The following is a 72,089-nucleotide window of genomic DNA, read 5'->3' as shown; positions in this document are numbered from 1 at the left end:
TGTTTGGACACTAAAATTAGGATCCAAGTTATTCAACTAAATATACAAATTAAATGTATTAATTAGTTCATATTTGAATTCTCCAAATCAAACTAGCCAAATCAAATTGTGTTGCAATATTGTCCTGTTTAACACTGTGAAGCTGCTTTGAAACAATTGTCATTGTAAAAGTGTATTTATGTATTTTCTTCTTTTTGTTTTGGTCCATTACAATATATATATAACACAAAATTTGCTTTTTAATCAAAAATTATTATATATTCCAATTACTTATGGTGAATGGCTGAAAATAAAACACATGCTTAAACCTTTATGTATTGCACCTTCTTAGTAGAATACATCTTCAGGATTCAGCCATAAGTAGAGGTAATCACCCCCTTCATCTCGTCACAATGGCTGAGTATGTTGTTGGAGCAGACAGTCTCAAACCACTGGGCAAGTGGAAGTGGCCTGAAGGGGGCAGGAGCAGAAAATGAAGGTGCCGTTTTAGATTGGACCAGGGAAACCTTTCTCAAATGAGAGGTACTGCATGGTCCGTAGTGCCCATTCCTCACTCTGGACTTCCTCTACTGCTGACTGGAGGTAGGAGGAACTGTTGCCGCTGGTCCTTGTCATGAGGAAGGTCACACATTTTTTGTCCAAGGCTAGCTGAGAGGTCAACACTGCTGGAAACAGTGTCCTGTGTCCCACATCCAGTTGTGAAAGGATTTCCTGGCTCCATGGGCATACTGGCAACCTGCATGCACTGCAACGTAGATAGTCTTCACCTACCAAGTAGTAGTGACTATCCATGCCAATCACCTCCCAGACCTATGGGTAGATCCCTGAATGGTGCATCTTACAGCCACACTGTTGGCATTTTAAGAGGAATGCCCCACATCCTCATTGGTAGGGTTGGGCATCGTTTTGATTTGAACGATTCTGATTCCGATTCCAATTCTTACTTTCGATTCCGGTTCTTTTCGATTCTCGATTCCGATTCTTTGAGGGGTGGAGTCAAAACATCTCACATCGATATTCAATGCTATTTTCAATACCACGGGGGGGGGAAACACTGCATATACTGTCAATTAGATATATTTTATATAATTTTTTTTGTCTGTCTTTTGAAAGTCTCCTATATAAACATTGATCAATTACTATTAAAATTCTCTCTCAAATATTTGCTAACTCAATGTATTTTTTACAACGGGGTAATTGTGTTGCATAGCTTACACACAGCACAAGTAAGCTTGATTTCGAATGGTAAATTTAATTTAAAAAGACAACTAAATAGTAATTAAATAAGAACAAATAAACATATATCAAAAAATAGCACAAATAAATAAAATAGAATAAAATATATAAATGAAAGACTGCTTTATTTTTTCAGGTAGGTCTAACATTCAGGTAAGAAACTGAATTAAAAAATGCAAAGTGGCTAATTAAATTTAAAATAACATTGGATAATGTTTTTTGCAAAAAATTAAATAGTTTCATATAAAACCATTAAAGTTACACACGTTGATCAGTCAAGAGCAGTGTGATCGTTTGTCTTTTTGTAGTTTGACTTTGAATAACAAATGACTGCTGCCCCTTTAAGAACTGCCGCACTCATGGATCCTGAACACTGTTCCTGTTACTCATTCTTCATTTCTTTCTGAACTGTTTACGACTATGTTTACATTAATACTCTTCAAAATGTGCACTGACAATTTGGTTGATTGTATTTGACCAATAATAAGCTGGAAAAAGGAGCAAATATTTGCACTTGTATGTCAGAGGAGGCTTTATTACGGTATGTGTGTGTGTGCGCTTCAGATGTGAGCCTGAAATCTGAGGGATTCGTAGAATTAAGTGCAATCCCGCGCGAAATTCAGACCAATCACACACACTAAAACTAACATGCTGTCGTAAGGAAAAGTCCAGCAGAACGCGGTCAGAGAAGGAGAGGAGGGCGCAGCTGGGATCGATACTGTAGAAACTGAGCAGGCTATCGTATCTTTTCAGATATTTCAGTATCTATTTTTGACAACACTAGTTGCACTGTGCCGACCCAGGCTTTTTAAAAGTGAAATAAATCCACACTTCAGAGCACCGTTTACCGGGCTTCCATGGCTAAAAGAACAAGGGGGCGCGCAAGCACCGGAAATCAGGTGGCCATGGAAACCAAAACTTGCGCGTTTGGAACCGATGATCGGAACCGAAAACAAATTTTCGAAACGATTCAAATGGAATCGCTATTTTTTAAACGGTTCCAAGTTGGAACCGGTTCTCGATGCCCAACCCTACTCATTGGTGCCCATAAGAACATCCTCTGTCGGAAGTACCACCCGGGCTCAGGAGGAGATGGCTTGGGCTGCATTTGTGGATAAAACCAGTTCTCCTGGATCTTCTGCCTGAGCTCTCCTGTGGGCCAATATAGGCACTTTACAATCCACACCCAATCTGCTAGCTGGAGGACTCTCTTGAACTGACTGGGAAGAAAGCTTTCCAAATCAGTAACAGCCTGAGGCAGATGTGGTGTAGGCTGCAGTGAGGGTGCTGGATGTGAGGATGGAGTGGGCTGTGGAGATGGAGAGCACCATGGTTGTGAGGGGTGTGGGGATGGAGATGGAGATGGAGTGGGCCGTGGTGTCCTGGCAATGTTAGTCCGCGGAGATGGAGTGGACCGTGGTGGTGGTGAGGGCTGTAGGGCTGGAGAGTGATGTTAAGATAGAGTGGGTCGCGTGGATGGAGGCACTGGTATCTGTGCCAGCCGTGGAGATGGTGTGGGATTTTTTGAAGGACTGGCACATGGAGCCAACAGTGCCCCATAATGTCTGGACTCAATGGCCCTCATTTATCAATCTTGCGTAGAAACTGGTGTATATGTTGGCGTAAGATTATGCTTACACTCCTCTCATCGCCTGATTTATGAAGCTGTGCGTACCTCTGCAATCCAGGTGTACGCAATACTTGCCCTTGATAAATGTGGCGGCTGAAAACGATCGTCATTAGAATAACACGCCCCTATATATTCAAGTCTCCGCCTCCCCCACGCCCTCATTTTACGCCATGGACACACAGAAGACGGCAAAGAAGCGAAACTTCTCCGACGTGGAGATCGGGCATGCCTCAATCATCTTACTAGTCCACTAGTCAGGGCACTGATTAGGACATAAGTCAATGGGCTGACTCCCTGATCAGTGCTCTGACTACTGAACTAGTGAGATGATTGAGACCCGCCCATCGAGACCATCACCAGGGAAGTGGAAAAAAACCCCGAAATTGTTTTATTTGGGAGTTTAAAGTGTGGAATTAAAGGCACCTACAAAAACAAAATATGGACCCAAATTATGAGTTCTGTTAATAGTGTGGGGGTTGAGAAGCGCACTCCAGCAGTTTAAATAGCTGTTTGGATGATAAATTACCATCACAATGCATTATTTTACAGCACGTTTTGAAAAAAATAGCATTTAATTTCGTATCACGGCACATGTATTGGGGTGTACAATAGTGATTATGATGTGATGTGGAGTAAGATTCATTCACATTAATAATTACATGACAATTTGTAAGATTCTTCTTCTTATTATTATGATTATTATTCTTAATTACGCTTGTAATTTAGAAGAAGAATATCGTTTTTATTGATTTTTATTATTATTTAAAAGAAGAAGGTCATTTTTATTATTTTGTCAGTCTGAATTATTTTAGTCCCAGTCCGTGCGCAGCTGCCGGGCCAGACGGGCCTGAAACTTCAGATAGCCTAAAGCGCACAGGCTCGCGACTGGAGGAATACATATGCCTACAAATCAAACGCTTTGGTAGAGTCACACAAATTAAACATTGAAGTTCATGTTGCACAAAAATAAACACTGAATGTTGTTGTTGTGGTTTTTAACAGTGGGTCATAATATAGCATATCTTGTCAGTGCGTTTTGTGGTGTTAGGAATTGCTTTTCTGTGCATTTTCCCACTAACTCAAACGTGCGTACACCACCTCCTGAGCTGGCGTAGGATTTGAGTGTGCCGTACGCCAACGTCCATATTGATAAATCTCAAAGTCACCGTGGGTTTGGGTGTACGCAAGGTGTACGCAGTTATTCTGCGGAACTGTTTACTGTTGTATCTTATACCTACCTTTTAGAACCCACAAGTGCACACAATATGCCTGCCAAACAGGTCCACCGTATTTCCCCTTTGCAGGGGACAGGCATCAATCCACTTCAGGGCCTCCTTCCATGTTTTCCTTCCAGGCTATTTGCCTGTACTGAACTGGAAGGTCACCAGGGCATACCTATGGCAGACATCATTCCAATAGGCAGAGGATTTGCCTGTCTCGGTCATATCTGAAAAGAATTGTGGAACAAATCAATGTAGTTGGCTTTTGGCTGTGATATGTAATATGGCAACAGTAGAATTGAGTTGAACATCTGTTTTGTCAGCATGCAGTTTAAACTTGCAAATAAAATAGCTATCAGCATAATTGTATATTAAACAACTTTCACAACATCAGGCTGTAATATTTAATTTTATTCATTCAATTTTGTCTACCCCAAAAGATCTGGGGAACATAACCATATTATTCTACAGTTCAACAATTATTGAAATCTATATTGTAGTCTTCGTAGTTCATGCTGTTAACTTAACCTTCTATGCCACAGTGTTTTTTCCCTCCTTTAATAAAAAAAATACATACATATAACATCACCTGACATGTCAAAATTAAATATATTTTTATAAAATAAATATGTGCATCAATATGTAAAGACAGATGTTTGATTATTAAAACAAACTAACAAACAACAAATAAAACAAATAACATTTTCCAATGCATACGTATATTGGCACACCCACAGGAAAAAAAATAGAAAACAATAAAAAAGTAAATACTAGTGTTTTTGAACCATACTCTAGTAAATTGTAGTATACTGTATATGTATATACACAGTATACCCTGATATGTCACTAGACATTAAGAAATCATGTTAATTTCAAATACTTATATCACTGACAACAGTAGTCCGTCCAGGATATTGTCATTTAAAAGTTGTTGTTGCAGCCCTCAACTGATGTTGACGTTGACATGTTGTGTTTTGGCCTGAAGCTCCGCCCTCCACCTATCTAGCAATCACAAAGTCAGTAGTGCTTCATCTGGGTTGCCAGCTCTGCTCTAGTTACCACAGCTACAGCTACAAACTTTTTAGATAAAAAAAATCTAACTTTACGAAACCTAAAAGACCTCGTTATGAATCAGAAAAACATTGTGTCTAAAATGAAACAAGGATTCGTATAAGAGATGCCTTTAAAAGATGGAAACAGGTGAAAATGGAGAAGAATTTGAAGACAGACGCCAACGTTGCTAATTTTCTGCTGGTCAGGTAAGGTTCATCTATGTTTGGCTAACTTGTACTTGTTAGGTTAGCGCATATGGCAGAGGTAGGTAATTTAATTGGAAAGGTAACGTTAAGGAATTGTTTGGGAAATAAAATTTTACACGGCCGTCAATAATAAAAACGGTCGTCATTGCTAACATTAGTAATGCATTATCAGAGCCCGTTTCTCTGTCATTAGGCTAAGACACTGAGGAAAATAACATTAGCATGCCCATTATGGCAATGCGAAAACGTATTTTAGACAGTAGCCTAAAGTTACCTTAGTGGACAACACATGCTGCAATTTGACCTGTATGACCATTGCTAATGTTATTTAGTTACTTTCAATCTTTTCTGATCGGACTGAATACAACCATGACAGCCATTGGTGATATTGAACGTGTAATTGTGGTGTAATTTGGCCCATGTTATACTCGCTGTGACAAATGTGTTGGTTATTTGTTAGCCTAATTATGACAAAAACGCTCGTCTCTTAAGCTATTATGGCCCCAGTGTGACAGTCTTGTTTGGACGGTCTTTCTGCCTAGTGGAGCTGCACAATGAGGAATAACACATGGAAATGAAGGATCCAATCAAGAAAGAATAAATCAGTTCCACAGCTTATCTCGTTAGTTCTGCTCTTTATTTAATGTTCTTTTTTTTAATCCTTTTAAACTCATGAAATATTTTAGCTTTGTGATCGTATAGTGGATTATTTTTGAAAGTGAGACGTTATAATAAACATTTTCAATGAATTAATCACAAATCAACAATTAAATTAAATTCCATATTAAGGGAAACATCCCCACCTAGCGGTGAACATGTGCAATGCATGAATAAAACAATCCATAAACCAATAAAACATTTTACAAACATACATGAACAATGAGGAAATAACACGTGGAAATGAAGGATCCAATCAAGAAAGAATAAATCAGTTCTACATAAAACACAAGACAAAACACAAATTAATTACGATTGTGCCACATAATACAAGATGCAAGCATAAAGGGTCATGAAACCCCAAAACACTTTTTTTGAGATGTAAACAGGTATAGGCTGCACATCATTGAAAACACTAAGGGTACTCATTAATGGTATTCATATGTGAAAATAGTTATTTTTGCATTTTTCGCGATTCTGCGAAATTTCTGTCTTCCGGTTTGAAAAGCTTAGTCGGAGCAACGTCACAAGTGCTGACGTCGGCGCGGCCTTTTCGGCCCAAGTATGGGCTGCTGGGCACATGCTGACTTCCACCGCTCCGAGCGATTCTCGATATATATTCATGACATAAAGTTCATTCAGTCCAATCCCTGCGCTGTAGTATGCGTACAAGATAATTTAGTTAATATGCATGAGACAGTCACTTCTGTCAGGCTCGTCTTCCATCATTATTGTAGAGATATGGTGGGGAAGTTTTGGAAGCAGCGTGCGGAAAAGTCACGGAGGAAAGCTGGGCGTTGTGCTGATACGAAATAACGTAAAGGGTGCCGAGCGAGCTGTAACCGGCGCCGTCTGTGGAAGCCTTTGCTACAAAGGCTCGGTAAAGTAAAATTCACCTGAGGAATCGCACGCCGAACCTCCAAGCGTTGACTATCTATGTCAGGAGTGCAAAATAACCAATCTGTAATCTGTAGGCTAATGAACAAAAGCCACGTCCTCTCCGTTTTATTTGTGGTCACAGCCATGCACTAAACCGCATGTGTTCGGGCTCTTAGTGAAACAGCGTGCTGCATATTTGGACAAATATAGATTTAGCTGCCGAGTGATAGACAGCGCGGATCGTCACGGCAACCCAGCTCGCGTCGCTCTGCTTCAGATGCGCGGTCGAGACTAGCCTCAAACCCCTTCGCTTTTACCCCGATCTAGAATTACACATCTCTATCACATCGCATGTTGGGTCGATCACGTTCTCTTATCACGTCGGCGCGTTGTTCATCTTGCCAAACAGCGTGCATATTTGGACAAATATAGTTTTATCACGTTTGCAAAATATTTCGTCATGCAGAATAACATTTATTTTCATTTCTCACTGAATTATGCTAGTTTGAATATGAAGAGCTGAATGATTTGCGATCTCTGCTGCACGCCACATAGCTCTCTCATTCGCTGTACTCATCCCTCATTTAATCTCACTGTGGTAAACAATGCCAACGTGAACCAAGAACATGTCTCAGAACCGCTGTAACTGCTGCTGTGGGTATCGCTAGTCTTAATGCACCTACTGACACTCCCCTATTTATGCAAACATTCCCTCTTTCCACACAATACCATCCCACCTTTTCACAGTCGACCACTCCCCTTTTAACAAGCTTTTTCAAATCGAAGGTGTGAAAAAACACCGCTGCAGCAGGGGGTTTCATGACCCTTTAACTAACTTGATCTGCCAGAACTGATACTATAAGTTTACTATTTATTAACATATATTTACTATTATTTTTGGATTGAAATGGTAGCCTAGTATAGAAACTCAATATAGAAAATAATAGATGATACTGAGTAGGCCATGTACACTCTGTTCACAGCATGCCTGGGTTCAGACCAAGGAAAACAGCAAGGGGAGTGCCACTGTCCATATTGGTGGTTGTCTCCGATGATGTGTCGAGAGACAACTGAGCGTAGCGAAGTGATGTCATGTGACCTTGTATGTTTACATATAAAAGAAGTTGTTTCAGGCAGGAGAAAGACAGGGAACAGCAGTCGCAAATGCAGGTTACAATCCACCCAGCAGGGTTTTGCCAGTAGAGCAGGAGCTCAAGTTGGTGGATTACCTGAAGGAGGCATCAGACCTGAAGAGATCTCCTAAAGAGGTGAAGCAGAATAGGTTTACACAAATAATGCATTTTATAAGCTATTTATTATTTAGTTATGTGTGTTTGTTTTTAATAAACTGTGAGAAATTGGTCTGATTTGGTCAAGTAAATTCATTCATTTCTTTTTTAATAAACCAAAAACGAACACACACTTTCTCCACCAACCCCTGACTGGATGCAAGAAGCAGATTTCCTGGTCTTCCTGCACAACTTTCAAGTTCACACTAGGTCCAGCCCTCAAGCTAAAGTCTTGCTAATTCTGGACAACCATGCCACCCTTCTTGATTTTTGTAATATTATCTTCTCCCCTTATTGTTCGCATAAACTTTAGGCTCTGGACTGCAGTGTGTATGGCCCACTGAAAAAATACATCAACTTTCCCAGGACAAATGAATGAAGACACACCATGAGCATCTATGACCACACAAATTCCCAGGCAGGCTTCAGGTGCTCGGGGATCTGGTCTTTAAACAGGGATATTTTCTCCAACCACAAATATGCCCCCTCACGTGTCACTGGCAATCCATGCCAATCACAGCACTCAACCTAAGAATTTGCACCTCTGTCTCAGACACTTCTATCTCAGACTCCTCTGCCTCAGGTACCTCTTTTTCTGCCTATAGAACTTTCCTCTTTCTCTTGAGGCCTTTGTGCTCTCTCCACTTCAGCCCCAAGGCAATCATCTGATGTTGTCTTCTCACCTGTTAGAATCAGACCTCATCCAGAAGCTTCTCCACGCAAAGTGAGAATCAAGAGAAGGAGAAGAAACACTGAAGTCTTAAGGGATACATGTCCAAAATTCTCTGCAGCTGGAGAGGTACAGAGCCATTGGATCAAAGTGCAAGAGGACAATGAATTTCACTGAATCCAAACCCAAAGCAAAGAATAAAGTAATTAACTGAATAGAAGATGATTAGGAAAGTGAAGAGGAGGTGTTCAGCATGGTCTGCCTGGAGAGCTATTACAGATCAAAGGAGGTTTGGATATTATGTGTATCATGCCACGCCTGGGCCCATGATAATGCACAGATGGGAGCAAATACTATTTGAGCCACAACTGTGAATGCGAATGGGACATGCCCTGCCAACCTTTTTCATTCAGTGATGAAGGTATCCCCAAATAAATTTGATAATTCCAAGCCAGATTGCCTGAAGTCTGTATGTTAATGTAACTTGCACACATATTTGCAGTTTTGTTAATAGTTTTCGATCTTGAATAGCTACAGGTGGTATGAATGATAGTTAAACAGTATGCAGGGTAGTGTAGTAAATGAATCCTTGAAAGTAAATCCAGTTATTGTAACCTTAGAGTAGCCAGGCCTAGCAAAAATATATATCAGGCCTTGAAATAGTCAAAGTAACTGTAACTGTGCCTTATACATATCTGCGTTTAATTAATTTGAACAATTTAATCACGTAACTATTGTTTAATTGCAATTGTCCAAAGTGTGGCCCTCCGTTTACTTTGCCAAAGTAACTGTGGCCCTCAGACTAAATCTGTAGCCCACCCCTGATGTAGATGGCTTATAATGGTGTCTGTTACTGTCAAAAAATCGTGTTGTAACAGTTATTACAATGCATAGACAAACCAATATTTTATACCAGGTAAAATGCGGGTTCTCTTACAATCCTAATAAGAGTTTTTAATTAAAGTATATTATTTGGAATGTGTAGCTCTCATGAAATCCAAAATGAGCCAATATTTGGCATGGCATTTCAAATGTCTCACTTTCAACATTTGATATGTTATCTATATTATATTGTGAATACAATATAAGTTTAAGAGAATTGTTTTTTATTGCATTCCTTTTTTATTCACAATTTGTACAGTGTCCCAACTTTTTTTGGAATCAGGTTTGTAGATGTACTTTCAGTTATTTTGGTTTCCTATTGTTGCAGGTTCGGAATGTCGTGATTCGTTCGTTCTTTTATGCTTACATAACATGACTTTCTGAAACTTCAACATGGAGCTGAACTAAGCTTTGTATTATTTGCCAGAAAGACACCACTGAACCACTAAGATGTCCCTCGCAGACACCTGGGACAAGTGATGATAAATCTGATGCCTATATATCATTCCTTACTAATGTTGAGCAATTCAGGGCGATTGAAAATCTTCCAACTAAACTATTTTGGGACTGAAAAAATGCTAGCAACCTTAAGTTTAACAATTCAAAGCGTATGAAAGTGACAAAGACGAACATACGGAATTATGTTGAATCTGGAGGGGGAAAGCCAATGCAACGCCAACGACTGGATGTTTGAATGTGCTTCTTCTGTGAGGGTGGCATGGAGCAAGTTGCTCTAATTTAATTAATTTGAACACTATCTTGTGCAGGAACATGAAAATCGCTGTTTTTTTTTTAGCATATTTCATTGCTAATAATATTCTTCTAATATGACGTTACAAGTTTTTTTTTCCGAGGGCTCCTAGGCCAAAATTACACTATAGATCCTAAGGAAACACCATGCAAAATGTGGTGCTTTTACCACCTCGATAACGGTATTTTCACTATGCCAATGGATTATATAGACTCACCCTGAGTGAGCTGTACATTTCACTCCAGACAGCTTTGTGAATGAGGGGCAATACAAGGCAGGCTTTGCTAAAAAGATGTTACTCAGTACTACAGTAATAGCTAATTGTGATCCAGTCATGAAAGGGAGAGCGTGCAAGTTTTTACAAGTTTACAGTTTTTAAAGTTTACCAGTTCATTAAGCACCACCTGAAAAACCTGAATTTGTTTACTGTTTTTGTGTAATTCACTGCATGTTGATGATAAAATTGAAGTGAAATGTAAATAAAATTGAGTGTATGGAAAAGACTTTAATGTACACTTGTACTGTTTTATTTAGCTCTTACAGTGATTTTGTGGAGTAAAACGGACGTTTCATCTTTTACGTGAAGTACAACAAACTTCATAAATCTCATCTGTAAAATTTTGGCCATCATTAGGATGGAGTCAGCTACAACAGGGTTGTACTATAGTGGATAAAAAAGGTGACAAATAAGTTGAAAACAGAATTAAACCAAACTAAACCTGTTCTATCACCATGCAGCATATAATCTCTGCCTTTGTAGGCATTATTGTCAGACTCTGGTTCGAAATGTTGGCCCATATTGATAGCATCTTGCAGTTGATGAAGATTTGTGGGAAGCACATCTAGGGCATGAAACTCTCGTTCCACCACATCCCAGAGATGCTCCATTGGGTTGAGATCTGGTGACTGTGGGGCCAATTTTAATACAGTGAACTCATTGTCATGTTCAAAAAAACAATTTGAAATGATTCTAGCTTTATGACATGGTGCATTATCCTGCTGAAAGTAGCCATCAGAGGATGGGTACATGGTTGTCATAAAGGGATGGACATGTTCAGAAACAATGGTCAGGTAGGCCATGGCATATAAACGATGCCCAATTGGCAATAAGGGGTCTAAAATGTGCCAAGAAAACATCCCCTACACCCTTACACCACCACCAGAAGCCTGCACAGTGGTAACAAGGCATGATGGATCCATGTTCTCATTCTGTTTACGCCAAATTCTGACTCTACCATATGAATGTCTCAGAAATTGAGACTCATCAGACCAGGCAACATTATTCCAGTCTTCAACTGTCCATATTTGGTGAGCTTGTGCAAATTTTAGCCACTTTTTCCCATTTGTAGTGGAGATGAGTGGTACCCGGTGGGGTCTTCTGCTGTTGTAGTCCACCCGCCCTCAAGGTTGTGCGTGTTGTGGCTTCACAAATGCTTTGCTGCATACCTCGGTTGTGACGAGTGGTTATTACAGGAGTTCAGGAGATTGTCTTGACCAGGAACACACCAATAAATCTATTGAAGCAACTGCCATGTGATTGGTTGGTTAGATAATTGCATTAATGAGAAATTGAACAGGTGTTCCTAAAAATTATTTAGGTGAGTATAGTGTCTTTGGGCGGATTGCTGCAGCAGCCATTAGGATTGTTAGTGATTTGGTCTTAGTTACTTCAAAAGAGTCCTTTTGACTATTCCTAGCGTTTCATGGATTTAGGAGCTAGTTTTGACAACAAAATGTTTTGTAAAAATACTCTTAGAGCAAAAAAAATGTAAGTGTTAAAATTAGGACTGAAACGGCCATTATTTTTAAGAGTTTCTCCTAAATGGGCAACTTGGGAGCTACTTTTAGCCTTAAAGGCCCACTGAAGTGCTTTAGAACACGCCGCATCATTCAATGCGTTTCGTTAATAATATCACAGTTCGACTAGAGTGGACCTTTCTGTTTGATAAAGCCAGTTTCCTCTAACACTGTTTATCATCATAATCTCCTCCATATCACTTTGAAATGCAGCATTCTGTGCAGAATTCAAATGGGTCCGATATGTTTGTTGTCTGCGCGGACTCGCGCATATGATCCGTGCTGCGCTCTTGTGAGTCGTTACTGTAGCCTAAATTTAGACCACAACTGTTGGTGTTTGTGCGCTGCTGCAGTGCGTGAAACTAACGTGAAAACAAACTTCAATCGCCTCAAATGAAAGCATATTTACACTGAATCGTTTCCTATCACATATATAGTGTGCTATGTGCCTTTCACCATGTAGAAATTAGTAAATGAGTGTTAACAACTGACGCCCGTTTCACACATACTCCGTCTGCAGTGCGTGTGCGGTGCGTGTTGCGTTGCGTGTGCGTTGCAGGAGCCCCACACCCTGTAGTCCTTTCACATATGCTGCGTTTGCAGTCCGCAACTGATCCGCTTTTACATACCACAAACACAGCATTTATTAATGATTTTTTATTTAAAATCCAAAAGTTGTTACTGATCTTGGCTCATCAGAATTGCAATTCTCTTTGTTTAATCTTTCTGAGTAGACAGGTTAACGTAGGCTACAAGCCTACATTTAAACAACATTTTTTCAATTCATTAATTCATATTTCTATATAAATATACTTTAGATTTAGCTCACAAAAAAGGCAAAACATTTAAACATAGGTTATAGCCTAAAATCATAAACATTTTAAATTAGAAACTTAGAATAGGCTATTCAAAAACAGCCGACTCTCGTCTTTTCTTTCGTTTTTACACCCTTTGAAAAGAAATCCTGCAGGTCAAAAATAACTTTGCATTTCACCTCCAAGAAAGTACGAGTGCTCTCCATTATGGCACATTTTTTTTAACCTAAATGCCAGATAAGGTGTCGTTTTGTTGCTTTACTTGAGAAAAAAAGCCATGTGTTGACTTTGAAACAAGAGTATATTTTAAATGATATGCATCCGTGTTGAAATTACTAGACTTTCGCGTCAGTACATGTTTATTTTAATGCGAACAATGTTCTATCACTTTAATGCAGCAACGCAGCGCAGCAAAAAATAGACTCGGTACGAAAACGATCCGTGCACTGCTGCAGACGCAACGCTCCTGGAACGGACTGACGGACCGCATCCGCGTGCAGTGTGAAAGATGTCATCCGTTAACATGGGTACGGAAAAAAATACGCAACGCACACGCACTGCAGACGGAGTATGTGTGAAACGGGCGTGACCGATTTCAGCTTCAGCAGCGTAGAGGCGCTTTAGATTCTAGAGAGCATTATGATTGGACAGAAGATTTGACGAGAAGATGAAGTCTCCGATGATCTCCAAAATCTGAGATTCGTTTTATCGGAAGTGAGAGACTATACATTTTGAATGCTTATATCTCCTAAATGCAAATTTTGTCATAGTTTTGAAACATACCAGCTTATTCATAACTTTAAGGCTAACACAGACATACTAAAAGCTAAAAAACGTATTTTATTTTATTTCAGTGGTCCTTTAATATGTTTTGTGAATACAACCCCAGTTTTGCCGAAATGTTATTCCAGAATGAATTTGCAAATGACGTTTCATTGATGACATGTAAAACTGTTCTCTCTTGAGTGAACCCTCATATGGCTATTACCGGTAAGGTTTTTTTTTTTTTTTACATCTGAAGCTCTTCCACACTGATCACTGATCAGAATGAATTTGCAAATGACGTTTCAGGTCTGTGTAATATTTGTAACTATTTCCACACTGATGACACATGAAAGGTCTCTCTCCAGTGTGAGATCTTATGTGCGTCTTTAGGTTTCCTTTAGTTGTGAAACTCTTTCCACACTGAGGGCAGGTGAAAGGCTTCTCTCCAGTGTGAACTCTCATGTGAGTCTTTAGATTTGCTTCATTTGAGCAAGTCTGTCCACAGTTATTGCACATGAAAGGCTTCTCTCCGGTGTGAGTTATTACATGATTCTTAAGGTGCTCGCTGTCTGTAAAACTCATTTCACACTGATGACATGTAAAACTGTTCTCTCTTGAGTGAACCCTCTTATGGCTATTAATGGTTTTTTTACATCTGAAGCTTTTTCCACACTGATTACATGAGAACGGCTTCTCTCCCATGTGAATTTTCATGTGAGAATTAATTGTTGTTCTATGTGTAAAACGTATTCCACAGTGAGAGCATACGTAAGGCTTCTCTCCATTGTGAATCCTTATGTGACTTTGAAGGCTGTTTTTTCGAGTGAAACTTTTTCCACACTGTTGGCAGGTGAAGGGGTTTTCTCCAGTGTGAATTCTCATGTGGACTTTAAGGTTTCCTTTCTGAGTGAAACTTATTCCACACTGTTGGCATGTAAAAGGGTTTTCTCCGTTGTGAACTATCATGTGGACTTTAAGGTTTCCTTTTTGAGTGAAACTCTTTCCACACTGTTGGCAGGTGAAAGGGTTTTGTCCATTGTGAATTCTCATGTGGACTTGAAGGTTTTCTTTTCGGTTGAAACTCTTTCCACACTGAGAGCAGATGAAATTTCTAGATCCTCTTTTCCGAGATCTTTTTTGTGTGGAAGTCTTTTTAATCTGTGAGCAAATAAAATATTTTTCTTCAGTTATTAAAGCATGATGCTTCTCTTCCCTTTCATTTAGTTCTTGACTCTCTTCTTTCAGCATCATCGGGTCTAAGGTGAAAAAAGACAAATACAAGTTAACCCCCTTTCCAGAAAACTTTTTGACACTGTGAAGCTGCTTTGACACAATCGTGATTGTAAAAGCGCTATATAAATAAAGTTTTTAAATATATATATATATATATATATATATATATATATATATATATATATATATATATATATATATTAAAAAAATCACATTTCATGAACTTTAATTTGTTAAATTTAATTAAAAGATGGAAATGCGTCATGTAGGGGTCACTACACTTGGAGTAGTTACAATGGGAAAATTAATCTGCAGCACTCAGGTGGTACAGGTCGGTGCTTTTTAAAGGGATAGTTCACCCAAAAATACCAAATCTGTCATTATTCACCCTGAAGTTGTTCAAAAACTTATGAATTTATTTCTTCTGCTGAACACAAAGGAAGATATTTGGAAGAATGTTTGTAAATAAGCAGATCTCAGCAACAACTGATTACCACAGCTATTGACTACCATAGTGCGGAAAAATACAATGTTAAATCACCGTTTCAATCCATAATCATTTTCATATATGATTTTGCACATCAAGGAATTTATTTGGTAAATGCATTTCCATCGTAGTTTATGTGCATGGTTTCATTTCAGATAGAAAATTTATCAGGCTCAAATGAGCGCAGAAGTTTTTTAATGCACGTTATTTTATTTTATTTACGCGCATCTGCTTTAACTGCTTATTTACAAGCATTCTAACAAAATATCGTCCTTTGTGTTCAGCAGAAGTGTTCAAAAAGAGAACTCATCTTTTACTATTTTAAGTTAATGTTGTCAAATAGTGAGAAACGTTTTACATTTAGCCTAATTAACTACTTTAGTAGCAAGTAACTTAAACGTATTCTTAAACTTGAACCACATTATAGTTAGTATTATTCACAGAAACACAAAATGACTTATAAACTCTCAAAGAAGTTGACCTTCCATAGGAATGAACTCTGCTCTGCACCAGCGGACACATGTCGTTATGAATTCCCATGCAGCCACATTGGTGTAAATGGTAATGAACATTGTGTTGTGTCAAAAACACCCATTATAATCAGTGAGACTGTCTACACTAGTCATGTTAAAAATATTGTGCTGCTTTGCTTTGTCTGGGCAGCTCCCTCACTCAGTGTTGAGGCTTCCTCAATGCAGCAGTTGACCGTGGCCTCGAGTTCATCAGAAAAGCTTCCCCTAAACCAGGGATCAATATAGCTTGTCAAGTCCATCACCTTCTTTGCATCATCAGTGTCCCTGGGCTCAATATCTAACATCATTAAACTTTTCGGGTCTTTGGTGAGGACACGTCTTAATTTTTGCCTCAAGAATGTCTGAGATGATGTGATTTAGCGCCGGCCTCAAGGCTGACAGGCTAAGCCAAAGCGTCAGTGGTTTAAGGATTTAAGACTTGTTCATTGAGGGCCATATTTTTATCCTTTGGCATCAAATGTACTTGATGCAAAAATGTTACAGTTTGTGTCACATGTATGAAGTGTCCTACAATCAATTATCATCTTTTTGTCCAAATTTGCTCAATGTGAGCATAAACTCCACACTGGAACCAAGATCAATTTTTTAAATAAATTTCTGCTGAAACATCAAAATAAAAATTATAGATAGTATAGTGTATGACATGGAAGAAATATAAAATAACATTAGATTAAGATTTAATTTGACTACTTTAAACCCTCCAACACAATCAAGTAAAACATTGTAAAGGGAAATGAGAAATGTAGGTATGGGAACGACTAATCTGCTTTATATTAGTATTATTGTAGTTCATTTAGTTATTAAAAACAATATTATTCCGTTTAAATATTTACAATATCGGTTTTACCGAATGACTGTCTGCTGCCCTTGACATTGTGAAAATTTAGAACAATGCACAGACACAAATACATTTACATTACATTTACATTTATGCATTTGGCAGACGCTTTTATCCAAAGCGACTTACATTGCATTCAAGGTACACATTTTACATTTTTGTTAATTCTTGCTTTCCCTGGGAATCGAACTCATGACCTTGGCGTTGCTAGCGCCATGCTCATACTCATTGAGCTACAAAAGCACATTTTATTGTTAATTTTTTTAAATACTTCAAACACTAAAACATTTCATTGTTAAAACTTGTATTGTTAATCATAATAAAAACATTGAAGCATTTAATTGTTCTTGGAACAAATGTTTAAATTATTACAGGATGAGCTGCTATATAGTCATGAAAGCCATCCAGGTTTTTTTAGCATAATCTTAAGGACCGTGAATTTAAAGGTTTATGGCTTACTAATTGTTGTATGCACTTCTTCTTTAAAGGTCCCATTCTTTTAGGGCCAGCGCTTCCCGTGTTGTGATTGGACAGCAGCTTAGCGCACTTTGCCCGGAAAGGTCCCATAATGGGGAGATGCAAGCGCTGAATGTGCGCTCTTCTCCATATGGGAGAGCAACAAGACCACGCCCCCTTTTTTGCGTGTTCTTGTGGGCGGAGGGTTAGTCAACAAATGGTTCTAGTGACGTCATTACATCCCTCCACTTCCTGCTGTTCTCTCCTCTGACTGACAATTAACTTGAGGACCTGGCCTATGCAGACAAATAGAGGTCAGGCTAAACGGTTGCTAGGGTACTCTGTTTGGTTGCTAGGGAGTTCAAAGGGAGTAGGAAGTGTTGAAGGTGATTGGCTGTTTGCTGTCCTGAGTCAAACAAGCCACCCTCACATTTCTATGACACTTCTATCCAAAGATATCCCTTTTGATCGGCAGTCTATGGGGTCAGTTGATAGGGTGCTCTAAATTGTTGTTAGTGCATATATTATCAACCTTTTTACATCCCCTTTGGGGTTTGGTCCTAATAAAAACTAATTATATATTTCTCTTCTTTTGGCAAACATCTCTTTTATTTTAATAAGATCAGCATTGAACCTTTCCCAGTTGTGAGCCGTTCCTTATTTTTTTATTTTTCCCCGCTTTTTCCTTATTTATTTAATAAAGGCATCTGCAAAGGCAAAATTCTGTTAAAATGAAGTAATAATATAGTCTGCACATTTCCTATTAATAAAATGTCTTATTTATTCCATATACCAGACATTATATGCCAACGCAGACCGTTCAAAAATGGGGAAAAGCACTTGTGTTTTTTGATCAAAGTTTGCACGACTGCAACTCAATATGAAGATAACTTAATAGATTCTAAATCTTCAAACTAGGGATGGGGCCGATCCGATCCAGTATCGGGACCGATACCAGTATAATTCACGTATCGGATTTTTCGGATCCAACATGCGGAGAAATCCGATATCCATGCGCCATGTCTGTGCTTTAACGTTGTCTGCAAATGACTCCAAAAGTGCTTCCCGCCGGCTTGGCTGCTATCAGGCTGCAAACTGCGGAATGGATCTCCTGAACGGAGGCACGGCTCAATGAGACCGAGCGTTATGCGACACGCCCCCGCTCAGGAGATCCATTTCGCAGTTTGCAGCCTGATAGCAGATAACATTGAGCAGCATTGTGGCTAGCCAACATGTCGGCTGTGTGGAAATACTTTACGCTAGAAACACCGCAGAGCAAGACTGTAGAATGCAATGTTTGCAAAGCTGTGATTCAAAGAGGCGGAAGCTCCATTGCGTCGTATAAAACAATGAACGCAATAAAACATTTAAAAAAGCACCACATCAAAGAGCACAAGGATTTTTTAGCGAGGGGGCAGAAAGATGACGGTACCCGTCAGGAATCACTTCTGGAGTCATTCCAGAAGCAAGCTAAACTCCAGGCAGACAACATAAAGGCTAAAGCAATAACCGAGAAGTTGCTCAACTTCATCGTAATCGATGACCAACCGTTGAACACTTGCAGCCACGGTATAGTTTACCATCCAGGAGATATTTGTCAGAGACTGCACTACCTGAACTATACAGCCGAGTGTCAACCAAATTAGCTGAGAAGTTAAAAGGAGTTCCAGCCCTGAGCTTTACTTCAGATATTTGGACTTCAGATGTCTGCCCAATGTTGCTGATAAGTCTCACAGTGCACTGGGTTGACTCAGATACACATGGCCTCTGTAGTGCAGTGCTTCAGGTAAAAAAGTGCAGGGGTTCACACAACCGAGCTACAATCGCAGCCTCCATTACAGAGATGTTAAATCACTGGAGATTCCTCTGGGAAAAGTGCATGCCATTCTACGGGACAATGCACGTAATATGAAGGCCGCAATGGAAGACCTGGCAGTTCCTAGTTTAGGCTGTTTTGCTCACTCGCTGCAGCTCGTTGTGCACGAGGGATTTATGTCACAACGCAGCGTTAGTGATGCATTAGCAAACAGCAGGAAGATCATAGCACATTTCAAGCATTCCCAACTCGCACAGTCTCGCTTGGAAGACCTTCAGCATGAAATGCACCAGGCGGGAACCACGACCATCCCAACTCGTCTTGTTCAAGATGTTCAAACAAGATGGAACAGCTCCTTCTATATGATCAAGAGCCTTCTGAAAGAGAAGCGACCTCTCTGTGCATATGCTGCCGACCACAACTTGCCGGCAACACTGTCAGCTAACGAGTGGGGTTTGCTGGAACAAACAGTAACGGTGCTGGAGCCCTTCGAGGAGTTAACCAGAAAAATCAGTTCAGCGACCTCCACTGCATCCGACGTAATCCCAGCCGTCACCGTTTTAACACGCCTGTTTGCCGAGGAGAACCGTACTGACAGCGGTATCAAAACACAATGAAAAGCACGCTTCTCCAAGCCGTCAGCAGGCGATTCAGCAGCATCGAAAGTGAACCCCTCTACGCGGTTGGCACTTAAGTGGACGATCGATACAAGGATAGGTGAGTCATATTTTTATTAATGCCCTATTTATTCATGTTGGCTACGTTTTAAAACTGAAAAAGTTAAATCCTGCTAAACCAAAACTACATGTTGATTGATTGTTAATGTGGCCTACAATGTATTGGATAAGTGGGGAGGTGTGTGTGTGATGGGTAGGTTTAGGGGTAGAGGCTAGGGCTGCAACGATTCATCGAGTAACTCGAGTTAATCGAATCAAAAAAATCCTCGAGGCAAAATCATCTGCCTCGATGCTTCGCTTAGTCCATTTAACTACACACAGATATTGCAGAAAGACATTTTTTGTGTAAGGACTCGGAGTATGAGCGGATTGCGGTTATATCCGCGGTTCAGGTGCGTAAACATCCCAAACATTGCAGGTGGATGAGAGAAATCGTTAATATGTTGATTTTAATAAAGACGCGGAACTCTCATATCACGCTAAAACGCAATGAATGCGTGTCGTTCTTTAACTTTCGTTTTCAGCTCATGTCGAGATCAAAGACCGCAATGCGAGAGAGAGAGAGAGCGGCCGGGCATCAGCACTGGTCATATCATTTAGTATCGCTGTTTTTAAATGAAGAAAACTGTGTGTTGAGCTTCAGGATCCGACGCTGAACATTTAAGTTTCATTTGCGGCAGTTCACGCGTCAGCTGAGGAGATACGAGCAACTCCAAACACACAAACTCGATTGAGTTTGCAGCTTTGCACATGGATCACCGTCATTGTGATGTGTGTGAAATCTTTAATGAGACTTTATATATCCTACTTGATAATATCTTCGAAAAAACGCACCATTATATGTTCTCAATACTAGGCGCATTAAACATCAGAACCAGCTGCACGCACGCGTGTGTGTGTGATGAGCAATAGCGCTCGTCAGAGCTCAGAGCTGCGTGCTTTCATTGATTTGTGTAATTTAAATATCACACTTTAATCATATTTATAGCTACTAACTTAAAACAAGCTGTGTTACAATGATGAATGATTAGCTCAAAAGATCAGCATGTGTGATGTACTTTAACTGAATTAAACATATCTCGCGTTTGATCACGCATAGCGGTTATTCCTCCGTGTGATGTATAGGTTGTCGACCCTGGTTTATGTAAATAAGTGTTTTTGTTTTGTTTAGCAACCTACTTCAGTGTAGCTAATATGTGACGATAGCATCGCGCTTAACACGGAGGATTTGAAGTTGTGACGATCGGGTGCGGGTGGATGGTTTGCTTCTAACAGCTGATTCGGTGACGATAGAGCTGATCCGCACATCTCTTGTTCCAAGTTAACCTGTCCAATATGTTTTGCTTCAGTAAAGGAGTAAATAAGACAGTACATGCTTATGTCATGCCTGAGCTGAAGCTGAAACATGAAAGTTAAGTTGCACAACATAAATACAATGTTTAGTTATTTATATTATTTATAGAATATTTATAGAATATTAGAATATTTATATTATATAGAATTTATAGAATATTTATATTATTTATATTGGCATTATTGTTATTTATATTACTACTATTTAGATTTATTGGTTGTAGGTTTAGTTTTAGACTGAACCATGTTTACCTTTTTAAAGTAATTTGAAATAGATTTGTATTTAATATAATATGGCAATTGTATGCATTAAAATTGTTTAGTTTCACAGTTATTAATGTATGCAATTTCAGCAATAAAACTAAATTTTTCTAAAAAGAAAACAAATTAGATGTTAATTTTAAGATACCCGTCTTATTGTCTCTTATTGCTCTTTAATAAAGAAAAAGTAATTATTACCCGATTAATCGGTCGATTAAGTGGTAGATTAATCGATTACAAAAAGAATCGATAGCTGCAGCCCTAGTAGAGGCAGTGTGTGTGTGTGTGTGTGATGGGTAGGTTTAGAGGCAGGGGCTGTGTATGTGTGACGGGTAGGTTTAGGGACAGGGGCAGTGTAGGGGGATAGAATGTACAGTTTGTACAGTGTAAAATACATTATGCCTATGGAAAGTCCCCACAATTCACAAAAACCTAACGTGTTTGTGTGGCTCTGTACATGCATGTAGGCTGGGTTCTTGCAGCAGCAACAAATAAGTTGTACTCAACCTATTTAATTTGTGTCTGTCAGATTCTTTATGGGTGAAGAAACTGGCCGGAGGGTGAAGGCTTTACTGACACAAGAGCTTGAGAAGACAGAGCAAGCACTGCTCAGAGCATCAGCTGATGAAGCAGGAGCAACGGAGGCAGAGCCAGCAGAAAAGGTCGCTCGCATGAAAGCTGGTCCAAGTACTGGTTCTCCTCCAAGCACAAGTAAGAGCAGTTTCAGCCGTCTGTACGACAGAATTCTGGAGGAGCATGATGAACCTGCAGGAGGTACCCAGGCAGCAGTTATCCAAATGCAAATGTATTTGAAAGAACCAACGATGGGTGAGAAAGACAGCCCTTTCCAGTACTGGGCAAACAACCATGCTCTCTTTCCTCTCCTTGCTGCTGTTGCGGTAAAGTTCCTGAGTGCGCCTTCAACCAGTGTGGAAAGCGAAAGACTGTTTAGCACAGCATCCAATATCGTGGATGAAAAGAGGAATCGTCTGACAGCAGAGAGCAGAAATGCTCATATTCCTCAAAAAGAACCTGCCAATGTTTGATTGTGAGATTGGTTGAACACTACATCACTCCCTCTGTGTTAACTTTTTGAGTCATTTACTTTTATTTACTATTGTGTTCTCTTTTTTTTAGAATAGTTAGACCTCTGGCGTTAAGTTTAATCCATATTGTGTATGTGTTAAATATTTCTCAATATCCTTCTATATTCTCATTCTTAATAAACTGTTCTTTTGTAACCTTAATTTTAAAGGCCCTATAGCCTATGGTTCAGTCCCAGATATAATGTGGCTCCATGATCAAATTATTGAATATTTATTTTCTACACCAAGGAATATTAAATATTATAAACCTCTATTAAAAATGATAAACTTGAAAGTTATTTTTTGTCTTTTTTTATCAGGAAGATACATAGATAGCATATACAATTTTAAAGCATATAACTGAGCGTTTTTGAAATTTCAGCCAATAAAACAATTAAACAATGGCACCTACATTTTTAAAAGTACAAATAAATGTTGTTGCAACCATGTATGAATAAATGAAAATGCATATTTTTCAATGAAACGTTTGAATAATGAGTTTATGAATATGCTACAAGTTACTTTAAAATGAAATGTTTGTTTTTGAACAATAATCACGTTGTTTGCATCTACCCAAACTGATTTACCAAATTAAAAATGCGAGCAGTGGAAGGGATTTGCCGTTAGCCCGTGAGCTACGCTCACGTCTGCAAATCAAGCAATAATTTGTCTCAAAGGAACGGTTAATTCTCAATTTAGCGCATATGCCTGAAAATACAGGACAAACTGCGTTCTGCATGCCTTTAATACGGAACGCTTCCCTGATGCCTTAAATACGGGATGATTCTGTAATATTGGCAACCCTAAACACAAATGAAGATATTTGTGTTGAAATCCAATGGCTCAGAAAGGCCTCCAGTGGCCACAATGACATTTTCTCTCTCAAGACCCATAAAGGCACTAAAGACGTTACAAAGTTCATCTCACTATAGTGGCTCAACAATAATTTTATGTAGCAAGGAGACTGGTTTTTGTGTGCAAAAAAAACCTAAACAAGTTATATAGTGATGGCCTTTTTTAAAACACGTCTCCCTGAAGCCTCAGAGCTTTATGAATTAGTGTTTCGATTCATGATTCGATCGTATATCAAACCGCCATACTGCTGAAATCACGTGACTTTGGCGATCCGAACCACTGATTCGATACACTGAATTATAATGCTCCGAAGCTTTGTTTTGAAATCAGCCCTCACTATACAAGTCGTTTAGGGTTTTTTGTGCATAAAAACTATTCTCATCTCATGCGATGGGCTTTGTAACAACGTCTTTAGTGCCTTTTTTGGGTCTTGAGAGAGAGGAAATGACATTGTGGCCACTGGAGACCTTTCTGAGCCATCGGATTTCAACAAAAATATCTTAATTTGGGTTCCAAAGATGAACAGAGGGCTTAGGGGCGTCGAACAACATGAGGGTAAGTAATTAATGACATAATTTTCATTTTTGAGTGAACTAACCCTTTAAGAAAGAGTTATTTACTTTGCTACAGGACCATGTGGTCCTAAAAGTTGCAGGTGTCTGAATGATATCACATCCTGTCACATGATATTGACCGCATGATCCAAAATGTTGCCTAATTTAGCAAAATGTTGTATAATTTAATAAAGATCAAATGACTGAGTTCAGCTTTGAGAATGAAACCAACCTGTTTGTTCCTCTGTATCTTCTTGTTTCACACTGAATGTTTCTTCAATCTTCACATATTCACTCTCCTCTTTAATAAATGTCGTCTTTATTTGTTCCTCAGCATCTTCTTGTTTCTCTCTGAATGTTTCTTCAATCATCATTTCTTTACTCTCTTCTTTAATTAACACCATCTTTATAATAGTGTCATGTGGATCTAAGTCGCTTCACCAGGGGTTTTTCAGTGTGTTTGGACAATCTGTCAGATAAGAAAAATTACAAAAAAATAAAATAAATCCAAACTAAATCTCTTGCGTCTCAATCAGCTCTAGTTCAGTAGTTAGTGCACTAGTAGGTGTGATAGTTAACTAGTGGTTAGTAAAAAATCACTCAAAACTACCACAACAAATTAATTAAAATAAAATACAAAGACACATCATATTGCAATTTATGTTTGTATATTGATCAGTAAATTACATGTAATCTAGTCCACTTTCATTGATACATTTGCTATTGGTTTGTTATAGTTGTCATTACACTGTTATTGTGTTTTCGTTGCATTTACACGATTTTGACCAGCAGATGACGTCAGCGCGCGGCGATTCGAGCGATTTGAATCACTGAATCATTATTTAGCAAAGCGATTTATTTATTTGACTCAGAAAACTCTCCTTTTCTCCATCACTACTGGTCGGTAAACGAATTCATGTTGACAATAAACGTAGTCACGATATTGGGAGCGAATTAAATGAGACGCACTTAATTTTTTCACAATAAATAATTTGTTAATGTTGGATAAAGCTTTTACACTGGTGTTATATTCAATAGTAATTCAATACATTGTCATCGCTAGAGAACACTATTTACTAGAACAGTTTGTATCGATTGAAACTTGACATGCTTAAAAAAACACAAACCTTTCTTCAGCAGAATCACAACAGATGCAGGAGCGTGGTGCAGCCATATGACGTCACACCGCCATACCAAAATAAAAGTCATTTTCACAAACTGCTGTCTAAAATCACAAAATACATAAAAGCGGACATACAAACAATAAAACATGTCAGAGGTATTCATATTTGAATTTTTGTAACAGGCATATTAAAATACATGTCTAGTGACATGCTGAAAATTACCAATGAAAGAGTAGCACTATAAAACATCTACTATGTGAGATTCTGTCTAACAGAAAAAAAGTCATGTTTGGGTGCAGAAATAATTTATATTATTTCTATATCAAAAACATATTTTTTAGTAACAAAAAATTTTTAAAACGTTGTTTTGATTTTTATTTTTTTCCGAAAGTGACATAGCAAAAACTATAATTATCATATATTAAACAAGGCTAGGGAAACCTTTATTACGATCAGAGAAATATCCAACAATCAATAGGTAGCATATTGCAATGTCTTTTATTAATAGTACAAAATTAACTGACTGTGTTGCCTCAAAAAGCCACATTTATTTGTAATTGCAATTGCCTTGTGTCAACATTAACATGATCAATAACTGAATATTTGTGAAATATCTGACGTTGTAAGGTTTTTAAAGTCACCATGCATGAAATCAAAATGGACAATTCAAATTTGGGTTTATTTTAAATGTTTTATCTGTCACTCATTTGAAATCATAGCAATAGCAAACTAGGTAGATACTAATACTTAAATTATGGATTCAACCACATAAGTTAGGATAATGTAAGTGTATTTTCTAATGTGGCAACTGTAACCTATTACTGTAATTATTTCAGCAACCAGGCTGATTTGAAACATATTTTGAATTGTTTGCTGTTGAATGAGCTGACTGTTAAAAGGTCCAGTGATAGCATGTCATCAGGTTTTGAAAGAAAGACTAGCTGTGTTACAACAGTGATCCAGTTACGTAACCTCGGTTCTCTGAGAGGAGGGAACGAAACATTGCGCACGCTGCTGTGTTGTAACTCCCAGGCTGAATCCGAAATTGCCCCCTTAACCCTCACTCATTCATTCCTTACCTTAATCCACTATCATAGATAGTTCACTTAAATGAGTGAATGAAAACTAGTGAGTGAATTTGGACAGCCATTGTGTGTACATAGGCTGTACACTCACGTCCACTATGGTTTCCGACACCACTACAAATGGCAGTCCCTTCAAATAATGCCCTATTTGAGGGTATAGGGGGGAGCTTTCGAATTCGGTTCCAGAGTCTTGAATATCTGTTAGTTCAGTCAAAGATTCTAAATCAATGATCTCATGTGTCATTAGGGGAACATAAGGGGTTATTTCATCCAAAAATGACATTTATGTCATTAATGACCCACCCTAATGTTGTTCCACACCTGTAAGACCTCCGTTCATCTTCGGAACACAGTTTAAGATATGTTATATTTAGTCCGAGAGCGTATCCAAGTGTAGGCACACTATACTGTCCATGTCCAGAAAGGGAGTAAAAACATCATCAAAGTAGTCCATATGTGACATCAGTTAGTTAGTTAGAATCTCTTGAAGCATCGGAAATACATTTTGGTCCAAAAATAACAAAAACTACGACTTTAATCATCATTGTCTTCGCGTTTGTTTTCAAACCTCAAATAAAGATTCAAACGGGGTTTTATAGATGAGATAGGCTGAGATAATTCAATCAGGAGATGAGTGGTCACAAGACCCCCTTTGTTCTTATTGAAAGCCCCCACTTCCTCGTGACTCAATCAAACAAAAATGGGTGATGTATTAAGAGCCCATTTTTCTTTCTTTTCCCGGAAAGTGTATAGTTTTATATTGATGATTTTGTTGCATATTTAAACACCGAATTCGTTGCCGTCGGGCATTCGCGATTGCAATGATACCACTAATGACAGTATTGACATTCAAGAAAGCAGAGATACAGAATTTACAGTTACTAGCCTACAGAAGTTGATTTTACATGCAGTAAACATCCAAGTTACTTCAAAACATCATATAAAACATTGCATCATCACCATACATATATTAGGTACATTGAAGAGGTAATTTAATCTAAAAGTCCATATATTGCTGATCTGTGTGTTCTTAGAGCAGTTTCTCTGTGTATGTGTGTGTGTATGGGTCAGAGGTCGAAAGCAGGGGGGTTGTTTGGGTGACGTGTATGCTGCAGCCCAAAAGGCCTGAGGTGTCCAGGACTTCAGCACACAAAATCCTTTCTTAGGGGATTATAATGTGGCACCTTATCTGTTAATTAGTATTATAGTTGCAATACAAGGGACTTCTGTAGGGTGATTACATCATCCCAGGATACGTGATTATGGAGCTCTGGTCATATAGTTAATTATTAACTGACTACCATCTCCCATTGTCGCTACAAAGTGTTGATAGAAACAAAGAATGCATTAAACTAGAATAAAACGTTTTTGTTTAAAGATGGAGGGTTTTTTCTTTCTTTTGATATATTGCATATTCATATATTTATACAGCAAAATATTCTGGGGGCCATAAAGCTTGTGAAAATGATCAAAAATGCTGGTGGTGGCTAGAATTATTTTTCAAAAACACTAGCAGGGAAAGAGTTGACCTGAATCAAAATAGGTCAATCAAACCTATATAATCAAAAATAAATTAATATAGATACATATTTTCTGGTGCCATTTAATAGCTGAGCCAGATAAACTTTAAAAAAACACACAACATACAGAAATAGGGCCCTGACATCTGCACAGCTTTTAATATATATCTGTAATTGTGAAACCAATCAATGGTCCTCATCCAAAGTCAATTTCTTTCCAGAATTAATTTGCAAATGACGTTTCAAGTCTGTGTGATATTTTTAACTCTTTCCACACTGATGACACGTGAAAGGCTTCTCTGCTGTGTGAGAACTTATGTGTGTCTTTAGGTTTCCTTTTATTGTGACACTCTTTCCACACTGAGGGCAGGTGAAAGGCTTCTCTCCATTGTGGATTTTCATGTGAACCTCAAGGTTTGGTTTGTTTGAGCAGGTCTGTCCACACTGATGACACATAAAATCTTTTCGACTTGAGTGAACCCTCATATGGGTATTAAGGTGTATTTTACGTCTCTGACTACATGAGAACGGCTTTTCTCCAGTGTGAATTCTAACGTGGGCATTAATTGTTGCTCTTTGTGAAAAACTCTTTCCACATTGAGAGCATGTATAAGGCTTCTCTCCAGTGTGAACTCTCATGTGGCTTTTAAGACTGGTTTTTCGAGTGGTGAAAGGGTTTTCTCCCGTGTGAATTCTCATGTGGACTTTTCAGTGAAACTTTTTCCACACTGAGAGCAGGTGAAATTTCTAGATCCTGTTTTCTGAGCTCTTTTTTGTGTGGCAGTCATTTTAGTCTGTAAGCAACTAAAAGATATGTTTTCAGTTATTAAATCATGATACTTCTCTTCCATTTTATTCAATCATGATACTTCTCTTCCATTTTATTCAGTTCTTGACTCTCTTCTTTCAGCATCATCAGGTCTAAGGTGAAAAAAGACAAAGTAAAAGACACAAGCAACATTAAGCAACATTTCGACCAGTGGTTAGGGTTGCCAACTGTTCCATATAATATAGAATCCTCCCATATTTACGGCTTCAAAGTAGTATTCTGTATTAAACCCATTTGAAACAGTTATCCTGTATAGACAGTAGATTAAAATAGGCATGCCACCTAGTTTTAAAAGCAAGTGGGAAGAGGGGAAAGTTAATTCCCTTCACGGTCCGTGTTTTGGTTTCAGCATAAGAGTTTGGGCAAATGCTGACAACATAATTATTGTCAACAAAGAACAAAAAAAAAGGAAATTAACATCTGAACTCACTCATGCATTTAGCGTCCCCATCCAAGACAATGTCATACTGAGTCAATCATCTAAGAATGACTTTAATTTACATGCCTTTCCTTTCCCCATCCCATCTACAGAATTCACTCAAAATCTATATGGTTTTATATGAATTCTCATTTAATTCACAACCGTTTTCTTTTCCACATGCTAAGAGCCACAACAGAGCCAGGTCTCACGTCATACCAGAGTCCTGCACGGGTCCATCCCAGACCCGTTAATATTTGCCCGTTACCCGATCCGTGCCCGCAATAAATCACACACGCTAAAATCATTCCAGTTAAAATGCTTTATTTTTTTTAATATTGCACTTCTCTCAACATCAACAGCATCATGAATGGGCTAAAGAAACAGGCTAAAGTGCCTTTATAGACTCGTTGTCAACAATTTTATATACTTCACTCACCAACTTTACTTTTACTTCATCCATTGCTAATCCTGCAACGCTCGCTCCATCTGGGCTACGAGTGGCATCAACAAAAGTCACAGTGGTGGTGACGTGATGGATCAAATGGCAAATCGTTGTTGCGTGTATGTGTAATGGTAAATTGGACATAGAAATTGTAATACAGTATGTTTGGGGGGGAAGAAGGACGACCGGATCGTTTTGATCGTTTTTCGAGAACCGGCGAACATTTAAAAGACTTAACCAAACAAAGCGAAAGTAACACGGCCCCTCACGGACATCTGCCATGCACACACATAATAAAACAAACACAACTCAATGTAAAATCCAGGTCTGGTGATCTCTCGTCCTTATATGCCGCCGAGCTCCCTCGTGAGAGGATTTGAGACCAGTGTGGCTCACAGGTGACACTCATTCGCCATCACGCCCCGGTCTCGCTCGCTCCTCCACCTCGCCACAGCACAGAAAAATATTGCACATATTTTTCATCCGCGCTTCTACCCGCTCGCACGGAATTAATTATCCGCCCGCACCCCGCCCGTGTATTTTATAATTTATGTCACAATCCACCTGTTTTAGCCACTTTTATGCCCGCGGGTACCCGACCCGTTGCAGGACTCTACTGCTAGCGAGGCAGCGGGAAACACACACACACACACAATTTCCAGGCGTGTTCTATCTAATGCATTGACGCTGCGCAGACCAACCCACATATGATATCCAAATACTGTGCGAGCGATTCAAAGCATAAGGGGTCGTTGGCGCTCGCTCTACTTTGATGTCATACGCAATCAGTCTGCACAGCGCGCGCCGATGCATCTCGAACAAGCCTTCCCTCAGTGGCTCATGGCTTTATGATCCTACATCAGCATTAAAATGCCGCAAATCCAACGCATTTGTGCAGCTCTCCATGATTTGTATAGACAGAGATTACAATCCAGCAGCTGTTAGCTTGATTAGCTGCTATTGAAAAAATGGCGGTCACAGGTTTGTGTTCATCTTGTTGATCACGGTAACGCCGCCCCCAGCCGGTGACGCAAGCGGTTCTTACTTCTAGCCCAGCAATGTTTTGGTGTTACTTAAGAACCATTTTTCCTGGCTCGGAGCTGGTGCTTTGGCTGTGGAAACACAAAGAACCGATTTGAAACTAGGCTCTGGCTCCGATTTAGCACCAGCACTGCCTTGGTGGAAAAGGGGTATGAGTCAATTTTTGCAAAGACATAAGTGTTGTCGCCTTGTCATATGAGCTTCACCTGTGACTAATAATGGATCAATTAGGTCTCAAGTGTGTATAAAAAGAACCCCAGTACGCTAGACCTTCACATCAACTGCAACTAGATCTCTGCAAACATGCCTAAGATTCACCCTGAGACTAAAGTTTTGATTATCAAGAGGCTGAAGACCAGATCCACTGCTGATGTGGCAGACACCTTCAATGTGTCTCAGCGTCAAGTACAGAGGAGACGTTTTTGACAAGCCCAGGTCAGGCAGACCCCGCAAGACAACTGCTCGAGAGGACCGTTTGTTGGCTCGAAAATCCAAGGCCAGCCCATTTTCCACTGCAGCAGAGCTCCACGAGACCTGGTCACCTGAAGTCCGTGTCAACCAGAACAGTTTGTCGGATTCTGTCTCGAAATGGCCTGCATGGTCGAATCAGTGCCCAGAAGCCAGCACTAAACAAAAGACAATTGAAAAACCGTGTGGCATTTGCCAAGGCCCACAGCCTGCTAAAAGGATGGACGCTGGAAAAGTGGCAGAAGGTGGATTTTTCAGATGAATCTTCTGTTGAATTACACCACAGTCGCCGCAAATATTGCAGGAGACCTACTGGAGCCAGAATGGATCCGAGATTCACCCAGAAAACAGTGAAGTTTGGTGGCAGAAAAATCATGGTCTGGGGTTACATCCAGTATGGGGGTGTGCGAGAGATCTGCAGGGTGGAAGGCAACATCAATAGTCTAAAATACCAAGAAATCTTAGCTACCTCTTATATTCCCAACCATAAAAGAGGCCAAATTCTGCAGCAGGACGGTGCTCCATCGCATACTTCCATCTCCACATCAAAGTTCCTCAAGGTGAAGAAGATCAAGATGCTCCAGGATTGGCCAGCCCAGTCACCAGACATGAACATCATTGAGCATACGTGGGGTAGGATGAAAGAGGACGCATGGAAGACGAAACCAAAGAATATTGATGAACTCTGGGAGGCATGCAAGACTGCTTTCTTAGCTATTCCTGATGACTTCATCAATAAATTGTATGAATCCTTGCCAAACCGCAGGGATGCAGTCCTTCAAGCGCATGGAAGTCATACAAGATATTAAATTTGGATCTCACAGCACCACAACTTAATTTGCTGACATATTTTTGTATTTGCAGTAAATTTGTTCGATTTCTGTATAGGCGACAAAACTTTTGTCTTGCCAAAATTTGACCTTTCTGTCTTGATTAAATAATAAATATTTTTTCTGTGAAAATTATTTATTTCAGTGCATTAAACATCATTTGGGAGGGTTTTAGCTTTTCATATGAGCTATTTCTAACACCAATGAATTAATTAAAAGCCAGGTTAATATCAGGTATTTCTAGAAAATAGATAAGCGACAAGACTTTTGTCAGGGACTGTATATAAGCCCTGCCCCTCACTTCTGGTTCTGTGCACTAATGTGCTGTGGGGCTGCAGCTGGAGACAGGTAGGTAGGTCACAGGTAAAATTTACTTTTATTAATGGGTGTATGTGAAAATTCTTAAGGTCACTTGACATTTATATAACTTTTAACTATACTGTAATGTTAAGTGTCTATATATTATTAATGTTTCAATTTACAGTTAGACATCATTAACTCACCCTCATGTTGTTCCAAACCTGAATGAGTTTCTTTGTTCTGCTGAACACAAAATAAGATATTTTAAAGAATGTTTGTAACTAAGCAGATAGAGCAACCACTCAATACCATAGAATTTTTTCCCCTACTCTGGTAGTCAATGGTTGCTCTAGCTGCTTGGTTACAAACATTCTTCCTAATATTTTCTTTTGTGTTAAGCAGAAGAAAGAAATTTATACAGGTTTGTAACAACTTGAGGCTGAGTAAATGATGACAATTTACATCTTTGGGTGAACTATCCTTTTAATAAAAAGAGGCCCAACAACTATTTTAAATATACCGTATTTAAGTTGTTTTTACATCAATTTTAAACTGTAAAGAAACAAATTATCAGTAAACCATCGGACATATATACATTATAGACTAGGAGTTATGTGCTCAACATCTCTTTGTGCCGTGAACTTTTCAAATGCACACTTGCAAAGCACTATGCAAGCTGACTTGCTTTAAGCACATCATTTTGCACCTGGGATGCGCATAAAGAAAGACAAATAAAGGAGGCTCTGTCTTAAACATCAAAGTTTAGATGTACAAGGGGCTCCTGTATACACGTATGCAAGTCAAGTACTTATTGCTCTTCCTCAAAGTCCAAACTAAAAAATAGCAGGGATGAAAAAGATTGTTGAAGCAGTTGGATTCGTTGAGCACAGTGTAATGAAACAAGTAGGCCTATCAGTTACAACAGACCAAGTTAAAGAAAAAGGTTAAGCAGTTTTATGTCTGGGACAGGTACCTGGGAGGAAAGATTATGTTGCCATAAAAGATGGAGGGAGTTAAGAAGACATTTAACTATGTCTATTTTAGAGGCATATAGAGTCTTTCAGCAAGAGTACCCACAGATTAAAATAGGAAAATCAAAATTTGCAGCAGTGCGGCCAGGGGAGGTCTTCACAAAAGCAGAAACACCTCATACCATTTGCCTCTTTAAATTATATGAGAACACACAAATATTGCTTGAAAGTGTATATAAACACATCCCACGACATGCCTTCGAAAGCATATCAGCATTTATCAGAGCTCTGGTCAGCAGTCTTTACTCTCCAGAGTGTATGTTAAATGGATGTGAAACATGTTGTGATGCAACTCTCCTTCAGAACATCATTTGCAACATCCCAGATGAAGATAAGAACATCCAAACAACGTGCCATTCATGGGAATCTGAAGGGAGTTTTCAGGTTAAGATCATGAACAGTTGAGCATTGGCCACTAAATGTCTTAAGCACTGCTTCATGAAAAGAAATCAGAGTGCAGTTTTACAACAGAAGTTGAAAGACACAAGTGAGACTACAGTGCTGTGTAGATTGATTTTGCAACTGCATATCAAGATAAAATCCAGGTTGCCCACTGGGCCAGTAGAAGGTGCAATCCGATCCCATTGTGAGTGATACACTGAATCATGAAAATAAGGTTGTTACTACATTTCCCTCCAAAGTGGTGGGGGGAAAAATCAAGCATGGAAAAATTGCACATCTTCAGTGATGGAGCAGTATCACAGTTTAAAAACAAATTAATTTAGTCATTCATCTCCACAGTCTTTAGGGAAATTTTTCCAGGCCTTAAGGTATGATTTACTCAGATGTTTGCGTATCATTACAGACTTGTGTAAGCAGGTTGCATATGGTGTTGTTCAATAAATGGAGTAGATGGGACAGTGAAAATTAGTTCAACTGTGCTAAGCCGTAAGGTTATTGTGAACAATACACAGTACTTCGTGGAAACAACTGCACATTACTGCCCCAACAATAACATTAAACTGATCAAGGGGTTAAAGGGATATCCAGATGTTCACACATGAACACCAGCTAGAGCGTCTATGGACTAGTGTAAGATCTCTCATGGGTAAGTATTGGATAGCAATTTGTGCTCACTAATGAATGTGAACATGATAAGGTTATTGAAGCGTTATATATTATAGTGTATAAAAAAACATCAATCATCAAACATTAGCTGCTTTTCCACCACAGGAACTTTCCCCAGGGACTAGGGACTTTGGGGTTGTACTCGGTGTGTTTTGACTGCAGGAACCAGGGTGTAAATGAAGTTTGAGGTAAATATTTCCCCCTCAAAACGGCCCTGCTCAGGAGGCAGTACTTTTTCAAAGGTCAGGAACTTTCGGGGGTAGGACTTGGGCGCTGACCATGCTGATTGGGTGAGTTCATGCAGCATTTTAATTGGTCGATTTGACGCAGCATTTTATTTACGCCACTATTTTTGTGGTTTAAGTCTGTTGCGGTGCGTGCAGTAAAAGTTGTTCAGAATTGTTAGACTGGACCTAACTGTTTATTAAAACAGTTTATTATATATTGGAGACGGAGTTCAGACTAGCGCTCAGGTTCTGTGTTTGCTCACGTGATAACGGTAACGTCATACGCACATGACGTCAAGGAGGTGAGTAAAGCGAGTTACTCCTTCCACTTCTGCTAGTTTTACTGAGATGTCTTATCCCGTGCGAATTGGCCATTAATATTACAGACGTCCTGAGGTAAAATGATTTTACCCCCATGTCCCAATGTTAATCTAATCCCGTCCGAATAGGGCTTTAGATTGTTTTCTCATTTCTTTTAAATTTCTGTGTATGAAATGTGATATAAATAAACTTGCCTTGCCTACATGTAATTGCATAGATCCTCACACAGATTAACTTTGTTGTTACAGGTTCAGTGCTTGGTGTGTGATCAGCAGTTGGCGTAAAATAATAAACATCTTCCATGCTGAGGCATTATAGAGCTAAGCATGAGCAGTCTGGAGGGTCAATGGAAAACTCCAACTGTCAAGGTAACTAATTTATGGAAGTTTTCGACAGTATGAATAAACTTTCCTTAAAGTTTTACATGCATTTGCACATTTTCTGTCCAGTGAACCCCAAACAACAGCTTGATGAAGCTCTAGTGGACATGATTGTGGAGGATTCACAGCCTTTCTCTATTGTTGATGACATTGGCTTTAAAGCATTTGTGGCTAAGCTTGACCTCACTTATGCACTATCATTCAGGCAGTCTCTGAAGATCATTGTGGACCACAAATACGAGGAGCAGAAGCAGAAGGCCATCGCTGAGCTACAGAAAACTGAGGGTGTGAGCCTAACTGCAGATATGTGGACCTATGTTAATATGGATGCATATCTGTCTGTTACATGCCATTATGTAGATGACAAGGATAAGCTTGCCACAGTACTTCTTGGGGTAAGGTCATTTCCAAAAGCTCACACTGCAGAGAACCTTGCAGAGGCCAAGAGGTTGCTCTTTGAAGAACGGGGTATCCAGAGCAAAATAAAAACCCTGGTGACTGCTTCAAATATGATAGCCACTGCCAACAACTTTAAGATTAGGCATGTTACATGCATTGCCCATGCCTTGAATTTGGTGGTCAAGAAGTCCCTTGATGTAACTCCTGGTCTGGAAGATATCAGAACAAGAGCACGAAGGATGGTGACTTACTTTAAGACCAGTACCACAGCAAAAGAGAGACTTAGAGAGAAACAGGAAAAAAACGAGAGGTCCTGTGAAGAAACTGATTATGGAGGTTGATAAACGCTGGAATAGTACCTATTTAATGCTTCAGTGTATATATGAAGAGAGAGAGAACCAGTGGGTGCAGCATTGGCTACACTGAGAACTGATGTGGCTCCTTTGCCATCAGAAGAATATCAGGCAATATCTGAATGCATGAAAGTGCTAGCCCCATTCCAGGTGGCCACCGTTGAACTTTCTGGGGAAAGATCTGGCTCTAAGGTCATTTTCCCATTATGAAAATGTTGCGATACACAATTAAGGAAACCCTCATAAACATTACCAACGACACTGCAATTCAGCTGGGACAGAATCTGTCAAGAAGATTAGCAAAGAAATGTTCAGCTCTTGAATCGACAAGTGTTTTGACATTAGCTACACTGCTAGATCCACGATTTAAAACATTTGGGTTTCATAATCATATACAGGCCCAGACGGCAATTGGACGACTAACATCTGAATGCACAGTGTTAATCAAAGATACAGCTCATCAAACACCCAGCCACTCAGCACAGCCAGATCCAGCACAAAATCTTGAAACTACAGGTCAAGGTAAAGTAAATATCTTAGAAGGTTACTTAAAACTATTCATTACTGATAACATGGTTTTGTTTATCATTTCCCTTGCAGATGAGGTGAATCTTTGGGAGCTGCTGGACAACGATGCAAGTAATGCAAGGAAGAACAAAAGTGCAACATCAGATGCAACCGTAGAGGTCCAGCGCTATATGACCAATCCCCCACTGCAGCGTTCTGCTGACCCTCTTGCCTACTGGTCCACCCACAAAGCAACATATCCTCATTTATACCAGCTTTCTAAACTTTTTGTGTACTCCTGCATCATCCGTATCATGCGAGATGATATTCTCTAAAGCTGGTGAAATTGTTTTTTTGTTTTTTTTAAAAATCGCCTTTCACCAAAGACTGGACAAAATAATATTTCTGAATTAAAACCATACTTAATGAACACTTTGTCTAAGCCCCTGCATGTACCCAAAGCACAACCTCTGCCACATTTTTTTTAATTTGTATTATTAATTAGAGAACATGTGAACATTGTTACATAAAAACATGCATCAAAGACAAACTTCAAAATCCCTCGGCTACATTATAAAGTACCAGTTACACAAGCACACCCTTTTCAACATACAAAAACATCAGTCCCACCAGTTAACAAGTTATACAGTTCTGCTTCACACAGCTAAACAAGATAAAGAATATAGAAATCATCACTGAAATTGTATTGGATTTGATTTGGAATGGTTTTCATGGGAATTTTATTGGTTGTAATGGGAAATATACTGGTCTCTACTGATACGTGTTAGGTTCTATTGGTGGAGGCATTTAATCCTAATGAAATATGCCCCAAAAAGGGCTCCTGATGCAAAAATATGCCTCAAAAAGAATTCTGTAGTGGTTTAAATGGTGAAAGCCAATGGTTCCTATTGGTATTTTAATAGAAACCATTAGAATTTCTGTGATGGTTTCCAACTTTTTTAAGCTGGTCTGATCTTCTGTCCTTGTCTATAGAAATAATTACAAACACATCGGAGTGCTGCAATTTCTATCTGAATGAAGCTTCGAGTAATTAACCATTTTCGACACAATTGTATCAGAAAGCAATGATGCTTCGAAATGCTTCATTTGGCCATCACTAACAATACCCATCTCACACTTGGAAGTCTTGGTGATGGGTCCGGTCTTCTGTTACAGTGTAGATGCAGCACTGAAAGAGAGTTCCAAGCCTTCCAAACATAAACAAGCTTTATTCAAATATTGACTTTACAAGGAATATCTGTGAGACCTGACAAAGACAGAGTGAACTGGGGAGAACTAAATACCAACACAGATGACTAACCAACGAGAGGGACAGGTGACAATCACTAAACACAGCTGAGGGTACTAAACTAACGAGGGGACTGAACAGTGGCAGGAAAACTAAGAACAAAGGAACATGTGACTAAACTCAAACCAGGAAGTACAGGGGCAAAAACACAACAGACATAGACCAAACATGTAATAATAAGATAAGTATGAGAAATATCCTTTTCCAAACAAATCATCTCCATGTGCAGCGTTGGCAGTTGAGATTTAGGGGTATGGAAAGAAATCAATCTGAAACTGAATTGTAGCCTATGGCAGAATGAGAAAGAAAAGCCTATGAAATTATTATATTTCAAATTACAAAACATAGCACAGATGCCAAGACATCTGTTGCATTAACTTATTTCTACTGAATACAATTTTACAGTGTAGTAAACAATGTTTTAAAATATGTTAGTATATTATAGTATAAGTTTTCTGTTTTGTAAAGTTTTGAAAGTTTTGAAAGTTTGGCATATATTGACTTACCGATCAGCATAGGACTGTGTGCGGTAGATGAATAAGCCATCCTATTAGAATACAATGATTAAAACGCACGTTTAACTTAAAATGAGGGAACGAACGGTTTTGGGGGTAACGAGTTAAGCCTAGTTCACACTGCCCGATTTTTGCCCCGATTTTGAGTCGCCGACAGGTTTTGTGAAATCGCCGACAAATGCCCGAGATCACAGGCAAATCGGTGCTCGTGCACGTGAGTGACAATCACGCAGTATGAATTATCAAAGACGCGATCAGAGAGAATCGCTGACGAGTCGCCGACGCCAGTGAGATATTTGGCATACTAAATATCTGGACCTGTCGGCGATTCAAACTCCTGCTGTGTGAACTGCGTTCTGACTGAAAATTACACCGACAGCCAATGAGAGAGTGAGATACAGGGCCGCAGGAGGTTCAGGGAGGAGTTATAAAGCAGAATTTCAGTATTTTAATATATATATATTGACAATTCTATCAAACAGAAACAAAGGCCAACCATTTGCACATCCAGCCACAGCATCAGCACATTACAAAATTATTTATTTACCTCAAACTGTCTTTGCAGAACAAAATCCTGGCTCCCTCTGTCTCTCCAACAATTTCTTCCGCCATAATCTTTTTTCTTTTTCTCCACAAATCAGCACACATACAATTTGAAGCAAACTTTGTGCAGTTTGTCATTTTTAATAACAATTCCAAGTCTCGCGCGAGAACTCCGGTCTGACGCACGTGTGATCTCGTGTTGTTTACTTGTCACATCGCACGTGTGTTTGGGAAACGTAGTTTGCACACCGGAGAGCGAGAGAGTTGTCGCGATTCTTCCTCTTGTTCAGTCATACAGTGTGAACTCCTCTGTCGTCAAACCATCGTGCAGTGTGAACACAGCAGTGACTGAATGATACCCCAGATAGTCATGCAGTGTGAATAGAGCTGTGACCCGACGAGTTTGAAAATCGTGCAGTCTGAACTAGGCTTTACAAAGTAACGAATTACAGTAACGATATTACTTTTTTGGGTAACGAAATAAAGTACCGCGTTACACTAAATATGTTGGTAACTACACTACTTAACTAGACTATAGGAACGCCCTTTCCTGCGTTACCCAAGCATTTGCCTGTGTAAAGTTCTGATCTGTGCTGCGCGGGTGCTGCCTGTGTTTGTGCTTTTCTCCTGGGGCACCGTAACCGTTGCCATATAGATCGATTTGAGTGATGTAGCTGCTGCCCGCTAAAGGAGAGAGGGGGAAAATGGAGACGGAAACAGGGGGTTTCGGCCAGTGGCGATATTCACATTACTTTCAGTTTATTGCTCGAAAGGACAAAAATATTTGTTTGAAATGCACTCTGTGCCCAGCCGACAAGTGTTTTTCAACGGCTGCCATCTCAATGAGCAACCTGTCTAAGCATTTGTCAGCCCAGCATGCCAATACAAAACTTGTGGCGAAAGATTTGAAGGAATCACTCAGCAGCCGACGCCACCTATGCAAGCTAAGCTTTTCTCATGTCTTGGAGTTGGAGCCCAGCAGGTAACACAAACAGAAATGAACAGGCTAGTTGCAGGGTTCATTGTAGTAGACATGATTCCCCTTGTCTACTATTGAATCGCCAAGGTTTAGAAAAATATTAGATAAAATACCCGTGACTCGCAAGCCAACGTCCGACAGGAAAACATTTTCCCATTACCTGGACAAGTGTTATTCCGACATGGAATCGAAGCTCAAAAGAACTTTCGAGTCCCTATAGCATGTGTCTACCACCGCAGACATTTGGTTCGCCAACAACAAAAGTTATTTAGGAATGACGGTGCACTGGATAGACAGCATTAGTTTTAAACGGGAGAAGGCTGCTCTTGCCTGCAAGAGGTTGAGAGGAAGACACACATTGTCATAGCTAGCGTAATAGAACAAGTTCAATCAGCCTTTGGACTATCACATACATATACAAAGTAACAGCATGTGTCACCGATAATGGAAGCAATTTTGTGAAAGCCTTTAGAATGTTTGAATCCCATCCTGATGATGGGTCAGACTCTGATGAGCCATCTGATGAGGAGGATGAGGTCACTTTTACTGATGTTGCCGAGGCACTCTCCACAGAATCAGATGAAACATTTTCACATCCACCTCATCTACGTTGTGCATCACATACGCTAATCCTTGTCTCAAAAAATGACCTGGAGAAGTGGCTGACCAGTAACAATGACTGTAAAGCAGTTTACAGAAGTGTTCACGCCAAGTGTGCAGCTCTCTGGACAAAAACTAGCAGTAGTTCTACTGTGGCTTCAGACCATGTTGAGGAGGTGCTAAAAAGAAAGCTCATCATACCCACTGCTACACGCTGGAACTCGACTCATGACGCCTTGTCTCTCATTAGGGGTGTAACGATTCGTTTTAACAACGATTCGATTCGTATCACGATTTGAGGTTGTCGATGCGATTTAAGGACAATATTGTTTCATTTAGAATGATATGATCCAAAACGATTCAGTGACTTGAAATCGCTTCAGTATCTTTTAGCCAAAAATTTAAATCAGTGTGACTGTTTTATTTCAGTCGAATCGAATCGTTGTTAAAACGAATCGTTACACCCCTATCTCTCATCACAGAAATCCCAATCAGAGATTTAAACACCATTTTTTCTAGACTGAGTATCACTGAGCGAGAGTATCAGTTCCTGAAGGAATATTGTGCAGTGTCAAGACCTCTTGCTGTCGCATTAGACATACTACAGGGAGAAGATGATTGCTACTACGGCACCCTTCTGCCAACCTTAGAAATTCTCATGTCAAAGTTGCTTGCGTTGAAGGACGGCCTTTCCCAGATGACCGCTGGCATGCCTGGTGCTATTGTACAGGTAAACACATATTGAATAATAAAGTGAATAGGCCCTACCCTGCCTAAAATAATAACTTGCAGTGTAGGCTGTAGGTCTAAAGTTTAATATAGCACTGATTCTTGAGATAAGGGACAAATCATGTTTTAGATATTAAAAAAATTAAACTAACACTACATTATTAAAAATATATATTTTTGTAGACCAAGGTCTCAGATAATGAACCATTTAAGGGAACAGGCTTATTTCTAGATATTTTTTCTAAAAAAAATATATATTTATTCACTCCATAACTTAATTTATGTCAACTCCATCAGATGGATTAACAAGCATGCTAATTTAATTTAATCCAATCAAAAATCTTCAATTATGTAATATTGGTTTTCAGTAAAGGATCTAAATCATAAAATACATTCTTTGTTTATTTTTTGTTTGTTTTCATACTATTATGAACAACCCAGTTTCTTAATTCCTTAATTCTCCTCCCTCCTTTTAATATTAAAGGGGGGGTGAAACACTCAGTTTCAGTCAATCTCATGTCAATCTTGAGTACCTATAGAGTAGTATTGCATCCTTCATATCTCCGAAAAGTCTTTAGTTTTATCATATTTATAAAAGAAATATAGGCTGTACCGAGTCTTTCCGGAAAAAACCGAGCGCCTGGAGGCGTATCGTGTGGGCGGAGCTAAAGAATGACAAGCGCGCAAAGCGGTGACGTCCTCAAGCGTGGAGAAACCCATCGCTATCTCAGCTAATACAGATAATGATCCAGAATCAAATCTGAGGCTGAAATAAATTGAACAGGAGAAACGGCAACATCAGGACGTCCGTCTCTGTGGTATGTAAGTTACTGTATTTAGTGGCCTCTCCACATTTCTGTGTCTTTACTCGCAGTGTATGAGGACATGATTCGGTTTATGGACTATTGTATGCGACTAACGTTAGACCTTAGAAGTAGCAAGCAAAACGGTTTTGCACGTCAGAATACTGTAACGTTATACAGAACAACAATGGAGTAACCGTTAGCGCATTTGAATGACGAAGCACGCGATCGTGTCGTTTACTGATGTTTACTCATGCGTCCGTAGCCAAAAGCAGAGACATTTGAAGCAGTTTAACTCCCCGGCTGCTTCCAAAGCAGGACCGAACCTTTATCGCTGGGACCGCTCCGTCAAAAACACACTTCTTTGGTATGATTTGGTAAAGTCCTGACAGCAGTGGCGTGTAAATCCATTTTGAGACGCGACTGAAACGATGTTGTGAAGCTTCCCGTCATTTCTGTGTTCAAATCGGTTCAAATGCAGCGCTGCCTTCCCGGAATGCTGTGCTGAAGCGTTGAAGTCGCTCGACGTCACCCATAGGAATAAAGAGAAGTGCGGCGCCACATAAGTGTTCACGGACGACTGGATCTGCATCTGAGAGACTGTTTACGGCGTGCATTTCCCATACAAGGACCTTCCGATCTATTAACGTCAAGTAGACCCATACTCGAAAAAAAACTCTCCGAAACTTGTGAGAAACCGGAAGGAGTATTCTGCCCTACAAAGCAAAAAGGCAGTAACTACGCAGAGTGCAGAACTGAGAAAAATGACTTTAAAGTTATCCTGTCATCCAGCCTAAGTAGTTGTAGGTAGATTATTGGACATGTGGCTTTTTTGTTACTTTATATTAGTTTTATTTTTGTACATATCAATCCTCATTTTTAATTTGGTATTTTACCCCTATTTTGCAGTTACTGTATTCTTGCTTTGTATTACTTACCAAAAACGTGGCACCATGCCAAGGAAAAAGGCAGTAACTACAGATTCTCCAAGAACTATTTTGCCACAACTTGGGCTCTGGGTGTGTTAGATATATTACTGTATTTTACTGTATTTGAAATAATTGGAACCATTTGTTTTTCTGAACATGGATATACCAAACCCAAATTAATTTGACCATTTTAGGTCAATATTTTCCACCCGGAAGCTGTTCTGGTGCTGAAACGGCTGCTTAAAGTCTCACATTGCTAAGCTGTATCAAGGCCCAAATGGGGACAATTTATTTTGAATAGGACCACATTATTATGTGTGAGTATTAGATTAATGTGTCTCTGGGGGTGTTTCTCAATCTGTAATGTAGTATCTGCTATACCTACAAATCACATTCATGTTAAAGCATTGCAAAACAACTTTTCTTTGGAGCAATATAGGCAAGTTAAACTCCAATTCAACAGAGCAAAACAAAATCATGTTGCCTAAGTGTTTCTAACGCTTTTTGTACTCTTATGATGATAACTAAGATAAACAAGTTGATGATTTTATATGGTGCAGTATCTGTTTCAGTAGGTTTATAAACATAAAGTACTGAATGAAATGAATACATGGGACAGATATTTCAAATTAGTAAACATACATTTAATAATAGATTGTGTGTGTGTATATATATATATAAATAAATAAATAAATAAATAAATAAATAAATAAATGAATGAATGAATGAATGAATAAATAAATAAATAATGATGATAATAATAATACAAATAATTGATGAACACCACATTTCATATGGTTATTACTCCTCATCCTCCAAAACATTGCTCACAGGCAGGGAATACCAGAACACCCTCCTGTTTGGTGGCATGAGGTGACAAAGATTACAGAGGATGTCTCTCTTCTTGACCTCCTCAACCCCTCTATTCTGTGGTCGCAAAAGAGTGGGCACCTTCAGCGAGAATTTCTTCATGAGGAAGTCCAATTCCATAAATTCATTCTCCGTATGGGACAGCTTGTAAAAGAGGCTCTTGGAGCCACGCCGCACCTGTATCTCCGCCATCTCCCCAAGCTTTGGTGCTTGCGCTTTCTTGACCTTGACGGTGGAGTGGCCATCCCTCCAATCTAGCACATTGGCATTCTCCAATTTGATAACATCCACCTTCCTGGAGTTGGAGCTTGCCACAACACTCACAAAGTCCTCAAAGTCGTAGACCACACCACCTGGACGGCTCCTCATTTGCTGCTCGACACCATGGTGGAAACTGTCTGCGCTCATGAACGTGTGTCCCCTCTCAAAAAACTTTAGTGTGATGTCCTCCTGTGAAATGGTGTCACTGTTCACAAGAGTGACAAGTGAGGATAGAAGGCACCAGTTCTTATTCTGTGCACTGCAGTTGTCCACCCAGAATATGGTGTGGCGTACATCCCGCTCCTTCTCCAATGCAGTTGTATATGCTGATGTAATTTCCGCGGCACTTCGCCCAGCCATTCCCTCGTGCCACAATACAGAGATGGTGTTTTTTTTGTTTGTTTTTTTCCCCACTGAGGCAAATGTTTCGTGGTATGCCACGATGCGACGAGTAAATACTGCTGACTTGACTCCTGGCATCCGTGGCAGCATTATCACCTTCTGGAGGTCCACACTCCGAACTGATGTCATGTCCGGCCAGTCCCTCTCTGCATCTGCCTGGTAGCTTTGGCGGCTCTCTAGGGCAGACTGCTTATGTTTGTTCCACCTTAGGCACTCTGGGCAATCTGAGCTTTCAGTCTCCCCTGTGTGGCAGTTCACATGTTCTGCATGTTCCAAACAGTCCTCACATTGCTCCTCCCCAAGTTTGGCAAAGCTGATTTTTTTGTCTTTTACCATCTTCCTGTATGCTTCATAGGAGCAGGCGTTTCCTTTATCCAGGTAGTCTGAATGCATCATCTTAATTGTGATGTCACTTGGCAGGTACCGTCGATTTGGGGCATGCTCCCGTCTGTAATGGCTCACACAAGGATGGAAGGACTCAATGTGGTCATCAAGGGTCTTCACGTCTATCTTGTTGACTGCAGCCTGCCTTCCTCTCTGGTCCTTGGATGGAACCAGTGGCCTGGTGTTCGACTTCCCCATCATGGAAATAACGAGACTGTCATTTTTAGGGTGGTAGCCCAATGATGACAGGAAAAACATTTTGCAGACCTGTCTTGGCTCTCCTTTCTGGTTTTGCAGGCGGTAGATAAATGAGCGGCCACGGCGACTTTCTGGGCCGGTTGTTATTCTTTTGGTTGGCATTGGGGTAACTGAGTAAAACATCCATGATCGTCTTTCTGTGTAGGTCATCTCCCAGTACTGACTCCATATCTCCCTCCGTCTTTCCTCTGAAATATGGTCTGTACACCTTCTTCGACATTTGGCACCACATGGCTCTCTCATTGGTGGTCGACGTGATTCAACATCAGGCTGTGGCCCTGGCTGTGGCTCTGGCTGGGGCTCTGGCTGGGGCTCTTGCACTTGTTCTCCTGGGTCTCCAAGTTCCACTTCAGTCTGTGCCATCGTAGGGGTTGGGACATAATCTAGGTCTGTAATGTCATCATATAAGCTGTCCACGCTGGTGGTATCCAGGAAAGTGTCCAGGATGGTCCACTCCATTGTTTCAGCGGGGGGCAGGACTTGCTGCCTCTTTGATGGAATACCTACATGTGTATCTTAAATGAAAAAGAGAGAAAATTAGTGGCATGAATGTAAATCCACATCTGTCTGTGTCTGTCTGTCTGTCTGTGTAGGCTACTGCAACAAATTATTATTATTATTATTATTATTATTATTAGTATTTATTATTAATTATTATTATATGGACCTACAGGACAACATCTTCACTCTGATCAACATATGTAGGCTATATATCGATGTCTGTATATCATAATATTTAATTGTACAGGGAATAATTTTAATAAAGTTTAATTAATTAATAAATGCCTAAATAATGACTAACACAATAATAAATTAATAATTTTTAACCCTTAATGAAAATGAAGAAAGAAAAGCCAACATACAAAAAACGCAGCCTGGCTTTATAAGTTACATTAGGTTGTAAGTTGTATTATCCTACAATAATAGGATAAAACAGAAGCTTGCAGTAATGCAGAGGGAAACATTTTCATAGGTTAATATAATTAAGGGGAATCCAAATTAAATATATAATTTTATATTTAGAAGAACAAACCGTGCAATAAATAAATGCTTAGGAACAGGAACCAATGTGTTGAGCCTGAGCGCTAAGGGGGGTCGTAAATAACTGCCGACTCGCTCTGCAGAAGTTTGTTTTTGTTGAAAGCATGATGCTTACAGTAAAGAGAAAGGTGTCAGTTTTGCTCACAACTCACTAATTTCTTTAAACAGCGGACATAGTCTTTAAACAGCGGACATAGTCTTCAAACAGCGGACGCGAAGAGAGTGCGTTTTAAGTTGAACAGACACCTGTTGCCGTTTCTCTGTCTGTTCGTTAGTAAGATAATTCGAAAAGTACTGTACGGATTTGGATGACATTTTCGGACAACATGGGTATTAGGACAAGGAACAGATGACTACATTTTGGTGGTGATCCGGAACACGGGACATTTGGAATTTGTAATGCTACATTGACCGCGGTTATTATGCTCTCCGAGTGCTTTTCTAGTTATTGAATATTTTTCCACCGCTGATTGGATTATAACTTTGTGTCATGAACAACAAAATGATGACATGGCATCGGCGATGATGTGAAGTTACAGAGGATAAAGTTACAGCTAGGAGCAGGGAGGATCAGGGGGAGGTAAGCAAAGCTATTTGAAACATCGCCTGTTAATTAGCATAATGCTTTCTGAATGGACCTCTGAGAGGAAGTCCCGCCCTGGCGGCTGACAGGTGTTTATATTGTGATAGCCTAGCCTCTAAATGTTTAATCTGTCACTGTTACTTACCATTCTCCGGGTATTTTCTTTTCAACGCCAGTTCGACCATCTTCTTTCCCCTGCTTTGTGCCATCTCAAACAAAATTTGTGGGAAGTTAGAAGGGTGAAATCGCAAATGTTAAAACCGTCTCGTGAGGATGCCGCTAAATCAGCTGTGTGTGTTCACCATGGAAACAGTAACTGCGCTGCGTAGCAACACGGTTATTTTTTGTTGGGTAAAACAAAACAAGAATACAGTAATGGATGTTACTGTACTCATGCTTTGTTTCACTAGGCCTTTTTGCAGTTACTGTACAAACGACTACCATTTTTCACCAAAACGACACACATTTGAGATAATATTTTTTGTCACATAACAAAGGATGCCTTGAATGTCATGAAAATGATAATAACTCATTTTTGACCAAAAATGCAGTTACTGCCTTTTTGTTTTGTAGGGCAGTATTTTTAACACAGAAATACTCTATCAAACGTCCAACTCAGTTTTTGAAACTTTGTCTATGTTTAGGATGGGAATCCAAGTCTTTAACAGTGTAAAAAGCTCAGTATGCATAAAACAGCATTTCACCCCCCTTTAAACATATATCACCAATGTTCTCAGCGAATTAAGACATAATATCATGTAGTTCCATTGATGTTTTAACTAGGGATGCACCGAATCCAGATTTTTGAGGTTCGGCCGAATACCGAATCCACTGGTTAAGATTCTGCCGAATCCGAAACTGAATACCGAATCCAACTCCCATCCTAAGTTCATTATCACAGTAAACACATTAATAACACAAACAACGTCCACAGCAGTGTATTTTTAATTTAATTTAAAAAAAGGCAACATTATGCCAGGATGACTGTGCCGTATTGCTGTCTATAGATTCCTTCATGCACAAAAAAAACGGATCACAGCTTCTTTTACGTCCTTACGTAATGACGTCATTTCTATCGTACCAGCAGATGAAAATACATTCAAACACATTCATGTAAAGTATTTGTAATTAAAACTTAGTAAAGTAATAATTATTATTATAATCATCGTCATCTTGGATACGTTTTTTAATTCATGTTTTGCAAAAGCACTCAATACAGCCACTGTCGTGCAAACACTGATGTTTTACACAGATTAAATAAACTTACATTGACATAACATAAACTTACACAAATCCTTGGTTCACCCGTGCTCATATATTATCAGCATCCGTTTTCCGAGAGAAACAGTTCAGTTCAAGACGACGCTATCATGCATGCAGTATCTCAGCTCACCGGTTCTCACAGCAAAACATGTCTCAGTTCAGTGAACTGTTGGAGTTACAACATATACTTTAAGATATTAGTTTATTTCTAGTCTGAGGGACTGTCACTCATGTCAGAAAGTGAGTAACTATAGTAACTTGTGAGATCAGCGCTGATTTGAGACGCGAACCGTTTAGAACGATTCAGTCCGATTTGGTGAACTGGTTCGACCGGATCACTAAAAAGATCCGGTTAAAAAGAATGATTCGTTCGCGAACTGGACATACTGTTTAGGGTTTCATGCCACCACGAGATAAATCGGCATTGCAAATGAAACATATAGCTCGCATTGAATTGCCTTCTTGTGACTGAAAGTACTGCCAAACAACATTTTCTGTTCACAAGTTCCATTTTCACTCTCTCACAGCCTACTGCATTCGAACGGTCCACCTAGTAAACACGTTGCCATAATCAACCGCGGCATCATCGACCAGTATTGCGTAGTGAAAGCGGGTTCGGTTTGGTGGAAAAAAATTCTACAGTTCGGCAGAAACCGAACCCAGTCAAAAAGCCCAATATTCGGCCGAATCCGAACCCGAATCCTGGATTCGGTGCATCCCTAGTTTTAACATTTTTACACAAAAATAAACAAAAAAAAGAATAAGACGTTCCTTTCAAAATGAACAAAAACCTTCACCTGAAGGTATAAAATACTGATGAAGTTGACAAATACTATTTTTATTGTGTTGACATTCTTACTTTTTAACATAAATAGGGCTTTTATGTTTGGTACATGTATTGTCCCTTATCTCAAGAATCAGTGATAGCTGATGTAGCCCAAATTTATGAGTCTGTAAAAGCTGTTTATTGAACTGTATATGTTTGTCTAATGTAGCCTTTCATTTCATATCACAGGCGATCAAAGACAGATTTTCATCTGTCTTGGACAGCAAGGATGCTCTAATGGCTGCTGCCACAATGCCCAAATTCAAGGTCTGCTGGCTCACAGATGAGAAGAGAAGAGATGCTGTTAAAACCATGCTAATTTCTGAGTGTCGTGCCCGGATTCCTGAAGAACAACTGATAAAACAAGCAGTTCAGAGCCCTGTCACCTCTAGTCATAATGATTTTTTTGAATTTGAAGAGGAGTCTTGCTACACAGCAGAGACTGAAGTCATGGAGTACTTAAAATTGCCTGGATCTGACTGGGAGGTTCTCTCCAGGTTCCCCAGGATTAAGGAAATTGCAAAGCAGTACAACACTCCAATACCGTCAAGTGCACCGGTCGAAAGGCTTTTCAGCCTGGGCAGTATTGTTCTGATCCCAAGGAGGAACAAGCTGTCAGATAAAAGATTCGAACGACTTTTACTTATGCGATACAATCATTATTTCGAAGAATAGAGCGAAAAATGAATTGAAGTTTATGAGAGAAATTGTTGTTGCACTTTTTGTTTTCACTATTGCACTTTTGTTGCTCTTACCTTTTTGTTCATTGGGATAATTTCAACACAATAATTAATTAAAAGGTTCAAGAATTTGTGATTTGGTATGTTAACCTACCGCCTCTGGCAGCCACATCTCCAGGAGGCAAAGGAGAGTAAGCAAGGGGAAAATAATGTTTTTGGGATGATGTGAATTTTCTGTTTGTTTAATTAATTGCATTTTCGGTTTCCTTTTTATGGGCTTAAGTACACTTCATTTTTGTTATTTTATTTTGCCATGAATCTAATAAAAAGTTGTTCTCATGTTTCCCAAAGCCTGTTTTGAAACTTGCACGTTGTGGATTTTACAGAGAGGCATATTTCTGTGTGCAGACAAGGATATTGTTCTTTTATGTAGTTTTACATGCCATTTTGTATACAGTGATGATAGGGCTATGATGTTTGTCCATGGTAAATTAAGAAACAGCAAAGTAAAGTAATAAGTATTGAAGTTACTTTTTAAATGCAGTAACTAGTAAAGTAATCTCATTAAAATTTACAGAAGTAACTAGTAACTCATTACTTTTTTTGAGTAACTACCCCATCACTGGGAACAAATTATATCGTGTGCACTATTTACTTAAAACGAGGGAATGAATTAGTAAATCGTGCGCACGATGTAGCAAAATAAGGGAATGAATTAGTAAATTGTGCGCACTATGTACTAAAATGAGGGAACAAGTTAGTCGATTGTGCACATGTGAGGGGCTCCATACATAACACCACTGACTCTTACAAACACAAGGCATGAATTTATACCCTGGTGACCAGCACCAATTAACGCAAAGACAGGGATTATATAACAAATTTGATATAACAAATTAAAATAGTAGCCAGGGTGGAAACTGATATGAAAATCTGTCTTTGATCTGTCTTTGATTCCACCACCCCCCACCCTCCAAATTTAAATAAGAAACTGCACTTAATTGCTCTGATACATTCTTTTTTAATAATTTATACATATTTTAAGAAAATATTGACTCATCCCTCAGAAACATAGCATTAAAGTGTCACTTTAGTCGTCACCATCTTCCTCCTCAGAAGTTTCCTTCTCATCTTCAAGTTGGGTCTTTCTCTTCTTGGTTCCTCTTTCCATGAAATCTGCCCTCCTCGCTCTGATGCTGGCCTGATGCCACAGCTGTATGGCTGAGTCGGGATCAAAGTCTTCAATGTTAGGGCTAGACAGCTGCACTGTGAGCAGGTCAGATAGTGTGTCTGACTTCAGACCTGACCTCCAGTCACTCTTCACTTGTTTCAACAAATTGAAACCCCATTCACAGTCTGCTGTGGAGGCTGGAATACACAGTAAAACATCAACAAGTTGAAGGAAATCAGGGCACTGGCCTCCCAGTCTCTGATTTATCTCTGGCCAGGTCAGCTGGTCAATGTTCAGATGCTGCTGGTACAAACTGCTCTTGAGGAATGTCCAGTGGTCTGGAATCAGGTCCAAATCGGCCCCAGAGGATGCCAACAGTGGACCAAAGTGCTTTAAAATACATTCCACATCTGCATCTCCAAAATCTGCAGACACACACAAGGATAACTTAAGCTTGCACAAATAGTTTCCAAAATGGTTTCAACTTCAAGATGTAAAATACATGTTAAATGTGCTTGTTAATAACCTTTACATTTGTCTGCATAAGGCCAGCTTGTGATATCCACCAGCTTGGAAGCATGTAGCACTCCAGAGCTGAAGTCACAAAATCGTGCCGCCATACTTGTTACGTTACAACTAAAGAAAACTGAAGTGAGGACTCAAATGCAGAAAAGGTCATTTATTAACACAATAAAACATGAACACAAAACAAAACCCACGAGGGGGAAAACACATAATCAGAAATAACCAAATACAACTTAAACATACAAAAAAGGAATCGCTGGGAAACAGGAGACGTAGACATGACAACGATCCGACAAAGACTGACAACACAAGGAGCTATAAAAGGGAACAAATCAGGCAGGGACGGAGGGAACACATGTGGCGCAAATTAAACCAATAATGAGATAACAAGGGGGGAGTGATCAAACAAAGACAGAAGCACATGGCCACACTAACAAAACCCACATGTGCACACAAGACAGGACAGGCATGTGACATCACCCCCTCCAGGAGTGGCTACCAGACACTCCACTAGGGACGGGAGGGACAGGAGATACAGACAAGGAAGGAACAGACAAGGGAGGAGTAAAAAAGGGAGGAACGAGTAAAACAAAAAGTTCAGGAAGCCATGGTGGCCCACAGAGTTTAGGCGGCCTAGATGGCGTGGGCAGAGCAGGGCAGGGCGGCGCGGGCCGGAAGCCTGGGAGGCATGTCCGGCCCAGCAGCCACTGGAACTGGGACCACCGTCAAAGGAACCACCGGAACACGATCCACCAGAATTCGGACCACCGGAACTGGGACCACCGGCACAGAGACACGGGAACAGTCGCAGAGTAAGCCTTTCTCCTCCTCCCCCATTTTGGATCTACTGGAACCGGGACCACGGGAACACAATCCACCGAAACTAGATCCACCGGAACTGGGACCACCAGAACTAGATCCACCGGAACTGGGACCACCGGAACACGATCCACTGGCACAGGGACCACAGAAACATAATCCATTGGAACTGAGTCCACCGGAATACTGACCACCGGAACTGGGTCCACTGGAACAGAGTCCAACGGAACACGATCCACAGAAACTGGGACCCCCTTGACTGTTTCTGAGGAAGTCTTTCTCCTCTTCATACGTTTAGGAACCACTGAACTCGGGACAACCGGAACCGAAAGCACCGGATCAGAAATCCTCTCCCTGGCAGCTTGTTCCTGCTGTCGAACGAAACCCTCCACCATTGTCTCAAAGGTACCCCAATCATAAATAGTCCTAAACAGCCAGTCCTTGGGCTTGTCCAGTGCACAAAAGAACAGGTCCTTAAGAGCCCCTTCATTAAGCTCCCTCCGCCGCTCCAAGGAACTCGATAGCCAACTTTCCTAAGATCAGTCCCTTATTGGCGGAGGGATGCTAAGGTCTAGATGTAGTGAGGACAGTGGAAGCTGGTAGGTGGGGCGAAATCCTCTTCCACTGAGTCCTCGACAGGGTCGGATCGTTATGTTACGTTACAACAACAAAAAAATGAATTGAGGACTTAAATGCAGAAAAGGTAATTTATTAACAAAATAAAACATGAACACAAAACAAAAACCCACGAGGGGGAAAAACAATCAGAAATAACCAAACACAACTTAAACATACCAAATAGTAATCACAGGGAAACGGGAGATGTAGACATGACAACGATCTGACAAAGACTTTGGAACCAGTTGTTATGCCCCCTCGTGGGTTTTGTTTTGTGTTATTTATTTTATGTTTAATAAATTAACATTTCTCTGCTATTGAGTTCTCACCTTAGTTTCTTTAGTGTAACGTGACACTCTGCTCCTTAGGGTCCCATCTTCGCCAGCTGTATGGCAGTGCACTTGACATGAGACGTGGATGTCTTGTGATCTTATATCGCCTCTAATTTAAGGTTGGTTGTTCCTTTAACAAACAAATTATTTGCATTCTTTGATGACGCGTAGGTTCTACAATAAGTACAATGCATAGACTGGTCTTCGGGAAGCTAGGCTAACCATTCCGTCGTTTTCCCCTCATCATCTATGCGGCACTTGTTTGAAAAGTACCTTCTCTTTTTCTTTATTCCGCCCTCAAAAAATGCGTTTTACAATCTACCCGCCACTGTGGCTGCTATACAAGGCAAAGTCACCGACCACTTTGAAAAACTACCAGCCATTGGCTGGTGGCGAGTGCTAATTTGCTTTACTTTCTAATTTAAAACCCTATAATGAGCATATACATTTACAAAATACACAGTATGTATCTAATGTATGTATTTCAGTATGTAAAAAACACACCTACATTTGGGTGCATTGGGGTTAAAGTCCTCATGAAATCAAAATTTACCATATTTACTAATTGCTAGTTTTGTGTCAAACAATCCATCCGTGCAAGTTGATCGGTATCAAAATTTTTTTGGCTTCATAATCTTTAATCAAAATCTACAAATGCTCCTCCCCCCTACATTGGTAGGACTTTTTTGATGACGCCTGTTTGACGGCTTGGGCTTCGACATGCCATAATTTATTCCGGAGCCTCCACATCGGCTCAAACATATAAGGTTTGCTTCCCACAGAATGATCCACCGTGTACTCCTGTTCTTCTTCCCCATCTTCCTGCTCCAAACTAATGTCATGCGTTAACGAGACAGCTGGCGGTGTATCAGGCGGAGAGTAATCCTCAACAACTGTTTGCAAACTTGCGTTCAGATCTGCCTCCATCTCTGAATGAAACGCCTACCTTTCTATATCCAATTAGGTCACAGGGAGGGGGAAACAAGTCACGCCCTCTCTTCTGATCATTTAGTATTCCGTTTTTCTCGGAAATACGTCAAATCACTGAAATAAAGTCGGTTGCAACTTCCGGTTCACTGGGACTTTAAGCAGATAAACATGAAATTTTCATTTTTGGGTGAACTATCCCTTTAAAGACCCTGTAAAGTCAAAAGTAAGTATGTGATCTGAGTTAGTCACACCACAAAAAAATATGTTATTAACCACCCAGCCAAATTTGAATGATAAAAAAAAGTCGCCAAGTAAATAATATAACAGATCAAAATCTTTAAAAAAATGAGCAGTATTCTCTGCTCTCAAACGCTGGGGACGTGTCCGCTGGCTGCGCCGAAACCACCCCCACTCGCAGGAAAGCTACCTCCGCCTCACTCAAATGTCACCGCTACAACCAGAATGGATGTTCTTAGCAGCTTTTTAATTGGGTTTACAAAGCCATACATGCTTGAGCCTCCAGAGCCAGAAACAAACTTAGAGGACACTGACATATTCGATAACCAACATCATTCCCCTCGATCTGCAACAGAATGGTCCGTGCTTTTTCCCTCTCCGTTTTGTGCAATTTAGCTATTATGTAAATAGCATAAACGTAGCCAAATAAAGTAAGGCTAGCAATAACATAGAATAAAGTGTATTTTGCCACTTTATAGTCACATATCAAACTAAAGATAATACAGATATTACAGATATAATATATACAGGTTTACAGATATAATAGTTGAAATCACTTGTCTAAGGAATCATATTGATGTAACTTGTAAAAACAAAACAAAATCACATTAGAGGGTTGCAGGATTTAGTTACTGTGGACTAACATTACCTGCTGTAATTATAACATAAGCATACAGGAAACTTGCACTCATTGGTGGGCACGTAATGTTATTGCGGATGATGTCTGCACCGGCTGTCGGCAAGACAGGAGGATGAAGGCGGAAGATAGTCGGTCCAGCCCCATTCACCAGTAATCAGAATATCAGTGAATCCCAGTTTTCTCAGACTAAAGTTTATAAAACTGTCCAGTGTAAAATGATCACTACAGAGGCGGTTGTTGGTGGTGATCATCAGCTCTCCATAAATGTGGCAAAACAATTATACTTTTAAACATTTAAAAAATAAATACATTTAAGAGACACATGCTAAAAAAATTTGATCTCATGTATAGATTATTTGATGGTATTATAAGTCTTCATCAAAATGTGGCCCATTTTTGCTGACTTTACCTTATATGAATGAGTTTAGGCGTTGTTGCCACAAAAAGCCACATTTGTTTGTAATTGCAATTGCCTTCTGTCAACATTAGCAAATAGAAAACATTATTTTTATTTTTATATTGTACAGTTCATCTGAGGACACATATTTGGTGTGTGATTTCTTTACAAACAGAAACATTTTATGATTGTACATGGATTTTGTGGACAACTGCAAGTTATACCGGTGACTGAATTCACAAAGACCAATGGTCCTTTTACCATATTCACAAATAAAAGAAAGAAATTATGCATATGTGGGGAAAGCATTGATTGCATCCTTGACTTCCACCTTCAGATCTTCAGCATCAATGTTGTGCATAGTTTGCTCCAGTCTTAGTCAACACTCATTCAGAGTGTACTCACACTAGCCAGTTTGAACCGTGCCCAAGTGCGTTTGACCACATAAGCACGGTTCGTTTGACTAATGTGAGTGCTTAGATTAGCCGGCCCTGGCCCGCTTGGAAGAGGTTCAGTTGGACTCGGGCGGGTTCGCATGCAGTGTGAGCGCTAACCGTGCTGGAGTCCGTAATAAAAGCTGCAAAGTCCTTGCTGTACTTCAGCTGGTACCTTGTAAACCTCCTCATACGAGCAGCACGATTACGTGGAAATTTTCACGCCCCTTGGCGACACATCTGTTTAACAACAGGCTGTGAGAGGGCTGTGGACCACCGAGGACCAAACGACACAAAATGATCCTCAAAGAAAACAATGGAGCGATGGACTCAATTGTGTTCAGAGAGCGCCGCTCTTCCTGTTTATCCCGAAACCGTTGCACCATAATGACGTAAGCGTGCTCCGACACGAATACTGAAACCCTATGTGAGTGCAGGCCAGAGGGGGAGTGGGGAGGGTGGACAATTGTACTCAGGCCTGGTTCATGGCAACCATGCCTAGTGTCAGTACATCCTCGGTTTCCCTCCCTGGTCTCTGATTCGCATCTTATCTTGATGTCAGTGTATGGTTAGTTATTAATGTACCCCTATCATCAACTATGATGTACCCCCTCAAGTAAAGTTTTGACAGTCCTGCATTAACAGGACATAAGGGGATGTTTGTCTATGGTTAGTTAATCATGAGTTAGAAATGATGTGCCCCTCAAAGTAAAGTCTTGACACAATGCATTTACATTACATTTACATTACAAAGAAAATATGCTACATTATTGAATAAACATACTCAAAGAGTGACATCCTTATTCCTTTACACCACCAGTACAAAAAAAAAAGATAAAAATTATTTGTACTTCTTTTATTTTTATGTATTAAACATATGGAATCAAAGAAAGCCCAAAGATACCTTAAAGACACGTTTACATGCACATACATAAGCTAATGCTAATCAAAGCATATTCGTTTAAACAACATAAAATACTTATATACTGAACATAACTTCCTGACAAAACCCCAATACAACATATATACAAATGCCTTTAATTATAAATTTGGTTTACTAAAGCAATCACCATTAATTAGATTAAAATGACAACATTAGCGTAGCAACACAACTAGCATGCCGATCAAGAGCGTCCCACCAGAAACAAACCCTACACACCTACAAAAGTAGCTGACTAAACATTCAAGAACATTAAAAATCATAAAAGTTGATGTAGTTACATTGTACTTATTTAAATAATTACTGAGTAATATTAATTAACTACATGTACTTACTATAGAGTTAGGGTTAGGTTTTTTTAGGGTTAGCTAACTGTTACGTTGTAGCTACGTATATGTCACCTTTGTATTGTTACCCAGTACTTAATGGCTAAATAAATAAGCATGTGCCTTTCCAATTATTTGTCACAAAGCTGGAGATGGCAGATTATGATATTAAAGTTTAAACTATGGCAGCATTAAATCAAATGTACTTATTTATTATTATGGAGGCTGGTTGATTTAGTTTACACAAATGTTAATTGATGCATCTAACAAGTAGTTAGGACTGCTTTACAGTTATTTATGCATGAATCCTTCATTGGTTCATGATTAGTTCATATCTTCATTAATATATTAGCAATATTATTCATGGACCTTTATTGGAAAGCATTACCCTTAACATTGTATTAGGTAAATAAGAATATTAAATAATTGTAATAATTGTTACTTAATTATCTTTATACAACTTGTAAATTGAAGTAATTAAAATAAATATATATTAAGGCTTGTAAAGCACATATGTTCAGACATTGTCCATTTTATCAAACGTTTGATGTGTTCCTCTACTGGATGTTTTTGTTTCTTGTATCAGCTCTTCACCAGGATTTCATGGAGGACTATTCCCTGTAAACCAGAAAAGACTCGGGTTAAATGGATGGACGAATGGATAGATGCATTGATCAATTTATTGTTACCTTTAGGTTCAAGCTTCTGACATTCATGGGGACTTTCTCCTGGGCTAATGAAGCCATTGCAGGTAACTATTTTAGCATAGCTCCAGACCGATTCCTTAGGAATACGTGGTAAAGTGGGATCTGATCGATTTACATATATAAAAAAAGCAAAATCTTTCTTCAAAACCAGCCTCCCATTCCACATTGTCCATTAGAGACCAGGCAGTGTAGCCACAGACGTCCACACCATCCAGCAAATACGCTGAGAAATTAAATGAAACAAAAATATTAATAATGCACAAAAGGCATCACAGAAATCTAGTGTTTAATGCTATCCTTTTTGATCGTTTTACCTTTCAGGGCCTCATTGATATAGGTGTTATAGTAGTAGATACGGTGGACTCTCTCATTTCTGTCAGTAGGGGGAGGGGGAGATGTGAGGGAGGATGTTTCAGCCAGTACTCCCAGAAATGCTATTCCGCCATACATTATAGTTCTCCTTTTTAATCCGCTTAGAAAATAATGGCAACAATTCTGTGTTTCTGGTGCTGTGTGTACATTAATGAGAAAAAAATGAACTTAAATGATTTTAGCAAATGGCTGCAATATTACAAAGAGTGAAAAATGTAAGGGGGTCTGAATATTTTCCATAGCCACTGTTTAAAATATTTTTAAGGAAAGATTCTGCAATTCTGTCCACATTTTCTGCATCACAGACATCATAGCGTGCTAATTTAATGCCATGATATTCAATTCAATGCTTTTTGATCCAATTTTAAGATTTTTTTTAAGGCCTTAAATTGTGGAAGGTCAAATTAAGACCAGCGGAAATCCTGGAAAATCTATTATTTCTAGGAAAAACTCGTAGTCTTATAGGATAAATTGCGTCAATCACAATTAATGCTGCACATTTATTAATAACACTGCAACATGTTAACAGTTAAATTTTTTGTGATTTTAAATTCGTATATGGCTTTGATTCAAATTTAACTTTATTGACAAATCTTTATTGTATTTTGTATATATTAATCGTAAAAAACATTATTAAACATGTTATTAAACGCATGGTAAATATAGTGTATGACTGTTTATTTCCTATACAGAATCTCACTTATTAGATAAACTATTCTTTCATTGGTAGTTGTTTTCAGCAGATAACTGAACAACGTATTCAAATGTATTTCAACTCCTAACTATTTTTTTATTTATTATTATAGTATCTTTTTTCTTTCCTTTTTTCCTTTTCTGTGCACTTTTGTGAGTTTAGATAGGACTTTTATTTTGTTGTGTAGAGCTGACGTCATAAGGCTGCGCCGCGCTCCTACATATCTTATGATTCGGCAGAAGAAAGGTTTGTGTTTAAAACCACTTAAAGTACTTAAATCGATGCCTCGTTTTTACAAGTGCTGTACATGAATTTATTATTATTTAATGTAACATTGTAATGCTTTATCTAACATTAATAAACGTTAATGTTTATGAGTAAAACCCATCCACATGAATGATAGCAAAGGTGCGTCTCATTTCTCTCCTTATATCGCGAATCAGTCTGTCGTAAATAGGAATTTGGTAACTGGCAAGTAGTGATGGAAAACGGAGCTTTCTGAAACTATTAAATTGATGCAGAAGCCGCTTGAAACAGTTAATTAACAAAATGATTCAGAATGCAACAAGAACACTTGTGCAATGACAACTTAAACAAAACAACTGCAAAAAGAAAATGTAATGTAATATAAGTGTAATCTAGTAAATTAAGTAATGGGGCTGCACGACTTCGAATCGAAAATCGAATTGGGTTTTTTTTCCTGACTAAAATTGCAATTGACAATCATTACTTTTATTGTGGTGGTTTTAACAGCATTAGTGACAGACCACGCATAATCACAAACTTATCACTTAAGTTTGTTTGTTTGTTTTTTTTGTGTTTTTTTTTTCCAAATAAAGTTGTCATGACACAAACTTCTGTCAAGATAAATTAAGCAAATAATTACAGTATCTTGAATAAAGTTAAATTAACAAATATAAATAAAGTCTTAACCTTTTTAGAACATACACTGTAAACAATTAAAACACTGACCATAACCTACAAAATACCAGCGGCGTTAGGACTGGTCATATTCTTGGCATGTGTAAGTTATTTTCAACATTAAAAGGGGTTAGTTGAACATTTTATTGCTGTCTGAGTCACACAAAATGTCTGGGGGGTTATCTCTCCTACCACCTGCATCAAAATCCTCTCTCCCAAATCCCTTGCTAATGCTAAATTACCATTTTTATTTTTGTTTTTTAGATGAACGCAAAGATCGAGCACCGTCTGAATCCACTTTAGCCCCATTTACACTGCAGGTTTTCATGCACAATTCCGATTTGGTGACTATATCCGACTTTTTTTTTGTCAACCTGCTTACATCATCTTTTAAATGTGACCCGTGTCCGATATTCGCATTTACATTATAAACTGGCAAAACTATTTCTGAATCTATTGATTCTGAATTCTGAAACTATTCCCAAGGAGTTCTGATCCCAAAACTTTTTTTTTTCTGCTTACACGCTCAAATGTTATATCCGATCTGTGCCACATGAGAGGGTAAAATCGGAATTGGGTCACTTGAACCATGCAGTGTAAATGGGGCCATTGAGTTTACAAGTAGAGATCGCTTCAAAATGTACTGTTTAAATCCTTTTTGACCAAGGCCAAGCAGCATATGGTAACTTTTGCGCTTCACTGCAATTTGCATGCATATTTATTACTGAAATTAGAGAAAGTATTTAAAAGAACAATATTTCACCATTACTCCACCTCAAAGAGTGGGACCTGTTTAAGAGCAAATAGAAAAAAGAGAGGGGGGAAAAACATGTAAGCATTTGAACTAGGATGTTATTGTGGCAGCAATACATGCAAGCAGTGTTGAGTAAGTTACTCTAAAAAAGTAATTACCGTACTAGTTGCTAATTACATCTTCAATAATGTAATTAGATTAATGTACAAATTTACTCTCTCCAGAAAGTATTTAACTACTTAATACTTTCTAAATCCTATATCAACCTTGACTAGTTAAGTGATTCAAGGATGGACATGAAATGGCTTAATTAATTTCCTTCAAATGAATAAGATAAAACTACAAATTAATCTTATTAAAGGTGCACTATGTAGTATTTTTGCAGTAAAATAGCAATGTTTCCAACTATTTGTAAATTGTGAGAAAATTGCTATTTTAACTAAGGACTGGGACGTTTCAGCATAGCGTCTGAGGAAGTCGCCTGTCAATTGCGTCAGATCTGCGCTACCCTTGGTTTCGGGTTTTATTTGGCAGGAGCGCTTTAGTTTTAGCCGTTTCATAATAAAAGTCCCGGTGTTCGCGAGGCGGGTATTTGTGTAACAATCGCTCCAGCGGCCATGCTCTGCTTCACACTAGAGTAACGTTAATAACCGCATGCATGTACGTGATTTCTCCCCGAGTCCTATTTTCCACCGGCTGTGAGGTGAAGACCACATGTCCCAAGATGCTGTGCTCAAACTTTGCGTCATCAAACTACGCATTTGCTTTGAATAGGCGCCCTCTAGTAGATGGAAAATTGCAGTCTGTAAACAGTAATTCCATATTTTTAAAGGGAAAAGTAATGATTTAAAGTAACTAATCACTTAGTAACTAGTTACATCCAACAATGCATGCAATACAATTTTTGTACAATTATATACATTACAAAATATAAACCAAGCAGCTTTATGTTAACCTTGTGTGAATAAGAAGTTGCATTAACTTATTTCTGCTATTTTCCACATTTTAAATGCATTTGAACTATAGCAGTCTTTATTCAGCAGACAATCATGCGACTTACCACGTGATCAGCATGTCCCAGGTTCATAGGTTCACTGAATTCATTCCTCCATGTGACAACCGCCAGCTAAATGCTTGAGTAAAATAAACTTAGGGCCCACGCAAATGTATTTTTACTGATTCACATGAGAAACAATTACTATCTAAATAGGGCAAATGATTGCAATTTATTTTGCCAGTTAAGAAAACCTTAACATATTGCATTATATCTTCACATTGTTCAGGGTAATGTGCTTAAAGATTTTTTGTTTTTGGTACAAAAAAAAAGCAGCATATATCCAACTGTTTGTTTTGAGGCATGCCCGTTGACATATTCAGACCTTCAAAATCCAAAATAATTTCAAACATGCTGTGCTTTTCTATATTGCCTGCTGCACTAAGAGTCTTTCTGATAAAAGAATGCATTAAAGGTGGGGTATTATTTCAAAACCGTTTTAGAAAAAGGACTCAGGCTGAGTGGAATAAACTTCAGCAGGTAAGGGACGCCTACTATTGATGGTGAGAAGAGAGGCTCAGTGCGCATCATTATTCAAAACACAAGACTCACATAACGGACAAAATTAGCCAAGATCTAATATATGCTGGCTTTTGCTTGAATATGCTCATGTGTCATGTTCGCTTGTTTGTCCATTTGCGATTGCATTGTCACTCACTTCAGCGGTGATAAAGACACATTAATTTCCACACCGTATGGAGCATCTAAATCTCCTCACTGTTTGCTTCATTCGTCAGCTCACAAAATGTGTCCGAAAATTAAGATACTATACTCTTAATATATGTTTGTTTCCTCGTTTCATGATCTATATAATCCTAATCCGGTCATAATTGTAATATGTCGTTAGTTGGACTGTCGGCTCGTGTTCTATCGAGTTGTTCATAAGAATGGTTTGTATTTTTGTGATGGAAGGGGTGACTTTTTCATTGAATATTCGACCTGGATTAGTTACACACAGATTCTATCATAGTCGTTGCCTGGGTTACGTATGTGTGGGGCGGAGCTATAAAAATAGGGCCTTACCCCACCTTTAAGATTGAATAAAATGTTTTGTTTAAAAGAAAAGGGTATGCTTTCTTTTGATATATTTAATCAGCCCATATAAAAAGAGAAATTAAAGCAGATAAAATTTAGTTACTTAGTAGGGATGCCACAATACTCAATAAAATATTCAACCGTTCGGTACGGCATTCACGGTTCAATACGCGCTGGTGAATTGCGTTTTTTTTTTTAATTATTATTATTATTTCCACTTCAATTATTTATTATTTCCATTTCTCTCCATTTGAAATAGTTCTTTCAGTTTATGTCGGTTCTTTTTGAGTGTGCCTTTGAGTCTACACACTAATATGAGCAAATATCCAATCATATGCACTAAAGTTAGGGGGTGTTTAGCCTTGTTTTAAAGCCTTGCCGGTTAAACATGCACTTGCCGGATGCTTATGCACTGTTTTTTTTCTGTTACATTGAGTGCGCGTGTAACCCCTTCTGTTCGGACCGGGACTCGAACCTGGGTCCGCCGGCATGAGAGTCGGACGCTCTAACAAGGAGGCTAAAGGCTGCAACCTCTAGCGTCAGTCGCTAGAGCGTCTCTTGAGGTCAGAGGAGTGAGGTTTACTCGCACAGCAACTTCTACTAGCTGGCCTCCGTTACACTCACCCCCCTAAACCTCACTCCCATCCGGGTCACGGCACCAATGTAACCCCTACTGTTCGGACCGGGACTCGAACCCTGGTCCGCCGGCATGAGAGTCGGACGCTCTAACAAGGAGGCTAAAGGCTGCAACCCCTAGCGTCAGTCGCTAGAGCATCTCTTGAGGTCAGAGGAGTGAGGTTTACTCGCACAGCAACTTCTACTAGCTGGCCTCCGTTACACTCACCCCCCTAAACCTCACTCCCATCCGGGTCACGGCACCAATGTAACCCCTACTGTTCGGACCGGGACTCGAACCCGGGTCCGCCGGCATGAGAGTCGGACGCTCTAACAAGGAGGCTAAAGGCTGCAACCCCTAGCGTCAGTCGCTAGAGCATCTCTTGAGGTCAGAGGAGTGCGGTTTACTCGCACAGCAACTTCTACTAGCTGGCCTCCGTTACACTCACCCCCCTAAACCTCACTCCCATCCGGGTCACGGCACCAATGTAAAACAGCAACTTCTACTAGCTGGCCTCCGTTAGACGCGCACTAAACGTCTGTCAAGCACACATGATTACTGGACAGTCTTACTGCACTACTGTTAAATACAAACAAGGTTAACATAAACACAGTCGGTTATGTCTAAAGTGAAAGTAAAATCGTGTGAGTCTGTATATGAGATGTGATCAGGGGTGCTTCTCAATCTCCCTCCTCGTTTCCTCGCTCCTCCGTCCTACATCCTGTGACCGGGAAACCGATGGAGCTCAGCCATCTTGTAGGAGATCTCAATTCTCTAATTGCACCGTGAGAATGGAGGAGTGAGGAGGCTTCCTGAGGAGTCATAAGCGAGGATACACAGGAGTATCCTTTGCGGAAGTGTTTTATCGACTAATCTTTATAAATATTTATTTTATATTATACAATATTAAGTAAAGGTTTTTTAAGTAAAGATTTAAGTTTAAGTAAGGGCTTTCAAGTCTTTTAAGTAAAATAAAGAAAGAGTATTGCAATAAAAACATTTTCTCCTTAACCTTTTTCTGTTCCTGTCTGCCTAAGAATAGAATAGCACAAAAAAAAAAAAACGAACCGAAAAACCGTGGTTTTTGAACCGTGGACTAACTGTATTGTTGCGTCCCTATTAGTTAGTTAGTTAGTTAGATAGTTAGCCAAAGAGTAGAAATATATCTGATTAATGACAACACCGGGTGGACGTTGGTCCCTCTAGTGGAGTCTAGGGCATGGTCCCCCATAAGAAAATGTTGTGCATTTTTAAAATTAAATTCATCAATTTGGTGCACAGAGTTCGAAATTTAAGAGCTCCAACCCATATTCAGTGTGCAAATTATTAATGTAAGGTTGTCGTCCGTTAATGTTTAGACAATATGATTATTATTCTAAAAAATCCACAGAAAATCTGGTTGTGTTGCCTCGCGATGTCGACGCAGACGTTTGACAGGTTTTTACAAAGTACCTGCCTTTGAAGTACGTCAGACCTTCAAAACCCAAAATAATTTCAAACATATGCTGTGCTTTTTTTTAGGTACCATGTCATCTGCAGGACTTTGCTCTTCTACAAATGCCCTTTGTTGCGTAGTTGAACTTATGACACTACAACTTTTCCCAAATGATGTTCTTGGATCAAATGTCCCCTATTGGTTAAGCTCTGCATCACACCCTTTCAAATCACGATTTCGGTTTAAAAACATTGAATCGTGCAGCCCTATTCAATAACCTACAAATCATTACGTAGAGATTGAGACGCACATTGTTTTAGCTTTGCTTTTATTTTTCTTTGTTAATAATTTTTTATCTTAAACATGACAGAAAAGCCACACTCAGATTGAAAAAACTCAGATTGGAGCAACTGAGATCAAGATGGAGTTTATTAAAGAGGAGAGTGAAAACATGAAGATTGAAGAAGTGAATCATGAAGATACCGAGACACAAACAGGTTGGTTTAATTCTTACTGCTGAACTCAAGTCATTTGATGCATATTAAAATGTCCAGGTCTGCAGAAATGAGTGATATTTTATGAAAAATGTTCTATGAGTGTCCTAATTAAAGTGGTTTTATTGGACATGAAGGACAAATGCAATATAAGATACAAATTAAATAAATACTTTTTTTTTTTTCATTTACTGTTGGTGTATTTGACCCCTACAGGTCTGAGCCAGTTTTGGGGACCTTTAGAAGTTGACATGTTCTGATTTTGTGCTTTTTCCCAATCGCTTAGACACATTAATGGCCAAAGTGTCATTACACACCAGGGATCTTCGGAAGTGAATTATGAGTTTTCGTAAGAAAAATAACCATATTTAACACATGATAAAGTAATGAGATTAGATGTTTTGAGCTGCATTCATATGTGTTTTGAAATCTTATTCAAATTCCATTTCTGGACCACTCTGATTGGATTTTGCATGGTTTATAGGACAGATGTTGTTATAGGAAACATGCTGAAGTTACAAGGGTTTGTTGTTGGAAAGTGTTGGATGAGCAGAAAATTACGTTTTGAAACCGCCACAGCGGATACACATTGTCACGTTTTAAATAAAAACAACATCTGTACTGCAAACCCCTCTATGTTGCTGTATAACTAATCCAGATATTCCATAAAGCAAAAGAGTGGCATGAACACACAAATTGGATCTGAACAGTTGCTATACTCAATGGCTACGTTCATGCAACCAAATAATCTATTAGCAGTCAGATTGATGGCTCAATCGGACCAAAAAGGCTTCATGTAAACACCTTGATCGGTCTGACTGAGCTTGATCCGAATTAAATTTGTCAAATTAAACAAAGAATCCGTCAACTATTAGAAGAAAAGATGTTGAAATTTTTAATTTAAGGTACTAAACTAATCCTTTCTGATAATTTACTCACCCCTATCTCTTCCAAGATGTTCATGTCTTTCTTCAGTCGAAAAAAAAAAAAAAAACGTTTTTTGAGAGAAAACATTCCAGGATAATGATTTATTAATTGTTAAGGAGATGGGGTGATATAGAAATGTTATTTTGGATAGTTTTTCAGGCTTTATAACCAATAGGCATGATAGAGTGATAATTTTTGATGTTCCATTTCTGTCTCTTTCTCTATGCATTATGCTACTGTGTATCTCTAATATATATTATTTCAATTTTCGTTTTAACCCTTTTATATGATGATGTGGATGCAATGATGAATTACGTCACTGATTGTGATTGGTAATTAATGGATCTTTGCAGTGATCATGAGTTGATTTGAAATTATATTGTGTTTGAATATGTGTTTGTAAATGCCTGATGAAGGTCATGGGACTAAAAAGTTGTAAATAAAAGCTATTTTGATATGTGTGCATGTACTAATATATGTAAGCATATTAAATGTACAGATATTAAATATAGCCACATACAAAGTAAAAACATAGGTTTTATATATGGGCAGATATATATGTACATATTAGAAAATGGAACAATTTCATATATTGACATATAAAACTAGCCCATATAAATATATGTTTATACATGTATAATACAGTCTTTTAAATGTCACATATATAATTATCAATATACATGATTTTTTTTTTAAATGCTCATTATACAAATTACACATATATACATTGCATTTTGCTTGCATACATATGACACATATATGTCCATAATATGTTTTTATATAGTCTTAGTATACATTTTACAATTAGAATCAAATATATTGTAACAGTCTCCCTAGGAACAACCTAGAGAGGCAAACTACAAGATACAATTGAGCTCAAAACACAAATAGAGATAGACTTGTTAAAAGTTAAAGCTGTTAAAATAAGGAAAACATAATCATGTCAAATGTTTGTATGTATGTTGTTTAAATAAATTGGTACATATAAAGTAAACATATATTTGTGACATATATAGTCATAACATACAATATCAAATAAACAATAATCATATGCATAGTTTTAATATATGTCAATATACTCATTTAATATGGACAATTCATATATGTTATAAACTTATGTCAACATATATCTAGAGTAGGGCCGGGACTCGATTAAATTGTTTTATCTAATTAATTAGAGGCTTTGTAATTAATTAATCGAAATTAATTCCATTTTAATTGCATATAAATATTTGACCTGAGAACATTACTTAAAATCCATGTGAAAAATTACTTAAACCATTGAATAATGACTGAATACATAAGCTTAATCAACAAAATATTGTTTATTTATTTCAGTCCAGCAGACCAGCGCAATGTTTGCCATTAAGTGTAGCAAAAGCATATTTGTGATATTTGAGGCTCGATGTGCTGCGGTGATACACAAATTCCTTGTTGTATAGCTTACGCAAATTCCTGGTTGTATAGCTTACACACAACCATGCTCTTGTCGACGCTTCCATCCTTTCATTTTTTAAAACAAAATTTCCCATCCACGGCACCAAGCAAAGCGGTCTCATCAGCTTCTTTGTTCATGTTCACTATGGTTTGTTGTTGTCGTGATTCGTGAACGCTAGTTGGTGTATAATCGGTCCGTCGAAACTCATTCATTAAAAAAACATTCCGTGGTGCAAAAATAAGTGGAGTTAAAATTATTTTTTTATTTTTTTGCGTAATTAATCTTAATTAACGAGTTAAAGTCCCGGCCCTAATTTAGAGATATGTATATGTGATGGCAATGTACTGTCTTATATATGACTGTGTCACTTGCGATATAGGGACATATGACATTACATTTCCGTATGGGGGATGTCACTTTATTGGAGACCATGTATAATACATACATTTGAATTTTGAATAAAGTATATGCATTTCTAAAATTTCATTTTGTAATATCTATTCGGTGCTTTTTTCATCTTACACAAGAATGACTTTTAATGATCTTTTGGGGGATAATTTCTCTGCCAAAGTTGTGCGATTAATTTGCAGTTGAATTAATCTGCACATCATGTAATTATTTAGAGTAAAACTTTTAAAAGGGTTAGTTCACCCCAAAAATTTAAATTCTGTAATTAATGACTCACTCTTATATCGTTCCAAACCTGTTTGACCTTCTGAACACAAATTAAGAGATTTTTGATGAAATCTGAGAGCTTTCTGACCTATTTGGACAGGATTAGTTTTTTCAAGGGTAGGGAATAATGTAATTTTACCACAGGATGTCTGTAATTTGAATGACCAATTTGCATGAGATAAGAAATGTCAGTAAAACTAGCAGAAGTAGGAGGGGTAACTCGATTTACGCACTGAGTCCTGTGCATTTTAAGTTGCTTCCTGATATCACTTGCACAAACATCTATATAACCTATAACAGTTAGGTTTGGTCCAACGATTTATTAATTAAATTCTGATTGGATTTTGTTGGTAATTGCACTTCCATAAAGCTATTAAGAATTGCTTTCAACCTCGGAATACCGCAAAAACTTAATTTCAACTGAAAATGAAGGAATAATTACATACATGTTCACAGCGGGTCTATTTACACCGAAGTAGTAAATTGGTCGTTGTGCTGCTGTCTGTGGGAGGGGTTAGAAAGCTCTCGGATTTCATTTTTGTTCTGAAAATGAACGAAGGTCTTAGGGGTTGGGAATGACATGAGGGTGTGTAATTAATGATAATTTTTTGGGTGATTAACCCTTTAACACCTCTTTCAGTAGAGTAGTGTGTGCAGGATCTAGTATACTTGTTGCTGGTTTTGATGCTCTTTGTTTTAGATGTTATAATGCCATTATGTTGCTTTGTCATCAAACTACCGTTAACTTGCATTTGTTTTGTTTTAGACATGATGCAGCCGAAAGAGGAGAGTCAAGAACTGAAGGAAATTGAAGTGGAAATTCAGAATGAGAAAAATCAGGATTTCATAAATGGAAAGAAACATGTTAGTTGCTCAAAGACAACAAAGACGTCCTCGCGAAAAAAAGCTCAAAAGACAAAAAAGAGACGTCATTTAATCTGCCAACAGTGTGGAAAAAGTTTCACTCACAGAGGAAACCTTAATGTCCACATGAGACTTCACAAAGGAGAGAAGCCTTTCACCTGCCAACAGTGTGGAATAAGTTTCACTCAAAGAGGAAACTTTAACGTCCACATGAAAATTCACACTGGAGGAAACTCGTTCATCTGCAATCAGTGTGGGAAGAGCTTCTCACGAAAAGGCGGTCTTAAGACTCACATGAGAGTTCACACCGGAGAGAACCCATTCACGTGTGACAAGTGCGGAAAGTGTATGAGATTTAAAGCAACCTTTAATAAGCACATGAGGATTCACTCAAGAGAGAGCAGTTTAATATGTCATCAGTGTGGAAAGAGTTTCACAGACAGCGATCATCTTAAGAATCACGTAATAACTCACACTGGAGAGAAGCCTTTCATGTGCCATCACTGTGGAAAGACTTGTAAAAACAATGCAAACCTTGAGGTTCACATAAGAATTCACACTGGAGAGAAGCTGTTCATTTGCCCTCAGTGTGACAAGAGTTTTACATTTAAAGGAAACCTAAAGATTCACATAAGAGTTCATACAGGAGAGAGGCCTTTTACCTGCTCTCAGTGTGAAAAGAGTTTTACATATAAAAGAGACCTGAAACGTCATATGCAAACTCATTCTGACAAGAAACTGGAATGACCGATGGTTTGGACAAAGAAACTATTTCAAAAAGCACTTGTGTATTCACTTAACTTCATCAAAATATTAGATGAGCTTCTGTCTTGCTGTAAAATTGCACAATGTATAATATATATATATATATATATATATATATATAAAAGGGACAAACCGAATAAATAGTGAATGATGAATATTGCACTGATTTATTTGGTTAAACATAAAAGTTTGTTTATTTATAATATGTTTGTTTATAATATGTGTGTGTATACAGTCGTGAAAAAGAAAGTTCACCCTATTGAATTGTATGGCTTTATGTATCAGTACATATAATAAAAAAATCATGTGGTCCTTGGCAGGCCTTACTATTAGAAAAACAATTTGTTAAAAATTAAATACCACCTTACATATAGACTGGGTAAAAGCCCTGCAGCTCAGGCTGGAAACCTCTACATTTTTCTATCCTGCTGCCGTTACAAATCTGCAGGGACCATCACAAACCGGCTTATCCACATGGCGTGCTTAACGCAATTATGTATAGAGAAGTAACAGATTGTTGGTCTGATTTGTTGAGGGAGTATCCAATTGCGTACTGAGTCATTTGACCTATGCCCGGTTCACGCCTCTTGTGCAGTAGAAAATACAGAGTGGACTCCTCAGACCAATCTTAAATTGAGGTAGGTCTGGTGATAGCAAGACAACCTCAGATGAACAACATGATATATTACATCATTCCATTATTTATTTATCAAAAAGTAGGCCAAAATGGAAATGCTATGGGTGACAAAGTACACTCTTACTGTTGACATAGGACGGTAAGTAGCAGCTAATTAAGCAGTAAGCAAGTGTATTCAGCTCTATAATAGCAGAAGTTTTGGCAGTTTGCTGGTCTGATGCATTCAGGTTTGTGTTAACACAGTGCCAAGGAGGAAAGTAATGGCCATTTCCAAACAATTTGAAATCCATCATTCTACAGCAGAAAACATTCAAGACAGTTGCCAATTTTCCAAGGAGTGGACGTCCCAGAAAATGCACCCCAAGGTCAGACCGTGCAATGCTCAGAGAAATTGGAAAGCACCAAAGAACTACACCTCAGACTTTACAGGCCTCAGATAACATGTTAAGTTATGTGGCAGTACAATTAGAAAGGTACGGGACGAGTAGGGCATTTTTGGAACGGTTGGCAGAAGAAAGCCTCTTCTCTCTAAAAAGAACATGGCAGCACTAATGTTGTAATATTCCTTATATTGTGTTGGTCCCCCTTTTGCTGCCAAAGCACCCCTGACCCATCGGGGCATGGACTCAACTAGACCCCTGAAGTTATGGTGTGGTATCTGGCACCGAGATGTTAGCAGCAGATCCTTTAAGTCCTGTAAGTTGTAAGGTAGGGCCTCCTTGGATCTGACTTGTTCGTTCAACACAACCCCCAGATGTTCAATTGGATTGAGATATGGGGAATTTGGAGGCCAAGTCAACACCTCAAACTCATTGTTGTGCTCCTCAAACCATTCCTGAACCATTGTTATTTTGTGGAAGGTGCGATGTCCTGCTGAAAGAGGCCACAGACACCTGGGGAATACCGTTTCCATGAATGCATGGTCTGCAACAACGCTTAGGTAGGTGGTACGTGTCAAAGTAACATCCATATGGATGGCAGGACCCAAGATTTCCCAGCAGAACATTGCCAAAGCATCACATTGCCTCCGCTGGCTTGCCTTCTTCCCATAATGCTTCCTAGTGCCATGTATTCCCCAGGTAAGAGATGCACACACACCAGGCCATGTGATAGTTCTTCCATTTCTCTCTGGTCCAGTTCTGATGCTTACTGTTAGCGCTTTCGGCAGGGGTCAGCATGTGCACCCTGACAGGTCTGCGGCTATGCAGCCCCATATGCAATATGCAACTCAAAAACAAAGAAAACCAGACGATTGGTTGACCCCAGGCCTCCCAAACAAACCAAAAAGCAGGGTACCGATACAACAAATCAGACAAGCAGTCCCCCTTTAGTTAGCATAGTTTGGGATTCTGGATACAGCAGTGCATTAACAGCGCGGAGACGGCAGCACACTATTACAGCGTAAAACGAGAGGGAGCATCCTGCAGCAGATATAAAAAGGAGATTTTAACAATCAATATAATCCCCACTCAATTATAATTGCAGTTAAAACACCGTTGAGATCTTGCGCACACTAAACCACGTTAGAAGAACAGGTTTGTCACAATAATACCCACTAAAAACACAATGGGGTGTGGGAAATCATACCTATTTTGGTATGCTAAAATACACATTAAATCCACACAACTCTACAAATCCCATCAAACAAGTTTAAAACATACCTGAGAGGTGAACAGACAGACATCGACTCGGCAGACACAAAGGACTCAAATTTCAGCTAGCTGCGCGATAAAACACCAGCACTCACAGCTACACTACAGCAAAGGCGATTTAAAAGTTGTACACATCAACAATTTCCAGAATATCGCCTACACTCTAAAAAAATAAAACATTGGGTCAACAACAAAAAAAAAAAATATGTTAACGTTTTCCACTTGAATTTTAATGTTAAGACTACTGGCAGAATTACATTAATTCTAAGTATTCTATTCTAAGTGAGTATGGTGAATTACCTTTTAGGCAACAATAAAACATGAACTTAATAATTTTCTACATGAATACAAGTAATTAAGT

At 39.0% G+C, this 72,089-nt stretch overlaps 4 protein-coding genes across 4 annotated transcripts; 1 reads left to right on the top strand and 3 right to left on the bottom strand.

The window, feature by feature from the left end:
* Window positions 1–13,677: 13,677 nt before the first annotated feature.
* Window positions 13,678–25,188, bottom strand: LOC137048700 (gastrula zinc finger protein XlCGF57.1-like). Its single transcript, XM_067426920.1, has 3 exons — window positions 25,126–25,188; window positions 24,231–24,467; window positions 13,678–15,106 (listed from the first exon to the last, which is right to left on the bottom strand). The coding sequence occupies exons 2-3, from the start codon at window positions 24,400–24,402 to the stop codon at window positions 14,121–14,123; spliced, it is 1,158 nt and encodes a 385-aa protein (XP_067283021.1). The 5' UTR covers window positions 24,403–24,467; window positions 25,126–25,188; the 3' UTR covers window positions 13,678–14,120.
* Window positions 25,189–27,988: 2,800 nt separating this feature from the next.
* LOC137049073 (gastrula zinc finger protein XlCGF57.1-like) lies at window positions 27,989–28,426 on the bottom strand. Its single transcript, XM_067427461.1, has one exon. The coding sequence runs from the start codon at window positions 28,424–28,426 to the stop codon at window positions 27,989–27,991; it is 438 nt and encodes a 145-aa protein (XP_067283562.1).
* A 14,991-nt stretch (window positions 28,427–43,417) lies between these two features.
* Window positions 43,418–47,095, bottom strand: LOC137048698 (uncharacterized). The gene is made up of 2 exons (XM_067426918.1): window positions 46,696–47,095; window positions 43,418–45,441 (listed from the first exon to the last, which is right to left on the bottom strand). Exons 1-2 carry the CDS (start codon window positions 46,757–46,759, stop codon window positions 43,553–43,555), a joined length of 1,953 nt encoding a protein of 650 aa, XP_067283019.1. The 5' UTR covers window positions 46,760–47,095; the 3' UTR covers window positions 43,418–43,552.
* An 11,555-nt stretch (window positions 47,096–58,650) lies between these two features.
* On the top strand, window positions 58,651–69,514 carry LOC137048701 (gastrula zinc finger protein XlCGF57.1-like). Its single transcript, XM_067426921.1, has 3 exons — window positions 58,651–58,707; window positions 64,647–64,773; window positions 68,577–69,514. Exons 2-3 carry the CDS (start codon window positions 64,698–64,700, stop codon window positions 69,419–69,421), a joined length of 921 nt encoding a protein of 306 aa, XP_067283022.1. The 5' UTR covers window positions 58,651–58,707; window positions 64,647–64,697; the 3' UTR covers window positions 69,422–69,514.
* Window positions 69,515–72,089: the final 2,575 nt, after the last annotated feature.

Source organism: Pseudorasbora parva, chromosome 20, assembly GCF_024679245.1.
Source record: "Pseudorasbora parva isolate DD20220531a chromosome 20, ASM2467924v1, whole genome shotgun sequence".
In the NCBI taxonomy this organism is placed as follows: Eukaryota; Metazoa; Chordata; class Actinopteri; order Cypriniformes; family Gobionidae; genus Pseudorasbora; species Pseudorasbora parva.
The sequence above is the reverse complement of the archived record's forward strand: the minus strand, read 5'-3'. Positions and strand labels throughout refer to the sequence as shown.

Bases quoted from the DNA above. Each gene is read 5' to 3' on its own strand.
- LOC137048700 (XM_067426920.1), bottom strand. From the start codon at position 24,402: ATGGTGTTAATTAAAGAAGAGAGTAAAGAAATGATGATTGAAGAAACA. The intron at 15,107-24,230 runs GTTGGTTTCATT...TTTTCACCTTAG, and splicing joins AGATACAGAGGAACAAACAG to ACCCGATGATGCTGAAAGAA.
- LOC137049073 (XM_067427461.1), bottom strand. From the start codon at position 28,426: ATGAGAATTCACACGGGAGAAAACCCTTTCACCACTCGAAAAACCAGT.
- LOC137048698 (XM_067426918.1), bottom strand. From the start codon at position 46,759: ATGGCACAAAGCAGGGGAAAGAAGATGGTCGAACTGGCGTTGAAAAGA. The intron at 45,442-46,695 runs GTAAGTAACAGT...TTTTCATTTAAG, and splicing joins AAGAAAATACCCGGAGAATG to ATACACATGTAGGTATTCCA.
- LOC137048701 (XM_067426921.1), top strand. From the start codon at position 64,698: ATGGAGTTTATTAAAGAGGAGAGTGAAAACATGAAGATTGAAGAAGTG. The intron at 64,774-68,576 runs GTTGGTTTAATT...GTTTTGTTTTAG, and splicing joins AGATACCGAGACACAAACAG to ACATGATGCAGCCGAAAGAG.